The 70,160-nt window shown below is 43.5% G+C and overlaps 5 protein-coding genes across 5 annotated transcripts in view; 4 read left to right on the forward strand and 1 right to left on the reverse strand.

Annotated features, from left to right (window-relative positions):
- Positions 1 to 9,710: 9,710 nt before the first annotated feature.
- On the forward strand, positions 9,711 to 12,077 carry lbx1b (ladybird homeobox 1b). The gene is made up of 2 exons (XM_004066184.5): positions 9,711 to 10,510; positions 10,853 to 12,077. Exons 1-2 carry the CDS (start codon positions 10,186 to 10,188, stop codon positions 11,338 to 11,340), a joined length of 813 nt encoding a protein of 270 aa, XP_004066232.1. The 5' UTR covers positions 9,711 to 10,185; the 3' UTR covers positions 11,341 to 12,077.
- Positions 12,078 to 17,857: 5,780 nt separating this feature from the next.
- Positions 17,858 to 23,811, forward strand: cenpk (centromere protein K). The gene is made up of 10 exons (XM_004066183.4): positions 17,858 to 17,995; positions 18,188 to 18,289; positions 18,378 to 18,434; positions 19,570 to 19,633; positions 19,790 to 19,836; positions 19,929 to 20,011; positions 20,092 to 20,190; positions 20,294 to 20,429; positions 20,504 to 20,557; positions 23,188 to 23,811. The coding sequence occupies exons 1-10, from the start codon at positions 17,993 to 17,995 to the stop codon at positions 23,341 to 23,343; spliced, it is 801 nt and encodes a 266-aa protein (XP_004066231.1). The 5' UTR covers positions 17,858 to 17,992; the 3' UTR covers positions 23,344 to 23,811.
- A 4,079-nt stretch (positions 23,812 to 27,890) lies between these two features.
- Positions 27,891 to 39,629, forward strand: LOC101160389 (stromal membrane-associated protein 1). Its single transcript, XM_011479400.4, has 10 exons — positions 27,891 to 28,196; positions 28,500 to 28,633; positions 29,813 to 29,898; positions 29,973 to 30,048; positions 30,392 to 30,451; positions 30,527 to 30,602; positions 31,646 to 31,773; positions 33,824 to 34,037; positions 37,550 to 37,887; positions 38,998 to 39,629. The coding sequence occupies exons 1-10, from the start codon at positions 28,079 to 28,081 to the stop codon at positions 39,130 to 39,132; spliced, it is 1,365 nt and encodes a 454-aa protein (XP_011477702.1). The 5' UTR covers positions 27,891 to 28,078; the 3' UTR covers positions 39,133 to 39,629.
- A 12,094-nt stretch (positions 39,630 to 51,723) lies between these two features.
- LOC144984177 (keratin, type I cytoskeletal 19-like) lies at positions 51,724 to 54,595 on the reverse strand. The gene is made up of 8 exons (XM_078932194.1): positions 53,863 to 54,595; positions 53,498 to 53,580; positions 53,262 to 53,418; positions 53,026 to 53,187; positions 52,810 to 52,935; positions 52,111 to 52,341; positions 52,010 to 52,023; positions 51,724 to 51,926 (listed from the first exon to the last, which is right to left on the reverse strand). The coding sequence occupies exons 1-6, from the start codon at positions 54,271 to 54,273 to the stop codon at positions 52,117 to 52,119; spliced, it is 1,164 nt and encodes a 387-aa protein (XP_078788320.1). The 5' UTR covers positions 54,274 to 54,595; the 3' UTR covers positions 51,724 to 51,926; positions 52,010 to 52,023; positions 52,111 to 52,116.
- Positions 54,596 to 69,218: 14,623 nt separating this feature from the next.
- Positions 69,219 to 70,160, forward strand: part of krt98 (keratin 98) — a 2,894-nt gene continuing 1,952 nt past the window's right edge. The window contains exons 1-2 of the mRNA XM_004066181.4: positions 69,219 to 69,615; positions 70,072 to 70,154. Of these exons, the coding sequence (XP_004066229.1) occupies positions 69,283 to 69,615; positions 70,072 to 70,154 (416 nt within the window). The 5' untranslated portion in view covers positions 69,219 to 69,282. The remainder of the gene's footprint in view (positions 69,616 to 70,071; positions 70,155 to 70,160) is intronic.

The raw sequence follows: 70,160 nt of genomic DNA on the forward strand, positions 1-70,160 counted from the left end.
AAGACTTAGTTTTGAGAGATGAACTAAAGATTTTGAGCAAGTTACAGGCTTTTGCAAGAAATCCATAGTGTTTTGCTGTTTGTGCAAATTGTTTTGAGAAATGCACACACGTATTTGCAAACTTAAATTCTGATCTGAGAATTGTACTAAAGCGACTGAGAAAAACTGTAAAAATAACACACAAGAAATATTTACAACCAAGCTGATCTGTACTGTGAGCTGTTTTCTGGTTTCTCTGTATTTACTGTATGTGAGGTAAATGTAAGTGTAGTAAATGTAAAACTTACTTACTTTTTTTCATCAGTGGTTTAAAACAGTCTTAAAAAGCTAGTTATGGTTTATGTATCTGCTTTTTCTGCAATGAGATAAGGGTAATGATAGATAGATAGATGGATAGATGGATAGATAGATAGATAGATAGATAGATAGATAGATAGATAGATAGATAGATAGATAGATAGATAGATAGATAGATAGATAGATAGATAGATAGATAGATAGATAGATAGATAGATAGATAGATAGATAGATAGATAGATAGATAGATAGATAGATAGATCGATCGATCGATCGATCGATCGATCGATCGATCACCAGTGTAATACAGTTAATACAGTATCATTCATTTATTCATTCATTCTGGTTTACTAAAATCCAGAACTGTGTTTTGGATTGAGATCTTAGGGATCCTTTTTGGGATCCTGATCAAGTCCTGCTTTCAATCTGCATGGAGAACTCTAGAACATGGGGATGTTATTCAGGAGCTGCTGAGGTGGTTTGATGGTCACAGACTGACTGCATTTTTCCACCAGCAAGCAGGCAGAAAGCATCGCCAGAAAAAGAGCTAATTCTCCCTCGTATATCTACCTACAGACGTGCATGCGCACGTACACGCCCATTAAGATGATTGAGTTGTCTTCCCCTAATAAAACTCTGATTCAGCATAAATATAACCATTGATTGGTGACTTAATTCCCAATTCAAATTATCATCCCGGGTTCCTATCCAAGGTTGACATGAGCTTTGAGCTTCAGTGCGACTAAATTATTCTCTGCTGTAAGCGCACGCGGACACACACACACACGCATGCGCAGGCTCCCAGTTCCCCCATCTTTCTCCCATGTACACCTCACTCCTGGTGCAGCCCGGCTGCTGATACAAGCAGAATTCCTCCGCGCTCCAATGCTCCCAAAACACAAACCCACTTACAGGCGCACACATAGGAAGCAAACACGCACGCACGGCACACCCACCCACACACCGCCTCGGAAAAGCAGGGGGAGGCAGCAGCGCTTTCGTCTCTTTTCTGCTGGCTGTTGAGCGCGGTGGAGAAAGCGCGCTTTCCTGCTTAGGGATGAGCCGCTGCGGCACGGCGGCCTCCGCTGCCGGTGGGAGGCTGGAAATAAGAGATTATCACTGTGATGCATTGGCAGCTCCAGTCTTAAGTCAGCCAAGGTTGTGGCCCTTTTGCCTCAATGAGGATGTAGTGTCCAATAAGAGCACTCTGTCAGTGCGAAGACAGAGAGTGCTGAGGGAGACAGAGGAGCAAAGACAAGCAGAGGAAGAGTGAAAAGTAGTAAACAAGATAAAAGAGACCAAAGAGGAAGAGGAGGAAGGGATTGAGTCTGCTAGTGTCTCTGCTTCATCAATATCCTCTTATATAAATGTCAACTGTACCATTTCCCTCATCACTGTTTCGCCACCCCACTGGCTTTATCCTCTGGTACATGGGGAGGGACATCACTCTCTCTCATCCCTCTTTATCGTTTTTCTCCCTCCCCTCTTGCTAGATTGCCTTCCATCCTTTCTTCCTCTCCTTTCTTCCCCTTCTTCCTCTCTATTTCTCTTTATCATTCTTCATCTCTTGGTGCCCCCCCCCCCCCCCACCCTCCCTCTGCCCTGTCTCCTCGCCTCTCGTGGCAATGCGTCAGCAGCAGCCTGCCCCTATGAAACAAGTCAATTTTCTGCCAGCTCGGAGGATGAATAAATCTCCCGGCTCCGCTCGGAGCGGTGGGGATATTTATCTAAGTGGAGTGTGTCCTCCTCGGCTCAACGCCACCGACTTCTCCTCTAAGCCCCTCCTCAGAAGAACGCAGCGGAGAAAGCAATTGCTAAGGAGAAATGTGAAAGGTACAGGAGGAGAATGAGAGAGAGGGGAAAAAAAGCGCAGGAACAAAGAGATGAAGGTGACAAGAAAACTATGAGGAAGACGGATGGAGAGAGATGGGAGGGGGGGGGGGGGGTCCGGGAGGAGCGAGGCGGGGGCACTAGTGGAGCATGCTCGGGTTTAAACGGCAGGAACAGGCGCAGATCTGGATGGATGCCCCCCCATCCTTCAGGCCACACTCATCTGTTGGGAGGAAGGGGGGGGGTGGGGTGACGGTGAGACACAGACACCCCCCCCCCCTCCACACCTTCAACGAAATATTATATTTTTTGTGTGTAACAAGTCATTTAAAGGTGTCCTGTGTATGCATGTGGGGTGGGGTGGGGGGTGTAGTCACCGCAGCATTAAAGTAAAGTAAATAGCTGCTGTGTCTCATTATCATTCATTTTCAAAGGGGAGTATTAGTGTAATGAATGCGGGTGCCATCTTCTCCAGGACCTCCTCCTCCTTCAATATTAAGAAGAGTAATAATTCTCAGCAGACAAAACGCTGCAAATTTATAATTCTCCGCAATTAAAGTGGACAATTTTGCTTATGCACGACAGGCCCCATATAACACAGAGTTTTGTTCTTAATTACCCACAATAACAGTGTGATATATGAGGTGTGTTGTTCTTTGCAGGGAGAGCATGATATGAAACAAGACGCTTTTAATAAAGCCATAAAGAGGAGCGCGGGCCCCGTGGAGCAGAGCGTGTGTGAGTGTGTGTGGGAGGCTTTCATTTGCACAAAATATGAAGACACGCGTGGAGACAAAGAGGAGCCGGCGCCCTCACTCATGCACTCAGCAGTCAGGCGCAGACATTTACTGTCCCAGCCTGACACAAATGTTTGCAGCACCGACATGTTCCTCAATTACAGCGGGGTTAAAGGTGGAGTCCCCCACCACCACCACCACTACCACCTCAGGTTTCTCTCTTCTTTATGTTCTTATTACCTTCTACACATCTGAGGAAGGGCCTTCAGCTCCTCTCTGAGACGGCTGTAAAATTGCTGCTGATTCTGTTGCTTTGAGCTCAGAGGAATCTGACTGTTTGCTCATTATTATGTTTAAAAAAGATGAGCATTTTTTTAAACTCAAACATGGATTCAGATCTTTTCAAATTTTCATGCTTCCTTTTTTAAAACGTTCACCTTCCGGCTCAGAGCAGGTTTTGGAAACATGTTTTTAAAATAATTGACTGTGTGTTTTACTGCAGGGCAAAAAGAAATGTAATTTTTGTTACTGATTTTTTTAAGTGTGGTTGTTGAAGGGTTAAAACCAATAAATTATCAGAAAAAAAGGGAGATTTACAAAATACAACTCTGACTGATAAAAACCAACACTTATTTGTTTAAGTGGCAAAAAAGCTTTTAATTTGAAGAATATTGCATGCAAATGGCTTTTTTTTTTACAAGAAAGAGATGAAAATAATATAAAATGTGTAGCTTTAATTTCAAACCAATGAAGGTTAATAAGCAGCGTCAAAGAGATAAAGCTGCAGGAGTTGTGTTGCATGAAATCTGAGAAACTTTGACCTTTTGAGGTCCTCTTTTATTTTTTCTTGGTGTAAAATATTCTGCTAGAAGGTACCACAGTGTTTGGCTTTTTCAGTAGATGTGAAATTATGATGCCGGACATTTGTTCACTAATAATGAAAAATCTTTAAATCCCCATTTTTCCAAAGACTGCAGCAAACTTTTAGCTCTAAAAAATCCAACTTTTTTCTGTTGAGTTCTTTCATTCGAGTCATTTTGACAACGATTCAACTCATATAATAATTTGTGATTCCTGATCTGATCCATAGTCGATCTTGGTTCATTTTGAATGATCAGATTCTCTGACCTAACATGGATCCAGGACATCTTTAGCTAAAACTTCAACCAGTGTGACTCAGAGGTAAATACCTACTGATTGGAAAAAACAAGATTCCTTGTTTTTTTTAAGATAGTCAAGTGTAAATTAAGAAATAAACTAGAAAATGATGTCTAATCACATTTTAGTTTGATAAAGTTCAGCCCACTGTTTTTTCCACATTAAAATAATCCAAAGGGAACATTATTATAACCTTCTAGCACACTGGATGGTCACATGACTTTGCTAAATTCAAAGTGTTTCCACACATCGGACTGGAATGATGGACTGATCAGTTGTTTTTTGCAGTTGGTCATTTTTTACCTTATAAAATAAACCTACTATGTCTCAATCTAAAATGTATTTTCCAAGATCGATTATGGATTGATCTCATTTTGGAACTACTTTTTAATGGTTTAGATCGATTTAGTTGGATTTGATTAGTAATTTTTCTCAGACAGATCGACCTGGTTGGATCACAGGAATAGAAATCCATTCATTAATCGATTAATCCTCACACCCCTACTTATACTCATTTTAAATTTATCTGAAGATTTTTTTCAAATACATTTCTGTTTCACAAAGATTTTGGACCGTTTTGTGGGTTTGGGACTGATGACACTTTGTTCTGACTGAAACTCAGTATTCTGGACGGCCAGTGGATCATTTAAAAGGCTTTTTAAATCTCTCTGTTCCTTCAGCTAAACTTTATTGTGTTTCTTACTCTGAGTCTTTTGAGCTTAACTTGCAAGATGTCTCGTTTTCAAATGTTCTGACTCACAGATGCAGCTCCTCAACATCTCCACTGGATCCTCCTTACACCGCGTCATCATGTTGGTGCAGGGCTTGAACCAGCAACCCTCCATTCAGACGCTACCACCAGGAAACCTCTTTCACCTTTCATTCATTGCAGATAAACAGTGTTCTGTAGCCTTTTCCATGTGGTTTTAGGAGTTTTGCACATGTAACTTTTGGATTGATGTCCAACATTTAGGAATTTTTAACGTAAATTTGAATTAATTCTAAATAATCATTCACTTTATTTTAGACTCAGATGTTGTCCATGAAGAACTGTCAGTTTGGCTTCTTCTGTAGATTTATTGAGTAACTTGATCATTTTTTGCTTCATATTTATTTTTCACACTTTTTTTCCTCCTAGTCAACCTTCAGGATTTGTATTTTCGCAAGAGATTTCCTATTTTTCAATCTAACTCTCCAGGTTTTTTTATTCACACTTCCACTGATCAGACAGAAGGATCCTGGATGAGAGGCTCAGAAAAGGCAAAGCACGTGACAGCTGCATGTGATGCTGATGTACAGTTTTAAGGAGGGGGGGGGGGGGGGGCGTTCGTTTTTACACGTTTAAGTGAAAATAAATTATTTATCAGCGCGCGGTCACAAACTGGCAGCACATATGTTGTGTAATATTTATGCTGTCACCACATTAGCATGACAAATGCAGACACTTTTCATTAGAGACAAATGAAAGCCATCCTGACACAATTATGGTGAAAACAATAACAGCGCAGTGAGAGCCGCCGCGTGATTGATAATACTGGGCGGGGGGGCCTAACCAGTCCCTCCCTGAGGGGCTCTCCTTCGGCATTTGTCAGACAAATCCCTTTGTCAACCTCTCCCCTCCTCACTTTTATTCATAAGAATTTGGCCCCTAAGAAAGACATCAAGCCACGAATAAAGGGGAGGGGGTTAACATCATCCTTGCGCAATGTTAACCTCTGCATTGATGAAGCTAATTCACATTTCCTCAGTCCAACCCACGGGGGCTCCGGGGGGGTGCAGTGGGACTCCCTCTTGACCCGGGCCCCTCCACATGGGGCTGGCGTTGATGCAGTGTGCTGAAAGGACGCGGGGGTGAATGTTGTCCTGGCTGCCTGGAATGACAATGGGGGGGCATATGGTTGTGTGTGTTGGGGGGCTCCATCGTGGCAGCCTCCATATTTAGCTGCGCAGAGTTGCCAGGTGCTCCATGAACGGACCCACTGAGAGCTGACAAATCAAACGTTCGTGGCCCAGCAGAGGGTGGGGGGATGGGGGGTGCATGGGGGATCCTCGGATCTGATAAAACAATACACCCCCACCACTTTGATCACTGCTGATTTTGGTGCTGATCCCCCCCAATTAGAGCCCCGCAGAGAGCGAAGATAAGATGATGGAGCCATAATCCTTAGCTCCACCCTGATGACGGTCGGATCCAGCCGACGATCCGCGGCAGCATCTGCTGCAGGCCGGACCGCCAGACGCCACCCTTGTAAGAGGGCCATCGCGGGCTAATTGAAAGACAGAGGCCATCCTTCAGAGGCAGCGTTTGTGTGTGGGAGGGTGGGAGGGAGGAAATCAACTCAGTGGAAGGAGGAAGAGCAGCTGATCACATGAGCATCCAGCTCACACACCTGGCTCGTGTCAGGTGGATGCTGCTGTGCGCGTTACGTAACTGTGCGTCTTGCTCCGCAGATGTTGTAGTTTTAGGCCACAAATGTGAAAAACCTTTTAAAAAATCTTAAAGATCCACTTTTATCTATTTAGTCTTGGTGTAATCAACACCAGAGCTGCTGCTGTTTACTCTTCCCAAAGTGACAAATTCAATTTTCTGTTATTTTCCACCTCAAGGTCTCTTTGTCCTCCTTTGCATCAAGGAAGGATGGAAAAGAACCGCCGCCCCCACAAATGAAAACTAAAGGATTGCTGCCATAATTCTCCACAGTTCTCCTCTGGCAGTTTTTATTACCAAAGGCTCTGAATAATCTTTTCCACCCTGGCCTTTCCAAATAACACAATTCAGCAGCATCATGCGCGCCGTGTTTTATGGAGGAGCGTGGATGAGGAAGGCGGAGCGCGGCGGCTGCGCGCGCTCATGGAGGACTCATCAGCAGGAATCCATCACGAGAGGAGCGTGTTTTTTCCGCGGCACATATGTGCGGCTTCAAATGCGCCCTCTGTAAATTGGGAATGTTCCGGCTGCGCCAACAACAAGTGAACAGGCCCCAAAGCACATCAGTGTGATGAGGGCGGGCAGCCGGTCTGTTTCCGCTGGCAGCGCGGCGTGAGAGCAGCACCTGCTCCAGCAGGTGAGCCGCACTCAGCTGATCCCGAAGCTTCCTGCTAGAGTCACGGAAGCGGCTCCTCTCAGTCTATTTGCTGACTGACGGCGGTGAGTGGAGTTTGCATTAGTGCAGTCACACAGCCGTGAAAAGGTTTCCTTAAAGAGGGGAAACCGCCACTTTCTGCTCTCTGCGGGGGGGACGAGGCTCTCACACTTGTGGAGTTTTTACTTTTTTTGCCTTTAAAAAGAAAACTGACTTGATGATGCTTCTAATGTTTTTAGCTTATAATGGTTTGAAAAACTGCTGATGAAAGGTTGTCATAAAATTATATTTTATTTCCTATACAAAATAAAATGTGTAAACTAATTTAAAAAAAACAAAATACTGTTCAGTGAGATCACATTCAGTCACGTGATGTTCTTTATAACTAACAATAAATAAAAAACAAGTCTTTATAACTAACAATAAATTAGAAAAAAACAGGTTTTTGTTGTTGGTAAAGTGATAAACAAGTAATGACTTTTTTTATTAAATACCATTTTTCAAAGATGCAAATTTAGGACAACAAATTAAATATTTTTCATTCATTTACATTTTTCAACAAGTTTTTTTTAAAGAATTAAATAAATTCTTTCTTGGGTGCAGACAAAAGTACATTAACAGAAAAGCTTGAAGGTAATAATTTCCCACTATGAAAAGTTTTATTTAATGCCCAAGTCTTTTTGTTTTATTAAGAACATGTATTTAAATATGGCTTATTCGTAAAAATATTTATTGAACGTCAGTGAGGTTTTAAACATGTGACATTTTTTAAATGTTTTTTGAGGGGGGGGGGCGTATTTCTTTTTTTAATTTATTTTATTTTATTTATTTATTTTGTAATTATTATTTGAAGATTTTTGTGATTTTTCTCTGTGTTTCTGTGATTTTTCTGAACCGGACCCTTCCGGTCGTGAAGTTGGAGATGATGCTGCATCTGTGGTGAGATTTTTTTTTTTTTTTTTGCCTTGGCATCTGCTCGGTTCAGCTCGGTCTCCTTTGCGTGGCTCCGTCCAGTTAAATGGTGCTGTTGGTGTGGGGGCCCACGCGGGTCTGGAGGAGACACTTGGCTGAGCAGTCCACGTTCATCACAGGGATAATGGAGCTGCGCTCGCGCGCGGCCGCGGCCCGCCGTTAGGGATTTGTCCGCGGCCTGTTATTACATCTCTACTCACTTAAAACACGACCGTCTCTCCAGAGATTCACCTGCAGATAAATCCTCCGTCCTGCAGCTGGACGGGGCTCTCCGTGAAGATTTCCACGGGCGTAACGACGGCTGATTTATGCCGCTTCCGTCGGGCCTGAGCCGGCCTTCCTCTGGATCTGGTGTCATGGGAGAAAACGGGCCTTCAGGAGTGCCAGTCACGAAATGACGGTGCCACCCCTGCAGCTGACCACAGCGGAGCTGGTCCTGCTCCTACAGGAGGTCACTCACTGAGCCTCTGAGCTGCGGACCCGAACCGGCGACCCAGTTTGGTCCAAGATGACTGCAAACACACCTCACCTTTTGAACGAAAACAACCTGGTGTCCACGACAGAGCATCGGTCAGATCAAAGGTCACAAAAAAGAACACACCCTCTGCCATTCTGTCAGGCGAAATATTCCAAACACTTAACATTTTATTTTTGTTACAATTCTGGCATAAATAATGTTGAAAAAAAATCTGTAAAATATCTACAAGAAAAACAATAAAATGTTCAATAGCAATTTTTCCCCTCTGAAAAATAAAACAAAAACATTTTTTTATTTAATAAGAATATTATAGGCCTAAATTCAGAGAGAACGAAAATCATTTTTAATATAAACAGAAGAAATGAAAAAGCAAAAGGAACCGATGCCACAATTTAATCCTATTTGATGCTAAAAACCTAAAAAGCAGAAACAGAAAAATAAATCACGTTTCACCTTTGCTTATTATTTATGACACCCACTGGTTACGTCATGACCTCTATTGTAGATGAAATAAAGGCTGTTGCATTAAACTGTTAATGAGAATAAAACTAGTATCTTAAATGTACCCGTTCAACAATACGTTTGGGTTTCAAAAAAGAGCATTTTCATTCATTTTGAGACAAAAAAGTGAAATAAAAACTTTTTTTCGTTCATTTTAAATAGAGACCTGCTTTGGTGATGAAGAACCCCTTGTTCCCGCCGCGTCGCTGGATTCCGGCGCCATGAAAACCTGTCAAACCTGCAGGATGCTCGCAGGTCTGAGGAAGAGGAAAGGATATCTTCCTCGGGTGGAATAAAAGGAGCCCTTTCGCCTGAGTTATGGCGCGGCTTTGGCGTTGTTGAGAGGGGCACATGCTGCTCCCTCTCCCTCCCGCCCCAGAGGAGGCGTCGTCAGGGCTGATCTACGGCCCGGCTTTGCGTTAGCGTTACGGAACACAGGATCAGCCCGCTTCAGGCCCAGGACAGCTCCTCTGTGCGCAGAGCTGCGGCCTCCTAAGCGCTCGCAGAAGCACCGTGATGATCCACAGACTTTTCCCCCGCACATTGAACTGCAGCTGCGGGAAGTTTCACGCGTAAAGACGTTCGGATTGCCTGCAGATGAGATTCTCTCACTCCTCCCTGCCTCCCTCCCTTCCTCCCTCCCTGCTTCCCCTCATTTACCCCACATACCTATTCTGGTATCTCACCACACGACTAAATTAGACCAAAGATGATAAGAGCACAAAGCATTATAATTCCGCCGGGCTCCTCCTCCTTCCAGCCATGCGTCCTAATTAATGGGACACCCCCAGTCGCAAAAAGCCCCGCACTGGACTGCAACAGAGTCAAAGAGTGAAAGGGAAGAGGGCGACAGTGCCACTGGAGATAATTGATTACCTACCAATCAATGATAACTTGTTAGTATTCGTCAACTCTGTGGACTTCGCCATTTTCAGGGAGGCCTCTCACTCCTGTGGACCCGCGGATCCGGGACCGGCTCTCCGAACTCATCGGATTAAGATTCGCGCTTGCTCTCTGCGCTGCTCACCCTCCGGCTTCCTGCTTTGACTTCGATTCCAAACTGTTATGTGACTTTCTTCCCAACATCCACGCGTGTCTTTCCGCCTCTAAACTCTGCCTGAGACCGACGATGACATCCAAAGAAGTGGCCAAATGTGATGCGGGGGAGCACAGGAGGAGAAGTCCTCTGGACCACTTGCCGCCTCCTGCCAACTCCAACAAGCCGCTCACCCCCTTCAGCATCGACGACATCCTCAACAAACCATCGGTGAAGCGCAGTTACACCATCTGTGGCACCGCTCATCTCATCTCGTCTTCCGAGAAGCACCGCCCGTCCGGCATCCCCCTGTCCAGCCGCGCGCTCCTCACCCAGACCTCCCCGCTTTGCGCGTTGGAGGAGTTAGCCAGCAAGACCTTCAAGGGGCTGGAGGTCAGCGTTTTACAGGCGGCGGAAGGTAAACCCCCTTCTTATTATCATTATATTTAGTATTAATGTCTTCTTATGCTCCTTTTTTTAAACTTCAATTATATTTCTTATATTTTTTTGAGACAGTTGAAGACTGGAAACTCATTCAGAAATGATTATCATCGTTATTATTATAAATATTTGGGCGAGGTAGAATTGAACAAACTTCCTCACATTTTTTCTTTTATTATCATTATTTGTTTTTATTTATTTTTTTATTTGCCCTAATTTCTGCGTCACGGGGAGTTTTGTGTATTTTCCCTGTTTTTGCGCGCAGCGCTCAGCGCACAAGCTCTCACGATTCTGACGCAGATTCTGCTTCTTCCCGCAGGCCGGGACGGCATGACCCTGTTCGGACAGAGAACCACACCGAAGAAGCGCCGGAAGTCTCGGACCGCCTTCACCAACCACCAGATCTATGAGTTGGAGAAGCGCTTCCTGTACCAGAAATACCTGTCGCCCGCAGACCGGGACCAGATCGCACAGCAGCTTGGTCTCACGAACGCGCAGGTCATCACGTGGTTTCAGAACCGGAGGGCGAAGTTAAAACGGGATCTGGAAGAGATGAAGGCCGACGTGGAGTCGGCCAAGGCCATCGGCCAGGTCCCGTTGGACAAGCTCGCCAAGCTGGCGGACCTGGAGAAATGCGCCAATGGCACACTGGGCCACCCGCGAGCCGAGTCCCCCGCGCGGGGAGGCCAGCAGGAGCACGAGCTCGCACAAAAACTGCGGACGTCGCCGCTGTCCCCCTTCTCAGACCACACAACAAGTAAGGAGTGCTCAGAGGACGAGGACGTGGAGATTGATGTGGACGACTGATGGCAAAACGCGCAGCCGGGGGGGCGCAGACCTGCAGAGACGACCCGGGCGGAGCGCGCAGACCCTCCGGAGGACTTGTACACTCACTGCATAAAATGTAAACCATGAGTCCGAACATGTACCAAAATGTAATGACTTCGTATCGACACAGATCCACAGTGACGCATGAAAACGCGCAGATCCTTGACAGGACCGGTCTCCTCTGTCGGACAAAGCAATATGTAATAACACCGTCATGATTAATTTACAGTGTACTCTCAGCACGTGCACACACTCACCTGTCCTCCTGACCCACACACCTGGATGAGCGCGCTTGTTTGTTTTCCACACACATTTTGCATGAAAATGCATGTTTTGATTTGTGACCATTATCTATTTATTTCCCCCCTTTAAAACAAACAAAAAAAACATTTTATTTAATTGTTTTTCTGGGAGTGAAACCACTGCTCCCCTGATGATGACGGTGCTGATGATGAAGAGGCCACCTTGGACCCGAACAGTGAAGGCGTTTTCGGGGAGAAGCAGCAGCTACCACCGTGGTGTTTTTTCTTTTTTTTTTCTTCTTCTTCTTTTTTTTCTTTTTTGTCTTTTTTATTGTTTGGATACCACAGATTTGGAGTCAGAAATGTTTTGTACACCTGGAAGTGCCTTTCTAAAATCAGGACATTATTTGAAACCAATGCACAGACTGTAATGTACATAGGCTACTATGGGAATAAAATTTGCTTTTGGGAATATTTTTCCATGTTGTAGTCCTTTTTAAGCACAGATTTCCAGCGTGTCCGCCCTCGGCAGCGGTCCGCTCACAGTTCTTACCCCCCCTTTGTGTCCCTTTCCCCTCAAACGCTCCAAACATTTTGTGGCCCGGAATCTCTGCGCCTTTCACGTCCTAAATGCGTATCGTGGCTTCTTGACCCTCAGACACGTTTCTCCATTCGTGCTAAAAATTTATGTGAGAAACACAAATCTGGAGCCGAAGGGGAGGGAAAAAAGAGAGGAGGATGCCACAAAAAACGCGGAGTTTTTGGGCCAGTTTCCCCGGGCCTTTACAGAGCTTTTTTGTTCCGCGGGACTGGGCCGTAATTTTGAGCGTAAAGCATGAAAAGTGGGGACAAATGAGCAGCGTTCCCTGATGGGACGCGCCACAAAGGAGCAGGGCCGGTCCCCCGCCGGCAGCAATACTGAGACAAGTGTGTCCCACCGCACAGAAAGGACGCAAACGTTTGGAGGCCATATGGTTTTTGAAATTTCCTCACAATTTCAGACAATTTGATGGATTGAGTTAACCCTCCCTTTAAGCAGTTTAACTGGGCGCGAACAAAGGCCATAAAGCCTACATAGACTCTCCCTTCATGAGGGCATCTGCGCCTGTTAATGTCTAGCCCCCTTTTCTTTGCCTGGCGTTTTGAACAAGTCAATGAATTACAATGAAAGTGGCCCTTTATTTGCGAGCCGCTTGTCTTTATCCGCCTTTTAGCTTCCGAATAATATGTTTGACTTCGGTCCAAGAACATTTCCCAAACAAAAAATGGATTTTGTTGTGCGCAATGTGGAGCAGCCATGAAGTGTTGGAGCTCTGACGCTTCTGCCAAAGTCTGCTTAGGGAGCCTTTTGTTTGTCTCCTTCTCATCTTGGCCCTTTTTGGGTTTTTTCTTTTGTCTTTAAGGAGTTTAATGGAGCTGAAAACATGTTGATGGGAGAAAGAGAGTGTCCAAAAGAAGACCTGAAAAGACGACCTCCCGTTTAACCCTCTTTGTTTAAGGAAGGGGTCCGTTAAGCTGTTTCTTTCTTCTTTTTTTTTACAGTGTTTGCTTTTTGAAGCTATTTAAACACATCTAGTTGAAATATTTTGTTTTTCATTTTTTTTAACTAATTGGTTCTTATGAGGAAAACATTTCTGTAAATTTCTCATTTTTACTTTATTTCTAGCAGAGTATACAGTGACAATGTTTTCATCAAAACTGTAAATAAATGACATCACGACACAAAGGTGAATAATTTTCTAGATCAAAATGTTTCCATAAAAATAGAATGTCAGGTGTTTAAAACTTATAGAGAATAAAAAGGTTCACGTCAGATCGGGATGTTTGTGAGCGCGAGCCTGCTCTAAATCTGACATCTTTCTGAAGGCAGTCCACCATGATGGATCCACTTGCTTATTTTATGAGGCCTTGTCAGGCGCCTGCTGATAAGTAATACTATAGTCTGAGGGAAGGCTTCGTGGTAATTAATATGGAGGCTTTAGGTGTATTTCAGTATTTCACTCCAAGATGGAAAAAATCACTACTTCAATCGTCCGGAAAATTGAAGTTTGATGCATGAGTCCCCGCTGAAACAATAGTGCGACCGCTCTCTCTTCATCCCGCCGCTCTCTGTCCCCCCTTCATCATTAGCAGAGAGTCAAAGTAGCGTCAGGAGTAAGAGTAAACTGCACTTTGATGGATTACTTCAATGTTTTCCACCTTGTCTGCAGAGAAAGCAAGCAAAGAAGAAAAATCGCTGCAAAGGCGCATGTCTGCAGCCCTGTTATTACAGTCCCTTATAACAATAATTAGAACAGTTATTAGCGCGGGATAAGTACGGAGATCTTTTCCCCTTTTGCCTGCAGTTAAAGCAGTCTATATTTCTAAATAGAGACAAAATGTGGAGTTGTAATCATCAGGCTTCCTGTGGAGCCAGTTAATACTTCAAACTTCAATTTTACGGGCGATTGAACTAAGCATGTTCCTGACAGAATTGATGTATGTATTAATTTCCTTTAACTGTTGATTAATTAGGCTGCGCTGAAGGCCCAAATGGAACGGTTTATTTAGAAATTTGCATATTAATCAAATTCTAGTTGATCACTCAAATAATCAAGCTGGAGGAGAAGGGGAGGGGGCCGAAATGTGTCCAGTTAGGCCCCGCCGCCCGCTGCAGCTGCTGCGCGCCTGGCGCGCCGGAATCAAACATCCACCAAGAGCCAGACAGAATATTCGGACGACGCTGCTCCTTTTGCAGCAAATGCTAATCATTTTCATAATCCGGTTGCATGAAAGCAGCCGGCGGCGCCATGAACAGGTGAGTGTCCAAGCGCGCATGCGCGTAAACCTGAATGTTTGGAAGCAGGGATGAAAATTCTGCAGGTTTTGGTCTGTTTAGAGGGAGGCCTAAACATTCAGACTGTTCTGCTTGAAACTGCAACACACGTTCAACCAAATGTGAGGAACGTCTCGTGATCATGTGAATTCAAAAACAACAACAAACCTGTGAAAGCCGAAGGTTCTGTGAGGGATTTGTGTTTCAGAAGAGTCATCCTCTCCTGCAGAACCTGACAGAGGAAAAGTTTGGCAACAATAATAGAGACTCATCTGCTTCTGGGGACACAAACAGCGGCACCTGCTGGTAAGTTTGATACCTGCAATTGATTTTTCTTCCTATTAAACATTAAAAATGATAATTTTCGTTTCATTTTTGAGACACACTAATTCATTTGAATAACCAGACTCCTCTTTTTTATGACTCTTGCAGTTGACTGAGGTTTTGTTGTTCCATTTAGTTCAGTTTCCAAGCTTATTTTTTGTTTTATATTTTCATTTGTTTTATTGCGCTTTTACAAAATTTCATGATATCAATATTTGAGGATCTTTAAACGACAAAATGTAAGTGTTCTGTTTTCTTCTTAGTTTTTCATTGGGCGTTGGTTGTCATTGGCAATTCTGTAGTTTGTCAGAAAGCTGAGCAGGATTTATGCAAGAAGAAAAAAAACTTTAATGAAGCAACAACAGAAAACAACAAACAATGGAATTCATGGGTTAGTTATTAATATTGTAATAATGCGTGTTTTAAGACACTCTGGGTGATACAAAGACGTTTCATTTACTCAATTAAAAAAAGAAACAGCACTAATCCTTTTAAATTCACTAATTTGAACCTCCGTCACCCATTCTCTGTTGTCCACACATCTAAATGGACTTACTGTTACAGGAATGACAGAAAACAAAGAGCTGCTCACTTTTTATTGAATTAAATGGAAACGTTACATTTTTTACTTTTTCAGTTTGATTCAAGAATTTGAGATTGGGGCTGAAGGGGGATCAACATTACTTTTTTTTTCCTCAGGAGAATATTGTCTGTGGTGGGCCATCAAGCCTTGTAAGGCCTCCTCTAAACCTTTAAGTGAAGGTCCATTTATGTGTTGTTGTTTTTTTCAGAAATCTATAATAAGGAATAATTCCTTTAATTTTCTTTAAAGCAAAGAAAAATGATTCATCCCACCGTTTTCTCTTGATGTCAGTTTGCTAAGCTGCTGTTACACCATGGCAACATTTTGATCCAATCCTATTTCAGCTAACTTGTGTTCTGTGAAATCAGCCGGAGGTCTTCAGAATCCGCAGAGCAGGCTGCCGTCCTCTGCATACCAGTGGAGACAACGGATTTTGTTTTTAAAACAGAAGTTAATGTGAAGTAGATCCACGTCGGTGAAACACTTCAAAAACTGTGAAATAAAACCATTTACTGCACTAAGCAGTGGGTGAGGTGCATTATGGGAGTTGCTTTAAGGAGTTATTTGCTGCTGTTCTATTTTATTTTCAAAAACACTGGTATTTGATTGTGTTTAAATGTTCTTCTGGAAGCCATTCCTCTTTTTAGGTGTATTAGGAAAGATGAGAGGAAGGCCTCAGCGTGAAACACACAGCCTGCTACTGTCAGAGTTACACTCTTGATAATTAATTGGATCAGTCCTTCTAACAATAATACTATTTTTAACCCTTGTGCTATCTTAGATGACCCCACCCTCACAATGACGTGTTCTCCCTGCCGTGACAAAGGTGGATAAAGGTGGAAAGATTTCATGTAATCCATGGACACCAGTGAGGTTCACAAATCATTGAAGAAAAAAGGTTCAGAGCACTGTCTAGTGGGTCTAGATGACCCAACTCCCAATGTTAAAGTGCCTAGGATTACACAAGGGTTAACAATACTCTGGAACTTTTGGTTGATAGCAGGCACACAAAAAAAGTTATTGAAAATACATTATAATTTCTTTTTAATGCTCAAGTTTGAAACAAGAAAAAGTGTAGAGTGAACAATACAAAAAAATAATAAAAAACAAAAATAGGTGGATTCAGAGGTAACATTTTCACATCAGGACTAGAAGAACCACCCGTGCTTTGTCGTCTTCTGGCCTGAACTGATGCTGCAGAACCCCAGGAGGACCACAGTTCTCCCTGCAAATCTTAATTTTGAACTCAAGCTTCACGTTTGCTTCAGTTTCTGAGAAAAGCTGAACCTGTCGGGCTCCCCCAATAAAGAGTTTCTCCAACCCACAGTTCTGCTGCTCAATCACAGAAACAGGTTTAACTCAAATGTTGGTCCAAACTACAGAACAAAGAGAGCAGGTGAGAGAAGAGAAGATACAGGAAAATGATGCTGCTGCTGCCTGTGAGGCCTGCTTTAAAACACATCTGATTAATGAAACAAGTCTAACTCTGAGCTGGTCGGTGTGTTTGGTGGGTTATTATGTCAAACAGAGAAATATGTTCATCTTAACAATTACTGAAAACATTAGAAAGAACAGCTTGGTTATTAAAGTTGAGTATTTACTTGTGGGATCCTAGATTTATACATAAATCTTTGGGGAGACCATCATATCACATTTTCCAGCAGCATCAATCTCTTCTTGAAACTCTGGCATCTGTTTTGTTACAAAAAAGATGAGTGAGAGCAGCAGAGACAAACAGCTGACTTGTTTGGCGTCTGTTGCAAATATAAAGCAGAAAAAATAAAATGGGAAATCACAAATAATATGTGCAGCACAATTACACAGAACATTTTGTATGATGTTAAATATTAACTCTGTGTTTGAGCTTTTATATTTTATTTTATTAGATCAAAATCAGCCTTTTTGTTGCCCAAATTGATTCAGTCATCCAAAAAAAGGAACAGAAGAAAAACTAAATACAAAAAAAGTCTGATTTAAACATAAAATTATTTCTAAACACAAATGAGATGTCAGTATAACAACACAATTGAGAAATAAAGCTAAAACAAGGTAAAAAAGAAAATACTAAAAATGTGAAGAAGCTTTTTAAAATGTTATTTTGTAAATTTAAATTTTACATAAAATTCAAGAATGTCTGAACCTAACTGTAGTAAAATAGAATGGAGAAACGGTGGATTCAAGCTCAGTTCTTACACACACAGAGGAGGCCACATCATGGACTGGCAGCATTTTTTCTTTTTTGTGTCATTGCACCTCTACTCCACTCATATGTAAAACACAGAAGTTCTAAGTTATGCAAATGACTGTTAAGTAGTATTTTGTAAACAAATAATTTCGTGCGATGTTTAGATGTGAAAAAATGCTACATTTAGTTCATAGTTTGGAACTGTGACATAAACAACTTTTTTCTCTTTCAATAAAACAGGAAAAAAAAACAACGATTTAGGGATTTAAAACGATTTTTTCCCATTTTCTAATAACACGATGCGTCTTAGTAAACATTTTCTTCTTCTTTCTTTTTCTTAAAACGGCGGCCATTTTTGTAGTTTAAATCCAAAAGTAGATGTGTTTCCGTCGCGTGGATGACGTCACCGATGTTGGCGGTATTTTGAAACGTTAGGACGTCTGTCCTCTTTTGCACTGTGAAACTGTGGATTTGATCAAAGGATGGTAAGTTTGTTTTGTGTTTTAGCCCTGTCACTATTCGGATGTTATTTCACACGCGCGCGCGCATCTTTGTGTCTTCTCACACCGAGACAATTCCCGCGCGGATAATGACGTACGTTAGTTGCTGTGTAAATGAGCTAACTCTGCTCCTCTGTGCTCACCGGTCCCTCCTGGCCGCTCCGCCCGCGCGGTCAGGCTGGTGAAGCGGCTAGCCTGGAGGTGGAGGGTCCGCTGTCGGAGGCCGCTCAGGCGGAGCTGCTGGAGCTCTGTGAGGAGCAGTTTGCTCACCTGGAGAAGGTAAGGAAACTCCGGAGTAACTTGCTACTGTTTCTAGAAGTTAGTCTGTGCTGTGAGACGTAACTGCGCGCGTGTCTGTGTGTCGCAGCTTCAGAATGAGCTCCTGCTGTGTGAACCACACTTCAGTGACAGCCCGCAGGAACAGGTGAGATCCCAGCAGCTTTTTTTTTTATATGGCAGGAGGGTCTTCTGATCTAATCATGGAACTAAAGAAAAGTCACTAAAAGAATAAAGAAATAGTGATGGACCAAATGAGGACAGAAGGACAGTTTGGAGACCAAATTATAGTCATATTTGCTTTGCTTTTTTCTTTCTAAATAACAACAGATTCTCCTACTCTGCCAATAATCTCAATCACATACTGAGCCAACGCTCTAATCTGTTTTAAGTAATTTAGAGGATGAAGAGAGTTGGGCTGTGTGGCCGAATTCCCACCCTAACCCCTACATAGTGCACTATATAGTGCGTTTGCCATTTTGTAGTGTTGTCCAAATTTATAATTCCAAAATCGAGTGCCCTAGAAATTTCCCAGAAGTCTCTGTGAAAAACTAGTGTGCGAATATAAACCACAATGCATTGCGTCGGAATGATTTTTGCCAAAAAAATGTATTTAAATGTATTTTTTAATAAATGTTTTTATCTTCAGAAGACAGTGGACCCAATAATCGTCGCAAAACGCTCACGATAGATTTTGACTGACAAATTAATGACGTCTTATTCGCCGTTTGAAGAAAAAAAAAGTAGCGAGCATGGTGTAGTTAGGGGTTGGGGGGGGGATTCGGGCATAGCTTTGGTGTGACAAAGAGGCAGAGAATCATGGGAACCGATGTCCCATTGTCACGCCCCCCGGAGAAAGAAGAAAGACATGACATACTTACTAAATACATTCAGACTTACTAAATAGATTGACATGGATACTCAGAAGTAGCTGATGATTGGCGTCTGGCGTGGAGCATTCTGGGAGTCGCATCATTTAAAGGAGGTGTAACGCAGCACAACTAACCTGGTTCTGTTTTAGATGTAGAAGAGCTTCAGGTGTTTTCCTCACATGTTGGGGTTTGCTTCATAACAACATCCATGACCTCCATAGTCCAGAGGCTAAATATGTGGTTAAAGCAGGATCGGCTTAAATTGGAGGGGAAATAAAAGTGGAAATTTGTGAACAGTTTTAAATTCAGAAGAACACACCATAACTTGAAGGAAATATTGCAAATTTAAAGAAAATAAACAGCGTTTTCTTACCAGGAGGTTCCTTCTTTAAATTGTGGTTTCACTGGCAGATGCAGAATAGACTGATGGCAACGGAAGCTGAGCTGAAGAAACGGCAGACAGAGGAGCCTCAGTGTAAGTCCTCCATCCTGACTGAGAAAGCTGCCACCTCTTTCCAAACAGAATCCCTGCTTCAGGACATGGAGCCTAAAACAGTCTGAATCCAGGACTCAGTTAAATTCAGAGGAAATGGCAGTTGAACCTGATCAGCTTTTTCCTTTCTTCCATCAGTGCTGGCAGGAAATCCAGACATTTTGCTTCACGCTGGAAAAGAGGAGGTGCGCTGACCCATCACAGAAGAAAAAGAGCTCCCAGTGTCTCCTTTTTTTTTAAATTTTTATTCCACTTTTTGTCCACTCTGCATCGGCAGGTGCTGAAGCTGTGCTCTCAGCTGGAGACGGTTCTTTCTTGTTGTCAGGCAAAGAGGGACAAACTGCGAGAGACGAAAGAGCTGTGAGTCCACCATCCAGCGCCTCCCAAACACGCGTTGCTCAGATACGCCTGACTCCTGCTTCTGAACTGTCGTTTCTTAGAGAACAGAAATGGCTGGAGGAGAAGACGCAGGTGCTCAAGGCGGCCAAAAACCACGTTGAACAACTTCAAAAGGAAAAGGAGGACATTTCAGTGCACAGGTGAGATGGTGGATCGATCGGATTCAAAGCAGATGTTTTCACTGTCGAAGCTGGGAAAAGAAGCGCTCCAACAGAAGGAGAGATGACGTTGTTGTGCGTCCAGCATGCTGCAGGACATCAAGGAGAAAATCCAGAAGATGAAAGCGTACCAGGAGACGCTGATGGAGTGTCTGGGAGACATCCTGGAGAAGCACGTTCCTCTTCCTCAGATGGAGGCTGGCCCCAGCAGGAGGAAGAAGGTGCAGTGATGCAGAGATGTGAGGAGTCTCATGGTGTCTCCAGTAGAGCTAACAGTCCTTCGTTGTCGCTGCAGAGCGCGGACTCCCAGATCAGCCAGGAGCTCGTTTCCCTCAGTGAAATTCTAGAGGTGAGTTTGGAGCCGTGGAACGCTTTTTTGAGTTTAGATATTACGTTGTTATGAAATCAAAAGCTAAAAAACAAAATTAGCATTCAAACAAGTGAAAGAGGATTATTCCTCTGTAAGATTTCACAAAAGGGCTCAGGGTTCAGCTGCACACAGGGTTTGCTTCGTTATGGGGTATTATTCTGGTTTATTATAGGGTTGTAACAATTAATTGATGAATCGATTTCTATTCCTACAATCCAACTAGATCACATGTCAAAGTCAACTCCCCGGGGGCCACATCCGGCCCGCCAGATCATTTTATATTATAATTAATGGCCCGGCGAAATGTAGCGCTGATAACATATTCACTACAGATCCCATAATGCAGTGCTTCAGCTGCCCTGGAGAACACTGACACTAGAAAAAGTTCATTTTGAAAACACTGAGTTTGCGAGGCGCTTTGGTAACTTTGAGGAACGGAAAAGGAATTTTGAGTCGCTTCGTTGCCTGTTTGCTGTCGCCGTGGAAACGGCTGCTGTGCAGATTGAGCTGCAGTGTTTGACACACTGAAGGCAAAAAACGACACCGCGGAACCGCACCGTTTATTCTACCTGCAGAAATGCTCCAGCTTGATCCGTGTGCGTGTTTGGTAGCACGTCTGTATGAGGAGCTGGTCTCCGTGATGAAGACTAACAGCACAGCAGACAGGAGTCGTCTGACTGATGAGCCTCTGCAGTCCATCCTGAGAATCTCCACAACACAGAAGCTCACACCACACACAACCCAACAAAAACTGATGACACAACAGCAAACACAACAGAATCTGACTTACTGCTGAAAAGCACTCATTTGATTCATATTTTCAGGTTTTGCTTGTTTTGTTATGCAGCATATTTGTGTTATTTTGACAGGATATGTTTTTATGGAGAGCAAAATGTAAGTTTATTTTTTTTATCTCAAATGACATAAAAGTGAGAAAAGGTCGATGTGTTTTTCTTTTAGCCTTTACTTAATTTCTAACTTCTATAATTTTGACAGGAAATATTTTTATAAAGAGAAAAATATGTTATTTAAGGTTTAAGTTGATTTATTCCAGAATATGTTTTCTGTCTATTTTTATTTATATTTAAGTTTTAAAAGTTTAGTTTTATTGTGTTCAATAAGTTTATCCTTTTCGACCCGCGACCTTCAGCGTATTTTGGATTTTGGCCCCTAAAGCAATCGAGTTTGAGGGCCCTTGGATCTGTATGAGGCGAGTTTTATATCCAGTTGATGTACATCATTAATATAGTTTCAAAATGAAATGAATCAATTTTAATCGATACTGGAAAATACCATTTAGATTGAAGTACATCTAAAATGTGAATGTGTTTGGTAGTAATTCCTGTTTATTTGTTGGTTTGTACACATATTTATTTTACACTTGAAAGAAACAGAAGGAAATTGGGAAGCTTCACTTGCACTGTTGTGCTGTCTTATCATGCTCCTCCCTCCTCCGTGCTCCACAGTATGTCCAGTTGGACTCGATTCCTCCTCTTACAGATTTTCTCAGTCGCTTTAGTACAATTCGCAGATCAGAATTTAAGTTTGCAAATACGTGTGTGCATTTCTCAAAACAATTTGCACAAACAGCAAAACACTATGGATTTCTTGCAAAAGCCTGTAACTTGCTCAAAATCTTTAGTTCATCTCTCAAAACTAAGTCTTTATGTCATTGAACATGTCAGTGCCATCAGAATGTCAAGTCCTTGTGTCATTGTCTACGAACAAGACAGTCAAAATACTTTGTCATGTTGTCAATATAACTGTGTACTTTAGAGGGAGGTTCTGATGTAAACTATGGCTAAAGTTTGGATGACATTTATTGTAAAATGTAAGTTACACCTTTTTTGTTTGATTGCAAGAGACTGGACGAGATTCACATTTACACTTTTATTGTTCATATTGTAATTTGTTGACAGACCATGTCATACCAACATAGAAAAACCCACTGCAAACAGTAACACAAAGGGGGAAAAAAGATAGGACAATATCCTGTCCAACAGTACAGGCAGTGCAGTAGGAATTGGTGTGGTCTTCCTACACCTCTTGTCATTCCTGTATGTTAGGCCACAAATTCTCATCCACATCACAGCTAATATCCTCTCTTGCAATGCAGTGAAATATGTTTGTCACTTTATGACAACTTGGTCAACCATTTTGCAGTTAATGACTTATACAATGAACTAATGACTAGGTGTTTTGAGGAGTAAGACTATTGCACAGTGAACTATATAATACATTTTGATCAACATGACATAAATAATTGATAATGTGGCAAAGAGCAGAGAATTGTACATAATCATTTGCATGGATGTACCAAAGCCTTTTGCCGTCTTGCATCTTGTTCAAAGAAGTGAGAAACTGCTTATATGATGTGCACAAGTGACATCATGATGTGAAGATTGAACCAATAGTTTTGGGAATTTCATTCTGATCTGAGAATTGTACTAAAGCGACTGAGAAAAACTGTAAGACTTCCTAGTTTGTCCGTCAGTGTTGATCTGATTCTCTGCAGCTGCTGGTTCGTGGCAGACCTGATGATGCCTTGTGCTGAGGGGGCGGGGCTTTGGGTCCGCTCTGACGACTGCTGTCCATCATGTCCCCCCCAGGTGCTCATGAACAAGGCTCTGCAGTCCCCACACGACCCCTACGTCATCGTGGATGAAACGTTCTGGCCGCCGTACGTGGAGATGCTGCTCCGTTACGGAATGGCAGTGAGGCACCAGGAGAACAGCTTCAAGATCCGTCTGGGGGCGTTTTTCTGAGACGGGGGCTCTGTCAGCCTGTGCTGCGGCTGGAACACACCTGTGTGCTGTGGGGACGCCTGAAGACCAGCCGGTCTGTGCACCGGCAGAGCCGCTGAACCTGTGAGGGTAGCACCGTTTGAGGTTTTTAAGGTTCTTCGAGTCATCTAGAGATGATTGAGTCCCTGCTTTTTTTTTTTAACTTCAAACTCGAGTGCTCAGAAAGTTGTCTTTTTCTGGTTTGTTTGTCATCAGAGGCGCTCCTCGCCTCTTCTGGTTTAACTCTTCATGAGCTCTAAAAGTCTGCCCGCCGTTTCTTCAGCTCAGATTCTGAGGTCAACAGTTTCTTCTCAAATGTCCTGATGCTCCTCTGCTGTGTACATATGTAGACTCTGTTCATATTTCCTGTGTTTGTATGACTGCTGTAGTTTAATATACATGTATGTTGGTTTTGGTGCTGTTGAGACACAAATAAAGGAAAGAAATGTCTGACAGCAGTGATGTGCCTGCAGTTAAAGACAAAAGAGGTGCTGCAGAACCTTCTCACCACTTCTGTTCCGACTCATCTTCCTCATCTTCATCAGCCTTCTGCTTCTGTAGTTTAGGTTAAGCTAACTTCTCCTTCCTACCATTTAAACAGGTTCCTACATTTCCTAAACACTGGCTGGAGCCCACGAGGAGATTCGGAACCTCAAAATGACTTTTTTGTGCTCCTTTAGTTAGAAATTAATTTCTCAATTAATGATTCCATTTAAAATTTAAAACATGCATTCTGCAGATTCATCTAAAAATTCATATTTTAATTCTGTTGTTTCAGTATTTTTTTGATTAAGTCAAAATCCTGTGCTGAAACCGAATCTCTACTTCTGTTTCTTGGAGGCTTTGGGTTTTCTTATTACCTGTAATCATATCTGTTAAATCAGGTCAGTGTGAAACTTTCAAATCTGCTCCTTTCTCAGTAAATGAGACGCATTCAGGTTTGAACAGAAATCACAACTGACAGCAGCCTCCTTATGACAGCTGCATCTCATGTTTGATTTATTCTCCAGTACTTCGTGAAAAAAAAGTACAAAGTCTTGGTTTTTAATTTCTCTTAACTAATGAACAAGCTGTTTTCATTTTATCTGCACCGCTGTGTGAAATAAATGCTAAACAGTAAAAGTTGTTTTTAATAACCAGGCCCTCCAGATGTTTTCCCAGTTGCTCGTCTAATAATTGAATCATTTGACAGACTGATTTCTTCAAACTTTTTCTTTTGCTCTATAGTCTATTCAAACAATGTCAGCTACTTCCAGCATACAATCTTTTTACAAACTCCCCGTCACTGAAGGGCTTGCTTTGCTGGGCCATTTCCAAAGCCTCAACGTAGCTAGTTTCTGTCACAGCTTCACTGGATTTAGCCATTTTTGTAGACATCTGCAGTGCAGCATGGCCTTGTTGTAGTTGTTGGAGCTTATTGTTGCGCTTCATGAAGGTAAATTTGTCACAGTTTTTATGATTTGGAAACATTGTGACGATTTATATTGAATTCTTTGAGCATTTCATTTACATGCTTACAAATAAGGCACATGACTTTATCCAGCCCATGAGGTACGACAAAGTAACCATTTGTCCACTTGGCTTGAAAACGCCTTTTCTTCTCGCCAACACGTTTTTCCTCATAGGAACCTGCTCTGGCTCTCTTTTATTGAGGGCCACAAAAATTCTTCCCACGGGTCGCGATTGGCCCCGGGCTGCACTTTGTGCAATAAAGTAATCCTACTGGTCTAAAAGCAATCGAACACATGGAAGCTGTTACTTCTCTGCTTTGTTTCAAAGGTGGAAGAGGACTGGGATTTTCAAAATAAAATAATACACTTTTTTATAAGGATATTTCAAAAAATGGTGAAGATAAGAAAAAAAATGCAACAATAACAGTAATAATAAGATTAGTATCTACAGGGTTGGTTTTATCCATTATCTTCTTTGCTAATTTGGCTTTTCCTTTCAGAGGGTGCCAAAGTGAATCTTCTTCCTCCATCCAATCTTCTCTGGATCCTCCAAACTCACACCAACCACCCTCATGTCTTCCTTCACTGTACATCCATGAATTTCCACTTCAGTCTTCCTCTCTGGACTGTTGAGTCTTGATACTTAAAGTCCTCCACCTTCTTCACCTCTGCTCCCCTGATCAGCTGTATGCTGTCCAGTCATTTGGAAAAACCTCCTGATCTCCCAAAGTCTGTTCCATCTCCTCCCTAAATGCCCCACAGCACTCTTCCTTTTTCCATCTTCCACCATTTGGTTCTCTTCCTCTTCCTCACCACCAGTGTCCTTCTCACACTACCATCCAATACGGTCTGGTTACACTCTCTCCAGCCACCACTTATCTTCATTGACCTCTTTCAGATTCCGTCTGATCCAGATGTTTTCAATTTCTTTGGTTATCCCTCCCTATGCTCCTCTCTTGTTTTGGAAAAATGTCTTCACTGACATTTCCATTAAGCAAAGTCCACCACCTGCTGCCTGTCTGCATTCATGTTCTGAACATCAAAATTCTCCACCTTGTCTCCTCTGTTTCCTTCACCCTCATGTCCATCAGAGTCTCTTTACCCTCCAGAATTTAAGTGAGAACATTTAACATGACATCTTCTACTTCCAGCTTCTGACTCATCGCCCTATTGGACCGTGTCTTCACCAAAACCCCTCCTTCAGGATCTCCCCTCCTCTGTTCCTCATTCCATCCACACCATGATTAAACAGAGTGAAGAAGCTTTGCTCTCTTTCCTTCTGGTCTCTTGAACACACAGAAGATCCACCTTTCTTTCCATCATCAAAGTTCCTTCTCGTTTTCCGCTCCTGTCTTGGTGTTGGTTGTTGTTATCTCGGGCAGAGACTGATCCAGCTTAAAGTTCTGGTTATGATTCATCTTTGATCTTGTGTTCCTAACAACCCTGAGCTTTTCCCAAACCAAGGACCAGCTTATGAAAGCAGAAGATTGTGCCCCCTTGTGGTTGGGTTTATTTTTTCAGTCTTCGTTTAGTCAACTGTTGAGTTTCCTTTTAACATTTCTAAACTCACACAATATTTTATTTTAGTAGTATTAACTAAAATTTTGCATTCAAATTGTGTGAAACATATTGTACTATTAGAATAATCAATTTGTTATAAAATTGTTAAAATTATTTTTTCCCCCCAGCTTTATTGAACATAACATTAAAGTACAAAACACATCAAGAAATCAAATAGATCATCAGCCGCAACAATTAATGCCATCATTCCAAACGTATTCAACCACATCAAGTAATAAACATAGCAGAATTATATCAAAAATAGAACTTGTTGATAAGAAAATAAAGTATCTTCAAATATATAAAAGAGAATACAAAAAACTGTTTACAATACAAAGTTTTCTTAGAGGAGGGGATTACATATCAAACAAAAAAATTGTTCCAGTGTTACTTGCTTTTGGGTATGTTGATTTTTTTTAATTTATTCATAAAACTGAAGCATCTCCATCTTAAATACAGTAAAATTAGGAGTTGTTTTTTTATTCTGCACTTAAAATTTGGATAGGAGAAGTAACAAAGTAATACTATGTTCTACTTTTTTATCATCAGAATTGAAGTATGTGAGGATTAGTTTGAAATGTATAATAATGTTACAATTAAATTTGATGTGTACAAAATGGTTCAAAAATTCACGGGAAATATTACAAAAGTAGAAAAGGTGAAGAACTGATTCAGGAAAATCAATACAAAAGCTACAATTATTTTCTATATTTGAGAATTTGTATATAAACATATTTGTGGGGTAAATGTAATGTAGAATTTCTTTTATGTATTTCTTTAATTTTGTTTTTTATACAAAATGTTTCTGGCAGTAACCATGCTTTTATCCAATTTATGTAATTTAAAAGATTGTTCCAAAAGATTACTCCTTTTGGTGTAATGTTTCTTTTTTCACTTAAAGTATTACGAATATATTTGTTGTTGCACTTTTTATTGAGAATATCAATACCCTGCAACAGACTGGCGACCTGTCCAGCGTGTCCCCTGCCTTCGCCCACAAGTGGCCGGGATAGGCTCCGGCAGCCCCGTGACCCCGAAAGGGAAAAGCGGTATAGAAAATGAATAAATGAATATCCATACCATTAATTATTAAAGGAGAGTCAATTTTAGAGGTTTTTCTGATATTTAAGGTGTGAGGTCATCAACTGAATTAATCCTGAGGGGAGAGCTTTTATTACACTGTTAATTTATTTGCTTGTTTCTGGAAAACACGTTTTATTTAGAAACCTGCCATAATCCAAAAGCGTACCATTCTCATCAAAAAGATCCGAAACATAAATTGTTTTTTTATTTACCCAGTTTTGTTTGAATAAAGATTTATTCTGTATTGTTTTTGATTGTTTCATTTTTAATACAAATTGAAGGCCACCGTTTTTATTAAAAATGTTGAAAGGGATAAAGTACCCAATTGAACTTGAGTGTTGAACGCGCTTTTTAATCCAGTTATTTTTAAAAATAAAAATAAATATTTTTCCTGTAGCCTGGCGCGTTGTGTGACGTCACCGCTCTCGTCCAATCAGGTGCCGTCAGCTCGGCGGCTCTCGACGCGCTGTGGGCGGAGACCAGATTCCGGTTCCGGGTGTTTCCATATCCCAGTCGGAGGCTTTCGGATCTCCGATTATGAACATTTCTCCGAACCTTCTCTCCACCTCCACCTAATCAGAGCTGCCTTGGACCATTAGGAAGGTCCCGCCGAAGCCGTGAACATGACGACCCGCTCGGAGAGGGAGAAGGCCCAGAAGCTGAACGAGCAGCACCAGGCCATCCTGTCCAAAATGCTCCGAGAGGAAGACAACAAGTATTGCGCCGACTGCGAGGCGAAAGGTGCGCCGTCGAACGCAGGAAGTTCCCCGTTTAGTGGAAATGTGTCGGTGTGTGTGTGTGTGGCGGTTAATCTATCCGGCGGAGGCGCGCGTGGCTCAGCGCGGTCAGCTGACGCGCAACTCTCGAGCTAAACCTGTCGGCTAACCTGCAAGCTAACCCCCGTAAATCCACCTCAGCCCGCCGCTGCCCGGGCAGGGGTTCACCGATGGGCGGCGGGTTTTCCCGCAGGTTCCGGGTCCGTTTGGTCGGTTGGGAATCGTTAAGCCTGACGTCAGGCCTGTGTGTGCTCCTGTCCGTCCGCAGGTCCGCGGTGGGCGTCCTGGAACCTGGGAGTCTTCATCTGCATCCGCTGCGCCGGCATCCACAGGAACCTGGGAGTTCACATATCCAGAGTCAAGTCTGTCAACCTGGACCAATGGACCTCGGAACAAATCCAGGTACGTTTCCGCTTCCCGTCCCACCAGAATAAAGGCTTTAATCCCAAATCGATCAAATATGTTTATTGAATCAGAAAGAAGACTGCACCCACCTGTTTACCTGCAGCTGAACTACAGTGAAGAACATTTACAACACCAGATCTATTAGTTCTGTCTGTTATGCTGTTAAAGTGAAGAGGAGCAGCCTGCACTGCTGCCACTTCTCTTATTCTATAAAAGTAAAAGGAGCAACCCGTAGTTATTTCTATTATTCTCTAAAAGTGAAGAGGAGTGACCTGCAGCCACTCTGCTTTATGTAAAGGTGAAGCGGAGTAACCTGAAGCACTTTTGCCTGTTTGGGATTATCAGTAAAGTAGCAAACCGTGACAAACAGAGCTGTTCTAAACCAAGCCAAAGTGTCCCAACATAACGGCTCCGGTTTGGATGCTGGGCTGATGTACGTGAGTGACGTCCACGTCTGTTATCTTCCATAAACCCTTCATGCATTGTGATGCGGTGACGATTACAGGAGATCTGTAGAGCAAACAGGAATAGAAAACACTAATGTAGTTCCTGAAATGTCCACAGATGCTTTTTACTGACATAACACTTTGGAATTCATGTGAATTTCTGGAACAAATAAACAGCAGTGGTGCTGTTGGCAGTGAAAGCGATTTGGATTTCGAGTTTCCTCTCTGATTGGATGTAAATTCTGTGAATTACTTCAATCGCTCGTGACCTTTAATTGGACCTGAGCTAGTTTTGCATCTATTGAACGGGTCAAAGCACCAAACAGCTCTGTCCTTCAGCTGAAAACATTTACAGTGAGATCTTTGTCAGCAGCCAAAGTTAAAATTAGTTCAAAAATGTCAAAGTGATGCCAAATCAAAGCTTGTTTGGACGGCCATCAGCCAAACCACTAAATCCAGTTCATTTTGTTCAGTTTGATTAAATATCATTTTAATTTAGTTTTAAAAAATAAAAGCATTTTTCCTATAAAGTGGAGCTTCCGTTAAAATGATGAGTTCTTCTTAATTAAACTGGGTGCTGTCAGACTGACTTCAAAATGGTCTTTTTGGATGTTTTTTTTCAATCCCGTTGTTGGAAAACTTGACTGAAGAAATCAGGACAGCTTGTCATGAGAGCCTCTCACTGATTCACGCCAGGTTTCTGCTGATGGGGTTTTTCTTCTGTTTTCAGAGCATACAGGACATGGGCAACACCAAAGCCCGGCGGCTCTACGAGGCCAACCTTCCAGACAGCTTCAGGAGACCTCAGACGGACCAGTATCCTCCTCAGAGTCTGAGCCCGTGTCGGCCTCGTCTTTCTTTGCGGCTTTGTTCCTTAACTTGGCTCTCAGAGCCGTCGAATTCTTCATCAGGGACAAATACGAGAAAAAGAAATACTACAGCAAGAATGGCCTGGATCGCAGCAGCGTATGTACCCCGCCCAGCTGCTGGTCCCCATGCTTCCACACGACACCACAACCCGGACCCGGGCTTTGGTTCTAACCGTTTCTCCTGCTCTATCCCAAATTTGAATTCTGTGTCAGATTTCTTGCGCAATGAGACATGTTGGAATTGTAACAGGCACTGTGATGCCTTCAGGGTCACATAGTTAAAACCAAAACTTCATTGAATAAAAAGTTTCTGGTCTGCTTTAGCCAATAATCCCCTTTCAGCACAGTTATCAGCAGACCGTTGTGGTGACATCAAAACACAACCTTCCAGTCCAAGTGAAAGTGGGCGGAGCCGCTCACCTTTCTGCTCTGCTTTTCAGCCCAAAGACAAGAAAGAGAAGGAGCCTGACAGGGGGGGCAAGGTGTCGTCTCACTCCAAGGTGAGTGTCACATGAGCGAAGGGGTGGGGGCCACATGTTCACCGGCTTTCTGAACGGGGGATTCTTTCCCTTCAGAGTGAAGAGTCCAGGCCCGTTCCCAAAGTCAGCCCCGCAAAGCCTGCAGAGCCGCCGGTGAACCTGCTCGGCCTCGGTGAGTACAGCGCCACCCTCTGATGAAACACTCGCTCATGTCCCGGCACGTTCGAGTCGAGCGGACTATCTGAGCTTCACAGCAGAGACGCAGTGGTTTCCTGCTCTCCATAGGAAGCGCTTCAGCTGCCGACTCAGCGGTTCCTCTCACTACTAACTTCTCCTTTAGTTTAAAATGCTGTAGTACATTTAGGTTCTGACGCGTTTACTGGTTCGTCGTTATAACAGCTGTCAAATGCTCTTTGGAATGGAGACATGAGCGGGTTTGACAGGAAGTGACTGAACGGCGGGTGTTACGGCAGGCTAAAATCAGGGCGCTTTTCCTAAATAAATGTGCTTTTTTCATCCGGTTATTCATTCTGATTTGTCTGGTGTTGACCCCCTTCTCCTCGACACAGCTGAGGAGGTTTCATGGTCCCATCAGGATTACTACCCAGAAGAATCAGCTTTGCAACAATGTTATGCATCCCATATTGCAACAGGCTGCACATTTGCCTTTAGCATCCGAAACGGGAACCTAATTTTAATGTTCAACGTTCCATGCAGAGTGACTCTCGTGTGTTTTTTTTTTTTTTTTTAGCTGGGGCAATGTTTAGGTAAACGTTAAGGCTTTGTGAATATTCAACCTGGGACTTGAACCTCTGACTGTGACCCAGAGGTCACGGTCTACTAACCTTTGAAGGACTTGTTAGAGTTTTTGCTCCACAACATATGAAGTTACAGTTTTTAAACAGAGTTTTCTCCAAACATTAAATAAAATCGGTTCAACTTTTGCCAAAAACCTACCCTACCCAGCTGTCGACTCTTCTCATCTTCTGTCTGTGTGATGCAGCGTTTGAGTAGCACAGCCTGAGTGTTCTACAGAAAACCTGAAGCCAGAGGAGAATGCTGGCTGATGAAGGTCGGCCTGTTTTCATACGGCCCGATGGGCTCTGTAGAACCCGGCAGGCTTCCTTCAGCTGACGTCAGGCCCCGTGGGAGCAGCTCCTTCCTCACCTCCCACACTCCACCTGTAAAACCAGTTTGTGCTCCTTCCTGTTGCAGACGCGCCGGCTGCCGTGTCGCCCAACAATGGAAACACAAGCACAAGCCAGAACAGTGACCTGGATATCTTTGGGCCCATGGTGTCCAATCCTCTGCCCTCGTCCTCGTCTGCAGCTCAGTTTTCTCAGGTAAACCCAATTTGCTGCTGCTCAGGGGGGCGGCGTCAGAGCCGGACAGAGGAAGTGAAGAACACACTGAAGGCCGAGACCCTTAAAACCGTCGGAGTAGCTGCTTTTAGACCCTTGAACTGTCTGAAAAGGAGCAGGAACCTGGTTCTGGTGCTGCAGAATGCTTCTTCCTGATTCCCACCTTCTGTTTTACTGTAACTGTGAGAGAGATCCTGGTTAGCAATGAGGGAAAGTCTGAGCGTTTGCATGAATTTGGTTTTCAAAAGTGGCGCTCAGGCATGAATGCAGGCTGTTTTCTGAAGCAGGAGAGTTTGTGCCTCTGGTGAAACCCTGCAGATCTCAGCTGTGAATGAAGTTTAGATGAAGGCTTTGGAGCAGCGACGCTGTGACTGAGAGCTTCCAGCTGTGACACGTGGTGTGATGACTAGATTTATGGAAGTGTTCTCTGCCATGGAGGGGGCGGCACATGAGGGCAGTGTTTCTACCGACGCCCGTCTCTGCACTTACAATTCAAGACTTATTCTGAGTAATCCAGATTATTGAAGCAGAAGGATTTTCAATAGGAGGAAGTGTTTGTTACACAGATGTTTCCCTTAACAGGAAGTGATCCTTTTTACTAGCTGTTTGCTGGTTTTACTCCATCAGATTAGGAAGCGCGTGGAGATTTGGGGTAAAATGATTGTGTTGCTGTGGCCGTCTTCAGATTCACAGACGTTCAGAATGAGACAGCAGAATGTGGCTCCTCGCCGAAGAGGATAGATAATCGCCGCCAGCTTTAGAGATTCTGAGCGACCTTCACTTCCTCTTCCTGTGGCTGTCAGAGTTATTGCATCATTTGCAGCTCTGTTCAGCATTGGTTTGTTTCATACCATGGTCCGGGTGAATACTCGACACTGATTGGCTGCTGGGTGTGCATTAAAAAGGGATAACGCACAGGATAACCGCACGCCTAAAAAAGAAGTTCCGGTCACATCGCTTAAATCTTCTGTATCACTGTGCCTGCTTCTTTATAACTAACTTTAGCTTCATTATCTGGACAAAAACAAGCAGTAAGAGGAGAACTTTCTCTCTGAACTGATGCTTTATTTAACTCATCGTGACGATCAGCATAGATATATCACTTTATTTTGCCTAATCTTGACTGCAGTGGTGGTGTGGCGTGTTGTCACATTACTGTGACAACACGCCACACTGTGTAACAAATAGTCCACTTTTTGTGAAAAAGTGATCCAAATCGTAAATAACAAGAATTAAGGACTGAAACCGTTTAATATTTCTTTCTTGTGTAAGTGACCATGGTATAAGCGGGTTAATGGTTGACAAAGTGGGCATTCTAACAAGCGGTAAGTTCACCTCTTACCGCTTGTTTATGTCCAAATGATGAAGCAAAAAGTTGTTTTAAAGAAGCCAGCGCAGTGATACAAAACACTTAAGCTAGGTGACTGGAACTTTTTTTTTCACCGTGTGGTTGTACGGTGGTATATCACTTTTTAATGCAAACCCAGCAGCCAATCAGAATCGAGTATTCACCCTGACCATGGTATAATTTCTGATGATGCATACTTTCTCGGCCATTAACCCGTACATATTGAAGTTGGTTGCTTTGGTTTCCACTTCAGTTATTCCTCTTTTGGATAAACCAAAGCTCTTCTTTAGAGAGCAGCTGTCAGTGTCGTCACATTCTGGTTGACGGGAACTAAAACTCCTCTGCATTCAGGCTGTGGACCAGCGGCAACTCCAATTAAAGAGGTTTGAAACTCGGTTCAGATGCTGCCCTGAGGTCTGGTGGAAAATGCAGCGTGACTTCCCATGGTACCCCTGTGATCGGGGGGGGGGGGGGGCTGTTCCGCGATCCTTTGTAGGGAAAAACATTTTGTGTAGAAGAATCACGAGGAAGGGTTTCAGAGGAGAGCGTTTGGTCGTCGGGTGTTTGTCGGCTCTCGTGGGTGCCGCAGCAACGTCATCAACTGACATAAAACAGGAGTTCTCTCTCCTCTGGTGGGTTTCTTGCAAACTTCTTGTAAACCTCAGGTTTTCCTCCTCCTTCAAGGTGAGCTCCAGTAACTCGGCCAGCACCCCCACACAAGCTGCAGCGGGAGGGGGGGCCGGCTCAGGGTCCACACAGGGAGACCTGGACCTGTTCAGCGAAAGCAGCAGCGGCAGCACGAAGGCTGAGCAAGCAGACGCCAGCAAGAAGACTTTATCCAAGGACTCCATTCTGTCGCTGTATGGAACCAGCAGCATGTCTCCTCAGGCCCCCCCAGGTGAGCAGACTCCACACACAGCCATGTGCTGTTCTGGCACAAGATGAATATTAGTATGTGGGGGGAGAACAGGTGAAAATCTGCAGGAGCCGTTTGACAGAACATTAAGAGCTTTAGTTCTTCAGGTTCATTGAAAGACTTTCAGTCTGATTCACACTAAGAACTAGAAAAGAAACAGGCGTAAAAGATCTACAGAGAACCAAAAGTCAATGAAACCAGAAATATTCAACAAAAACAGTTTGTGAAAAGTGGAAATAGTCTTTTATTATTTTGTTTGTGCGACTGAAATTCATATTCTCGTCTGAACTACAAATAGAAAACTATTTACTGAAATCAGATGTTTAATTTTAGACCGAGGAGAACAATTCAGTTTCAGTAGTTTTTTTCATTAGTTTAGTTTTTCATTCAAACCTTTGGCTGTAAAAGAGAACTGGGCTGGGCAAGTGTGACATCATTCATAGAAAATACCTCCGATCTTTTTCTGCGATACGGATGTCGCCATGTTGGAGCCAGATGACAGTGATTGGTCCAAGTTGGTCTGAGGCGACGTTTCTATGGCAACTACTGTTGCCATTCAGGATTGAGCTTGTTTAAAGTCCACACCTCTTCGACTGAAAGCCTGAAGTGGTCTTCTTATTTGGGGTGTAATTTGTTTCCTCAACAATTCAATACGAATCATAATTTGTGGTTGATGATCTGATTCATAGTTGATATTGAATGATCCAGTTTAATCCAATTCGCTGACCTGAAAGTGGATCCAGATCCTCTTCAGCCAAAACTTCAAGCTTTGTGACTCAGAGATAAATATCTGGTACTGAACAGCAGGTGAAGTTCTCCAGATTCATTGCATTTCTAGCAAGATGATCAAGTGTAAAGGAAAAATGTGTCCAAACAAACAAGTAAACAAGAATTAATGGCAAATTCATTCAAATTTAGTTTCCTAAAGTTCAGCCCGATGTTGTTTTTCCACATCAGAATAGTCCAAAGGGACCATTCTTAGAACGTTCTAGCACACTGGATGGTCACATGACTTTGCTAAACTCAAAGTGTTTCCACACGTTTGATTTGATTTGAAATGGTTTATTTCAAGCAATCAAAGCAAGAAGAATGCACAAAATAATACAATCAGCGTTCATGCATTCATACAAAGACGTATCAAACTTAAGGTAATTAGACATTGAAGACTGTTTGAAAGGGAGTGGAAGGAAGCGAACTTGTGGAATCCCACACCTGGACTGGAATGATTGGTTGATCAGTTTTTGTTGTCATCACGTTTGTTGTCTGCTGTAATCCACTTGGTTGTGTTTACATTAGAGTAAAATAAACTTCTCAGTCCAAAGGTTTTTTTCCATATTGATATAATTGATTTCCTAATGGTCAACTCACAACTTACCTCAGAGAGCTCGATCTGGTTGGATCAGAAGATTGTAAATCTGAATCAACCAACTCAATGAATTGTTACACCCCTACGTTTTACCTTCTCCTTAAAGAAGTGCGAGTCTGAAGCCACTCCAGCGTCTGCAGCGCCACAATGTTGTCAGACTGAGGAGTGAGGTCACTGCGCTCTCTCAGCCACCGTACTTTTCACAGCTGTGTCTCGTCTGCACTGCAGATCAGACGTAAACTATTCTGTTTTTCTTTTTCTTTTTCTTTTTTATGGACCAATAGGAGCAGCAGATCATAGGACTCACTGTCGCTTTTTGAGAAAATGAAAGGATTTTAGGTTCACCTCTTTTTCCAGAAATACGGTTGTCTAACCCAAAAAAGACATGACAGGAGGGAGCTGCTGAGGCACTGGGGCTGGGCCACGCCCATCCTGCCTCACTGATAAGTCACCTCCTCATCTGAGGAGCACATGCTCAGTGGCACTTGTGCGTTATCTCAGTGTCAGGCTGGACTGGAGTTCTCGATAACTCCAGACGTTCTGATCTGGAGCTCCTCGGTTGTTCTTGTTTTCAAAGCTTTAGAAGCGTCCCGAGTTTGTTGTTGTGGAGCCCCGGGGGGGTATTCCAGGAAGCATGTTTAAACTAGCCTGACTTTAACCCTGAACTCTGGCTGAAATCCACCTGAACTTGCTTACTCTGGGTATGTCGGTTCCAAAAGACCAGACATGAGTTAGCGTAATTACGCTCGACTTGGTAACCCTGGGTTAATGCACGTACACGTCAAGTACATAAAGACATTCTCAATGGATCGCCGATTTACGGAGTCACCATGGAAACGCGTGGTGAGAAAAAAGAGAGCGCTATACTTCAGTGAGATGAAGTCTGAGATTTTAATGACGGCGGATAAAGATTATACGTCCATCGAAAAAGTAACACAGCAAAAAAAAAAGAGTTTCTGCTTGTAGTAGAAGAACAGACAAAGCAAACGCACAAGTTTCTAAACTTATTTCCATTTTCATGTGACGCATATATATATATATATATATATATATATATATATATATATATATAACTTATCTAATTTTGCCAACTTAAATGAATTACTTCTATTGGTAACAAGTAATTGAGTTAAATTTATTCAACCTAATTTCTTACGTCTATAAAACTCAATAGTTGTTAATACAACTCAAATTTACATATTTATTTAACTAAATGTCATATTACTCCAATTCAAGTATTTTTTTTTCCATCGTAATGAATTAAAATTCTTGAACTTTCATATGTCTAAGTTTGAGCCGGCAGATCCTCATTTTTATAACAATAAGAAGAACAAAAGACTATGTGATCATTGCCATTATCCATTTAGGAATTTTCCGACATTGTCAATATACACTTTGACTGTATGGGTGCTATATAAACTCATCATCCTCTCCTTCACTCTCACTCATGGTGCAGAGGCTTGAGCAAAGTAGGACAAAATAACTCAGCAAAATACGGTAAAACACAGTAAGACAGCTAAACAACTAAACACATTTGGACAAAAACCTACACTTAAACCCAAATCCGTCCAGACAGGCAAAGGGAATGATATCCCACAATCCCTTGCGGTACCGATCTAACGGCAGCACCAAAGTTACACCTACTTAATTGAATTAATTTGAATGAAAGTAAAATAGCTGTCTCAAAACTACATGTTATTTTTAAACTGACTTAACAAAAAAAAGATTTTTAATTATCCTAACTGAAGCAAATAATTAAGTTAGATCAAAGTAAAAAAGTTTATTTTTCCAACATCCATATGTGGTCTTGTCACCCTCTCACGGTGGAAAAAGTATTATCTGAGCTTCTTCATCCACTAAATAATCTTCAAATGGACACGCCATGCTGCTTCACCTCTCTGTAAACAAAGTAACCTTCAACTAAACCTGCTCCAGACCAGGTTATGTTCAGAGCATGAGTTGCCATGGCAACTTGACCTAACCTGAAACATACCTCCATTTCTGGAACCGAAAGCTGAGGTTATCAACTTCCTTAGCCTCAAACTTACTGTGGGAGCTAGCATAACCTGCTTTCTGGAACACCCCCCTGGTGTTCATCTCATCTCTGCGTCTGTGTCTCCCCCATCAGCCGGCATGTTCATGGCCCCCTCTCAGATGCAGTTTCCAGTCCAGGCCACCGCCGGCTACCAAGCCTTTCCTGGGATGGGCGCAGGCGTACCCCCCACCACTGTGATGGGCGCCATGATGGCTCAGAGTGGAGCCGCCATGATGGGGCCCAATCCAGGCATGATGGTTGGGATGACCATGCCCAACGGCTTCATGGGAAACGCTCCTGCGGCGGGAATGATGGGCATGGCTCCCAGGATGGTGGGGCCGCAGGGCGGCGCGATGCCCGCCGGCATGGTGCCCGCTCAGGGCATGTACGCCATCCAGCCGGGGCAGCAGGCGCAGTGGAGCATGGGACAGGTAGGAGGAGCTTTACTCACTGGGGAATGAAGCGCGGAGGCTTTTGGTTCCTCCTGCAGCCGCTCTCTGCTACGCTGTCAACATTAACTTGTCAACATTTCCACTAGATGGCGCTACAAACAGGAAACCCTACAAAAAATCATTAGAGTTTTTGTTTTTTATATTCAGGTTTCCTGCAGAATGTTTGCAGGAAAATGAATGAAGAAACTTTAGCCACGTTAGAACATTAAAAAAAAACCACAAACAGATCAAATCCAACTGTACAAGTGTTCTGAAATGCTCATGTTATGACAGAGCTTTTCTGGGTTTTTTCTTTGGCGATGACCAAGGATTCCAAAATCATCCGCAGTGGCTAGAACTGTTAAAAAAAAAGTTCCAGATTTGACCTTGACCTGCTCTAAAAGGACCAGAAGTTTTTCTCATTCAGCCTGATTGAAGCTCCATGAATCATAATTCACTTTTCATGGTGTCGTCTGCTTCATGCCTGAACGTTTTCCGCAAATGAAATTCCAGCAGGTGGGATGGTTGGACTCTGGACTCGAACTTGGGAAGTTATTGAGTTAACAGGGACGTACGTCATTTTCATTAATTGAGTTTTTCATTCAAACCATTGACTGTAAAAGAGGACTGGACTGAGCGAGTGTGACATCATTCAGAGAAAATACCTTACCTCCGATCTTTTTCTGCGATACGGATGTCGCCATGTTGGAGCCAGATGACAGTGATTGGTCCAAGTTGGTCTGAGTCAACGTTTCTATGGCAACTACTGTCGCCATTGTTCCTTGCAGATCCAATAATCAGTAACTGTTTCGTCTGGTTCTAACGGTCCTGATAGTTGGTTTCTTCAGACGATTGAACGTTTTTTACTGGGAAACTTGAGTCTTGACTTGGACTCATCTGGGATTCAGACTTGGATGAAGAGACACACGGGCGTGTCAGCTGATCTCAACCTTCACCACAGTCAGGAACTGATGATGATGATGATGATGCTCAGAGCTTCATTTCTATCAAAGTGAAGACATATTTGCGTTGGAATCAGTGACTTCTAGGTTCTTGTGTTTTGAAACGCCGCTCTTTGCGTGATCTGATGGGAATACCTGTCGTCCTCAGGTGAGCCAGCAGATGTCGGGCCTGAATGTGAACGGAGCAGGGGGGCAGATGGCCTTCGCTCAGCCCCCCTCAGCCATGGGCGGGTGGGCCGCCTCCGGATCGGGCCAAACCCTGAGCACACAGCTGTGGAAGTGAGCCTGGGAGGGGCTCGGCGTCGGGTCCCAGCGAAGGCTGCAGAAACTGCAAACTCAAAGTGTGCAGCCCCCTCCCCCCCACTCCGGGCCCTTCCTCCTCACAGATCAGCCTTCAGAACATGTCTGTCTTCTCCTCTCTGTCTCTCTTTCTCTCTATTGTGCGAGTGAATTGGGAGTTCTACAGGATCTCAGCTTGGCAGTTTCTGCCTGTCGTTTTGGGTTTTGGATTTATGACTTTATTTTCCTTTTTTGGAAAAATTGCAAGAAAAAATAAACAGTCCCAACATCGACATATCAGTAAAGCTGCAGGACCAGTTACACAAGCTTTTATTTTATCACTGTATCATTCTAAGAGTATAGGATGTTTAAATGAATAGTATTTAACGGGAGAGGTTGTGAGGATGGGGAGTCGGCGCGGCTCCCACATGTACAGCTCTGTATAACCTTCTTTTAAAGTACCTGTGGTTCTCCTACCAAATTAAAGCCACCAAAAAGAAATGGTGTGATCTGCTCCGTTTTTGACTCAGAATCCAGAAACACTCAAACGAGCTGAAGGTTACACCCAAAAAGCATTTGATACGCCGAAATCATTCCACCTTAAAGCTAATTATTGGGACAAAAACTGAAGATGATGTGAAAACACTAACTGCAAATCAATCAAAATGAGTCAAATTGATGAAAACACAAATGGGCTAAATGTGGTTTTAACATTTTTGTGAAAAGGCAGCTGACATTAGTGTTATTGGAGGTTAAAAAACAGGAATTCTGGGAAAGTACATGAAGGCTCTAAATTGTTGTTGTCGGGCAGATTACAGAGATGATTGAGGTTTTCAAATTTTCACATGCAGAAACCAATTTAAACAAAAAAATTATAAACGACTTTAAGTTTCCTGTGAGAGAAAAAAGAGAAACAAGCAAATAAGCTCCTAAAGATTTCAACTCATTTTATGAACATGAAGCAGTTTATGATGCGAAAACAGAAGTTTGGGAGTTTACTCTTAGGTTATGTTCAGGAGCATTATCTAGTGTGGGAAATATGCACTTTCAGCTTTTTCGTCTAGCAGTTTTTTAATACAACAGAAGCACAGGACTTGATCTACACCAAAAGCGGCTTCATTTATAACCAACGAGGGTTTCATGTTGACAGCGTTGGCTGCATTTCACTAAACAATGCAGCAGCACAGAGCAGGTGAGGCTGCAGAAAGGAATGATGGGAAGGTTTTAGCTTCGTAATGTCAGAAAGTCCAACATTATTTTAGCCTTTAAAGCAACAGTGCCTGTTCTGGATCAGAGGTGGAGAGTTAGATGCCCCCCCAGCGCCGAGAGCAGCAGGCTGAGCTCTTCCTCCAGTGGATCTGGTTCTGGTGACATCTTCATTTGGGTCATCCAGCTGAACTGTCAGTGTTTGATTTCAATTTTTAGGTGGCACAGTGAAATGTTTCCATCTTAAGGTCTCTGACATCATTGGAAGAGTCCCCCCCCCCCCCCCCCCCCCCCCAACACACACTTCACTGCAGAGTCTTTTCACCTGGGAGACATTTGATGTCGGTTCAGGCCCTCTCTGGTTGAGTCATCTCAATAGATTTGACTCGGTCAGTCCAGGACTTTTTAGCGCCTCTGGATGATTTACGTTTGGGTTTTGGGTCGTTGTCAAGTTTTGACTCCAGCTCCCCTCCAGCTTCAATTTTCTGATCTGTTCAGCTGTTTTTAGAGCCCCCTCCCCTGAAACACAGAGGATTTAATGGTGAATTCTGCAATGGCAAGCTAATCAAGTCTTACTAAAGCAAAGCAGGTTCAATCCATGACACTTCCACCTCTGTGCTTCACAGCTGTTGCAAGGTTCCTGTTTTCAGGGCTAGGGTGGTGATGTCATTTTTGATACATCCCCGTGAAGAACATCTTTGCAGGGTTTGCCAGCATTCTCTCTGAGGGACTTAAGTTTGGCCTTGATATTTCTCTTAAAGTCTCGTCTCTTCCTGATCACAGAGGTAGCTGGGTAGCTCGGTTGGTAAGGTGGGAAGCTACCATGCAGGAAACCAGGGTTCGATTCCCGGAGGGGAATGAGCAATGGTACTGGGGGCAATTACCATATCAATGGCGAGCAGTTAACATCACCCAGTGAGGGTCCTTAGGCAAGACCCTTAACACTACTGCCTCCCGAGCGCGGTTTCAGCTGCAGCTCACCGCTCCCCCAGGGGATGGGTCAAATGCAGAGAAAGAATTTCCCTTCGTGGGATAAAATACAGTGTAATAAAAAAAAAAAAATGCTCTTTCACACAGAAAGGTGGAGTCTTTTCCTCTGATGTCAGGATTTACGAGCATTTTTGCCTCATGGATAGTGTGGATAGTGTGGAGAGTGTGATGCAGTCAAGGATTTCACACACACAGGAATGAAAGGGCAGGCCTAAATAAGAACAATGCACCTGCATAATGCACCTGTGTGTTGATGCTGCTCTGGCTGAGTTAATGTTAGTCAACCTTTTCCTCAGAATATGCTTTTTTTTCTGGAACTAGATCAGTTTAGATAATTCAACCTCTCAGTATTGTTGATATAAAGATGAAAACTCCATAAATCCATAATCGGTGTAGATCATAGAGGCTTTTCAAAAGGGGAACAACATTTTTCACATCACTCTGCTTCTCATAACCTGCAGCTGAAAGTGAGACATCCAAAGTATTTTACACTGGCGTGTAACAATCACAAAGGTTAGTTGGGGGCTTTTTTCCTGCTGGTAGGCAGAATCTTCCCTCCATTGTTGTTCTTACTCCAGCTTTACGTCTTTAAAATGTTTTTATAGTAATCAATGAGTGGATGCCAATGTTTTCAGGGTTCTTGTCGAGAGATTTAAACCCAGAGTCTGAAATATAGATCAGTTTCTCTAAGGAAAGGAGCAGGGGGGTGAGTGTAAAATATGTCTGTAAAGCTGTGCAGCCAAAATAACAGATAATGTAACCCTGACCATGAGGCTGACTTAAAAAGATTTATCTGAAGGAAATGTTCAGAAACAGATTAAGACAAAAACCTTAACTGCAGAAAGAAAAAATGCTGTTTTTATGAATAGTTAACATAAAAGAAGATTTTACTGATGGATGGACAATATACAGTCTGGTTGTTTAAAGGAATTATTTGCGTACATTCATACCAGATTTTGTCAAATCAAAAACCCCGTTTGATGTGAAAGAAGCACAATGTGCTTTAAAAACAAAATATGAGTTTTGAATCCGACAAACAGACATTCACACAGAAAGACGACAGAAACACTCAAACCCACACTGAGTAGAAGTCTCATCACCTCATCCATTCAGACTGAACCTCTGACCTCATTTTGCAGCTTTTTAGAACTCAAACTCTTTCAGCAGCAGCCCTGAAGTTCAGACTGACGCAGTGCTGGAAGTTCTCCGTCAGAAATGTTCAGAAATCATTTTCCTGAGGGTTTTTACCCTGAACATATTCAGTTCAGGGAAAATGTTTCCTCTAAAAACAAAAATCTTGAGCTTCTTGTTGGAAACAACTAAATAAAAAAGAGAAGATGATGAAATGTGGAAACAAAGAGTGGATTGCATCTATAAACTCTGTATTCCGGACAAGAGGACTGTCGGTAGAACAGCTCACAAAGATTCAACAGAAGGTGAGAAGGATCTGATTTAACCGCAGAATTTTCTCCTTTCAATTCATGGTTTGTTTTTATCACTCACTTAATTCCTTGAAGCTGTGTAATTGTATTTTCTGTATGTGAAAAGACTGTTTTTTAAACCAATGTTGAGATTTCTGTTCTTCATAAAACAGAAACATTGTTATTCTTTTGTCCACCAGAGGGCAGTGTTGTCTTATACTGTTTTAATCCTAACGAGGTTTGTCAGCAGTCTGATGTGATGTGCACTTCACTGTGGAGAATGATGGGACACAAGTAGTTCATTATCCTTCATATATGTGAAACGTATATTTAGGATCTGTTGAGTCATGGTTTCTCAGTTATTGTGACCAGAAAGAAGCAGATTAAACTTGATAATACTGAGAGGGGAAAGCAGGACGAAATGGGCAGACAATGAGGCAGTAAAAACCTCCCCGAGCAGTTCCAGGGAGCAGCAGCAGGTGGCAGTGCACGTCCACATCCAAAGTCATGCCAGTTTTTCTGTAACCTGAGATGCTGCAGATTTTACTCAACTCATTATTTGTGTTTTGCACTTTTCAGACCCAAACAGCCCACTCAGTTAAATTGCTGCAGAGCTGCCCCCTCCCCCTGAACATGCTTCTGTATTGCCTCATAAGGAGGGTGAGTTTTCCTGCAGCACTTATGCAATGAATGCCCTCTTGTTGAATTTTATTGTGGACAGAATTTGGAAATTCCTCGTCATCCCATGTGTTTACAGTTTTGGGGTAAAGTGCGTCTCACTCTTCCTCCCAGAAGGTTTTCAGCAGCCTGTTGCACAGTTCTTCTCCGAGTTGAGAGCATGAGGGCGTTGAACTGAGCGCCAGACATTTAAACCCATCTGCCCTGAAGCTTCACATGGGCCTTAGATGTATAACGGCAGAGAAAGGCTGTGGGATCAGTGCGGTTCTTTGCTTAAGCTTTGGTTCTTTTGTGTTCATGGGAAGTTCTGCAGTGAAGTCTGCACTGGTCCTTGTGCTCGCAAACGGGTCCAGGGCGTGTCTTTTGGAACCAGTTCTACCTGTTCTATACACTCAGATTCAGGCAGCCTGCATCAAAAATGTGTTTTTAATGATGGGATGAAACGTCTCCTCTGCCTGGCAGCCCCTGAAAGCATCAACTTGTTGCAGGTCAAGCTCACTTTGAAACTTTCACAAGGAGGTCTGATGCCCGTCAGAGCCTGAGACCATTAGCGAAGACGTTAGGCATTCCTCTCAGCCCGTGAGCTGAGCAGAGCCACACCAGAATAGAGTCCCCCGTCTGAGTGAAGAATGTTTCTTCTTGCTGCAGCTGCTTCATGGCCTGTTTGACCCGCTGACATCAGCATTCCTGCTGATACTGTCAGCCTGCAGCTAAAGTGCAGAAAACACCACCCTGTGCTTAAGTAAACTTTTCACCATAGATACCAAAGACTGATGGGATTAGGATTTCCACGCCTCAACAGAGAACTTGTGGCTTTGGCCGCTCCTCAAACACAGCAGAAAAAAGTGGTTAGCAACAGGTTTAGCAACGGTTGTGTTTAGTGTGTTCTCATAAATACTGCACATTTGTCCAATTAAACAGATTTTATGTTTGCTCTTCTATCTGCTCCCACACCTCCTCCCTTTATCAGAGCTCTGGTTTCTCTGTTCCCACCTTCTTTCTCCTGATTAGTTTAAACCCTTACAGGAGTTTCATTAAACTTCATGAAGCATTGGAATAAAAAAAAACACATTATTTTAATGTTTCTGCACAAAGTTATTAGATCAATGAGCCTCACCGTCCTGTAGCAGCTGCAGATACACAGATGAGTTTGTTAAAGATGCTTCAATCAGAATGAGAGGAACCAAATAAACAGAGCGGAACCTATAAAAACTGCTGGTAAAACCTTGAAATGTCATTATTGTGGAACATCTGTGGACTGAAATGATCAGAGATGAAGCTTCTTTGAAATGTTTTCCATCTACTGACAGAGATGTTCAATAGTAAGGGGAGCTTTTTGTCTCCGGGCTCTCTGCGATAAGAGCTCAAGTCAAACCTTTGTGTGCTCTGAGAAACTTACATGAGAGGTAATGAATATGAATATGAGACATGACAGAGTTATGCCACAGACAAAAACAGGATGTTCTCATACGTCCAGACTTGTTCCAGTGTGATTAGAGCATCATTATGAGAGCTAAAGCTCCACACATCCCTGCCATGCTCTGCAGTCTGGTCACTTTCTGTTGTGTTTTCTCGAATCCACCAAGAAATGTCTCAGTTAAGGTGGAGGGTTTGTTTCTTTTCTGTTCCTGTCATCTTCTCCAAGATTCTAACCACCAGAACATTTGTAAACGATCACCTTGGGCTCAAAAGATTCCTCAAACTTGCACCTTACATCTTAACCATAATCTGCAATGACTGAGACAGCCCATCCTGGGGTGGCAGTATCATGGTGTGGGGTTGCTTTATGTGGCGTAATGGTTTCCCTTAACTTGCTGCTGAGCAGAGCCACCAGAAAACTAAATACAAACCGGAAGCTAAGAAAGCAGTTTAATGAATACAGAAGTCTTCAAAACAAAAAGATTAACATACCTTTGCTAAAATACTCATGAAGCGCGAGCATCTTAAAACACCAGAGTTACACAAAGAATAATGTATGGGTCTAGTCAGAGCATACACACAATGCACGTTCCACATCCACAGTGCACACCAGCGGCGGACGACACCCGTCCGTCCGCCATGGGAAAACTTCAGGCCTCTGTGGCGTCTGGTGAGTCAGGGAGACGCATGGCCGGGTGGCTCCTAAAGTCCATATGGGCCATGTCAGTCAGCAGTGACGGCCATGTTTTGTATTAAATACTAAATAATAAACATAAACTACAAGCACAAACACACATACATGTGCATGCAGCTTAGGAGGATGACCGTTAGGAGTCACTCAAGCGGCATAAACCTTTTTTTTTTCTCTTTTTAACTTGTTCTGTCCAACAGCTGAAGGCCTTTTGTGTTGGACAGGTTTCACTGTTACAAAAAAAGGGTTATGTATCTTTGGATAACCAGGGTGTACATTTGAATAAACCACTTTTTGTTTTATTTTATTTTTTTATTGTTTTTATTTTTTGTTCCATTTATGTATTAAGTGTGTGAATGTATATGTGTATATAGATAGATGGATAGATATGTATATATCGATAAATATACACAGATTTAAACATTTAACTGCAATTTTGTGGTTCTCTTGCCTCCAGAATTCGTTTTTTTTGTATGTAATTTTTTTAATGGGAGGGAGAGGGGAAAGGTGTGAGTGTGTGTGGGGGGGGGGGGGGGGGGGAGTAGAATAGACAGAGAAGGGGGGAGAAAGTGTGGGGATACAAGTGGCTATTTTGAATGGGTGATTATTTTAAGATGTGCAACATTTATTCTAGATCTGCTGGAAAGACAAATGTTACATCCAAGAGTGAAATTCTTACACCAAGATAAGCAGAAGACAACTGTCCATCAATACACTTTGGGTTCGGAGGAGGGATAAAGCAGACATGAAGCAGTGTGACAGTGTGCATGTGCACGTGGGGGTGGAGATGCATGCACGCTGCCGAAGTATACCATGTGATTGTGAGGGGAACCAGTTCCTCCCCAGCCCGACCAGGAGAGAAGGGGACACCCCCGGTCTAGAGCTTTCCCGGTGACGGGACCCACGCAACCCCGAGTGGGGGGGACCGCCCACTCACCCTGGCCAAGAACGAAGCCAGGACCCAACAGAACCTAAGGACCACCCACCACCCAGCCGGAGCCTTGTCACCGAAGGCCAATGACACAACCACAGCTCCACCCCTACCCCCCACAGTACCCTCTACAGCCCCCCTCACCCAACAAGTTCATCAACCCCTCCTTCCCGTATCCGCCCCTGATGCCCTTCCCTTCTGCAAGAGGGAGGGTGTGCCCCAGTGCATCCCGGCGAGGTAGCCCCCAGGCCTGTCCCCACCCATACACTCTAACACACACACACATTCTTCTCACTGCCCCGGCCCCACACAGTAACACCCTCCAACCGACCAACCCCCCACCACCGCATGCCCGGCCACAGCTCCGGTCAATAGGGTCCCACACGCCAGGCCGCCCTGAGAGGACCCAGGTGGGGGAAGACCGGCCGCCCCTCCCCGATCCCATCTATGTATTGTGGTATGGGGGTGCGGTGTGTGTGCTGCAGGTAAAACGGGACGTCTCCAGTGGGGTGGTGGGCCCCACTGCTGCCAAGCAGCAGAGCCCCCCGACCCCAGGGTCCCTCTGTATGTAGTGTGTTTGCTGTGTGTGTGGTGCCAACATTCAGTGGGTGTGTCTAAAGTGAAAGTTAAAATTGGGGGGCGGGCTGGAGAGAGATTAGCCTTGTTTCACCATGCCCCCCTCCACCAGACCATCCCCACAAGGCCCTTGATGTGGCCATCGGTGAAATTTTGTTTGTCACCCCTGCCCTAGATGAACCAAGGTGTCTAATATGCAAGTAAAAGTGGAAACGAGGGCGGGCGCCAACACAGCCCCAAAGATAGTCCCCCACCCCCCCCACCCCCCGGTGCAGAGCATGCTGAGCTGAGCTGAGCTGACCCACTCTGGGGTCTCTTTTTCACAGCACTGGAATGGAATTAGATTCCATTTCTTTGACATAAATAAAAAAAAACATCTGATGGCACAAACTGGATCTGGAAGCGTTTCTTTGTCATCGCCTAAGATGCGATTGCCTCTTTACTTCCTGTCTTATGATCTTCGTGTGAGGTGTCCTCAGGCTTCATGTTGCACAGGAAATCACAGAGAAAAGACGCAGGCGCGGTTTTTGGCAGCTTGGCAATGTTTGTCATGCTCATTATTGTGACAGTAATTACTAATCATCCATTTTTTACATGACAGGTTGTTATTATAAATCCACTATAAAGTAGATCTCCAAGAAAGCAGAGCTCTCAGAGCCATTCCGCTCTTCTTTTAAGAAGACTCGTCTGTGGAAGGTTCTCAGCATGAATGTGGACTCCCGTCTTCTGTGGTAGAAGTGCTGGGACAGATGTGGAAACACAGAAAGAAGCAAGGCTTTGTTTTGCTGTATTATTGAGAGAAAACACATGAAAAGGCCCCACTAAGTCAACAAGACCCGACCCACACTGTAACCTGACCCCAAGAGCGTGGATGGAAACATTGGGGGACACACCCTCTATGATTGCTGTACGCAGGTCTTCAAGGTAGATGGGTGTGCTTCAGAGTAATTTCAGATGTTAGAACGTTTGTGCTCCTGAATGTCACAGCCGCCCAGAATTTATGGATCAGACCTCACCCACATTTAAATAAACACCTGGCACCTTAAGGCACCTTTGTGCTCACTCCTGGCATGTTGGGCGTTTCCCTTTCACAGTTTCTTATGACTCATCCAGACTTGGTCACTGTACCACTGAACAAAAAAAGGTCCAGAAACCTCTGGTGTCTCTGCAGCTTAGACCTTTTTTAAAGTGGTTTACTTCTCCTCAATGTTTTTAGAGTAAAGCTGCACCTTGGTTCCACAGAGGAACATTTCTACATGTCATCACTGACCACTCTGCTCAGGTTTTTACTTTTAAACGTGTTGGAGGATGGTGGTGCAGCGGTTAGCACTCCTGCTTCACAGCGAAAAGGCCCTGGTTTGAATCCTGGCTGGGACTTTTCTGTGTGGAGTTTTGCATGTTCTTCCGTGCATGCATGGGTTTTCTCCCACAGTCCAAAAATATGCTTTAGAGTAGGGCTGCACGATATGAGGAAAACTTGCGATATTAGAGATTAATATTGCGATAAGGTTATAATTTGCGGTATATAAACAAATAGAAAAATAACCAAAAACATCATTCCCAATTCATTGCAACAGTTTAAAAATTATACTCCAAATGACCCTCATCGACATAGGTGACAAACATCTAACATAATAGGCCTCCTTCTTATTGGTCAACAATGGGAAGGCGTCCATCTGATTGGTCAAAGCATAAAGGGATTTATTTGATCTATCAAATGCTTCAAGCTGCCATGAGATTGTTTTAACACATTTTGGGTTTACGATTTATTGCGATATTCGTCGTCTTTTGCAATATGTATATTGCAGAGCTGGATATTGCGATAATGATAAATTACCGGTATATTGTGCAGGCCTACTTTATAGGTTATTTGGTTACTCTAAAGTGTCCCTAAGTGAGTGTGTGGGACTGATTTACCTGTCCAGGGTGTACTCCACCTTCACCTAAAAGTAGCTGGGACAGGCTCCAGCAACCCCCGACCCCAGAAGGGATATAGCAAACTAAGAAAACGGATGGAAGACTTCTCCCCATGTGGTGGTGTAGATTTGAAACTGAACAGATGGAACTTTAAGATTACATTTACTTTATGATCTCTACAACCAACTCCCAAAAGAGTTTGTGCACACTGTTGTCTAACAGTTGAACAACAGTTATATTTCTGTTCAAAAATGGGGTACTGTACACCAAGAAGGAGGAAAAACTGCATGGTTGGAAGTTGTTGAGCATCTCAGGTCACAGAATTCTATTAGGCTACACATAACTTCACTATCAACACATGATTTTGTTCGGTCTATGTTCTCTTAACCCTTGTGCTATCCTAGGCACTTTAACATTGGGAGTTGGGTCATCTAGACCCACTAGACAGTGCGCTGAACCTTATTTCTTCAATGATTTGTGATCTTCACTGGTGTCCATGGGTTACATGAAATCCTCTCCACCTTTATCCACCTTTGTCATGGTAGGGAGAACACCCCAATGTAAGGGTGGGGTCATAGGACAGCACAAGGGTTATTCAGACATTCCCGTCAGAGAAATGATAATAACCAGGCCACAGAAATCTCTAAAGAGGTAGCGGCGATAAGTGAAGGCATGGATGATGCAGCCATGTCCCAGAGGAATCCACCAATCCATTCAACACAGACACACAAGATCCAACCAACACACCAGCAGCTATCAAACATCTGACTCACACACACATGCCCAAACACCCAGTTTTTTTCATGTAAACTCTGTTTTTTGGATTGTATTGTTTCTATTTTATCATCCCTCAGGCCTGTGACAGCATTCATCCGCCCTGCAGAAAGATGTGAGTTTGTGAATTAAATCCCTAGTGATGAAATAATTGTTCTATGTTTTTGCTTCTGGCTCAAAGTTTAAAGGTAAAGAATTTGGAAATATTAAAAATCCAAATAAGAAAATAAGTAAAATACAATGGACTGATATAAATGTGTACAGTTGTTTGAATGCAGACAAGTCTCATCAAAAGCTCAACACCTAATGTCAACGGTCCAAACATGACTCAGGGCTCAGGAGGGTGGATGGATAAAGGGATGGGTGTGTCTCCTTTGCTTGTTAAGTCTGTTTGTCATAACTAAATTAAATGTTTAAATATTTTATCACCTCAGTTTTAACCCTTGTTCTATCCTAGGCACTTTAACGTTGGGAGTTGGGTCATCTAGATCCACTAGACAGTGAACTGAACCTTTTTTCTTCAATGATTTGTGATCTTCACTGGTGTCCATGGATTACATGAAATCTTTCCACCTTTATGCACCTTTGTCATGGTAGGGAGAACATGTCAATGCAATGGTGGGGTCATCTAAGATAGCACAAGGGTTAAAGTTTTCTGCTTCTTTCAAGATGGAAAATCTTAAGAAATACAAATGGTGTAGATGCAGAGCTGTGAATGACAGAGAAAGGTGATGACAGTTTTTCTTCTCTATTCTTCAACACTTTTTTTCAATTAAGTCTATGTAAACTTGCCGTAGGTTGTTTGTTGTTTTTGGTTTTTTAAACTGCATTCCACATTCTCATCTTTATACATCCTATGATTCCAGTTATTGCTCAGTCCCGTCAAGGTTCAGTTCTTTGTTTTTTAATGTTTTGTTTTGGTGAAGTTCCTTTGGTTGTGGAGGTTTCCCTCCACAAGTCCACATCTTCTGCATTTTGGGTCCGCCATCCCTGATGCCACCAGTCCAAAACAAACACTGAAAAGCTCTTTCTTACATTACATAAACGTATTTTAGTGTAAACTTTGAGTATTCTCGTGTAGCACAAAAGTCCAAAGTGTTTCGTCACAGCTGAAACTTTGGATAACAGGGACTTGGTGTTCAGTGGACAGAAAGCATGTCACTTTCTAATAGCAGGAAGCTGTTAAAAAAGACAGAACTTGATCTCTGAGAGATCTAGTTAAAATTTAAAACTCCAGGTCCAATATTTAAACATCTTTATGGCTTCTGCTTTGAATTGTCCTGTCCAACTGTCTGCCGACAGACCAGGGGCTGCTTTGCATGTTGTTATCAGTTCAGGATTGTAGAAGAGCAGCTTTAAAATGGTCCCAAACACTTGTGAGGATGGAAATCAACGTTTGCCCTTCAAACCATCGTCACACCATTGTGATCCACTGGCAGAGCATTGCTGGGAGTTGTCTGCAAATAAGCAGCCCCACCCCGAGTGACACTTCGATCATTTGGCACTGAGTTCATAGATGAAGCAAGACACCGGCGCACCAATTTCCATAATGACCCTCTTTGTTCGTGGCTGTGTTTGGCCTCACTTTGTCCTTCAGTGTTTGGTTACCAGGCGACCGCAGTTACTCAAATGTGGACTTTTGGAACCCATCCAGAGCAAAGATTTGGGTGTGTCTTGTTTGAAAAGGCTCTATGGACAAACACTGAGGTCGTTTTCTGTTTTTGGTCACCTGGGTTAAGTTCTCTTTCTCCCTGACTTTGGAGCGCTTGTCTCAGAGCAGCCTTTCCTCTGGACCCTCATGCTTTCCACACTCGCAGCCATTGTTCGCGCTTTTCCTGACAAGCAGCCTTGTTTCATAAGATTTATTTCCTCGGCCCCATGTCCCGCCTCCCGATCTGAGGACGTTACCATGGAGACCACACAAACAAAGTGAGGTCATGGAAAAAGAATTGGAAGTCGTGGGAGAACAGTGAAGTTAGAACAACACAGGTCTTATCTTCACCAGCAGGTTTATTTTCTTTGGCAGATCACACAAACATGAACACACACACAGCGCCGCACATCAGCTCTTCTTCTCATGACAGCAGATGTTGGGAAAACGAGCCTTTTGGTCTCCTCTGGTTTCTGGCCTGCATGTTGGACTTCTTGGCTGGACGTGGGCACAGTGGTGGTTGTGAATGTGTCATTGAAGCCTCCTGTTAAGAGGCAGGGAGGAAACTGGTTGAGCACAATTCTTCAAGTTCCTCCTGTGAACTTTTCCTCAAATAAACCAACTTACCTGCAGTCATTTATCTAAAAGGAGAGAAGAAGAGATGACAAAGATGAGTCAAAGAGGATCAAATCATGTATTTCTACTTGAACGTTTGTGATTGTGTGCACCTTTGTCTATCTGGCCTCCTCAGTCTCCAGCAGTCTCCTGTAGGTTGCGATCTCCTGCTCCAGCCTGGTCTTGATGTCCAGCAGCATCTTGTACTCCTGGCCCTGGTGCTCAATGCTGCCGCGCACTTGGCCTAGTTCGCATTCAAGCATGTTGATTGTGTTCTGGTAGCCGCTAAGCATGGCGCTGAACCGGCCCTCTGTCTCTGCCAACGTGTTTTCAAGAGCACCTTTCTGTTGGGGTAAAGAAAAGCTGTGGATCACTGATCCTGCAGCTGCGCTCAGCGCGCCCCACCCTGGATGCAGTATGTCACTCGGTTTGTTTGCTTTGCATTTTCTCCTGTTTTGTAAGAGAACAAAGAGAGCTGGCTCTGAAGGTAAGTGTCCCTTTGCCTCTCCTCCTCAGTGACACAATGGCAGTGGGAGGCTCCTGCTGAATGACTGACTGCAGCTGGGCACCCAAACCCCAACCAGAAACAGCCTCTCATTCCTCCAGCTTTTTTATGACTTCCAGAGTTCAGGCAGATGTCTGTGAAATGTTTCCCAGAACAAAGTGTCTCCCTCCCACCTTCCATCCTCCCTTCATTCCTTAAGGATTGCCTCTCTTTCCCATCCTCCCCTTCGCTCCTCGCCCTCTGTTCTGGGCGATCTGGGGATTTTGGTCATATAAGGAAAGATTTTAAAACAAACGTTTGTCTTTACCATGCTGAGCTGGGACTGCAGCTCGATCTCCAGGCCCTGGAGTGTGCGCCTCAGGTCATTGATCTCTGTCTTGGATGTCTGGATTACTTCTGTGCTAACGGCCACCTCTTTGCTGAGAGCTGATGACTAGAATTTAGAAAAGAAGACAGAGTGAGAGGTCTGTATGATTATACGTGTGATGACAGGTTGGCCTGCTGACAGAGGAACTCCTGTTACCTTCTCAGTGAACCAGGCTTCTTGGTCGCGGCGGTGTTTGTCTGTGATGGCCTCATACTGTGCACGGATCTCCTCCATGACTTTGTTCAGGTCCTGCTGAGGTGCAGCGTCCACCTCCACGTTGACTGTGCCCGTGAGCTGAGAGCGCATGGCTGCCAGTTCCTGCAAACATCAGGGGACGTCAGCATTGGTGTCTGTTTGCAGAGACTATAAAAACCAGGTGTCACATCACTGACCTCCTCGTGGTTCTTCTTCAGGTAGGCCAGCTCATCCTGCAGACCTTCGATCTGCATTTCCAGGTCAGCCTTTGTCAAGGTGGTCTGGTCCAGCAGGCGGCGGAGGTTAGCGATGTCAGCCTCAACTGACTGTCGCATCATGAGCTCGTGCTCAAACCTGGTAAGTTAGGAAGAGGCCTGATGTTAGACAACTGCCCGCTAGAGCCTGCATGAAGGCCCTCTGAATCAGTGCTTACTTGGTTTTGAAGTCATCAGCAGCCAGTTTGGAGTTGTCGATCTGCAGCAGGATGTTGGCATTTTGGACGGTGGCACCGTTGATCTGCAGCGGGGATGGGGTTAGTTAGTGTCAGGCATGTGCAGAGCGGCACGCTTTGATGACTGTTTACACAACTTCAGATGTTTCTGTTACATCAACTGAATTGTGTCCTTAGGGCACGTTTGACTTCCTCCTGTTAAGCTGTCATGCTGAATATTTGTGGTTCATTTGTGGAATCTTTCAGCCGCAAAGAAAACACAGATATGTTCACTTTAAAAAAGTGTTGTCTGGAAATCATTGACAGGAACGGCAAACATTTGCAGGTGGCAGAGGCACAGACCATACCTTGTCTTTCAGGTCATTGATGATGGCCCAGTAGTTGCTGTAGTCCCTCTGTGCTGCCGGGCCCTTCTGCTCATAGTACTCTTTGATCTGCTTCTCCAGCTTGGCATTGGCCGCCTCCAGACTGCGAACCTTGTCCAGGTAGGAAGCCAGACGGTCGTTCAGGTTCTGCATGGTGGCCTTTTCGTTCAGGTGCACGGAGCTCTGGTCCATGGCGTTGGACAGGTCAAACCCTCCACCCATTCCAAAGGAAGAGGAGACGGTACGCCCGGTGGCAGATGAGATGCGGGAGCCTCCCATGAAGCTGAGACCGGACACGCTGTGAGCTTTGTGGGGAGCAGCGCTTGAAGTGTAGCTGCGGCTCTGCCTGGTGATGGTGAGCCCAGGACCGCTGGCGATGCTCCTGTTGTACATGGCGGCTGACTTTCTGCTTGTCAGAGGAGAAGACGAGGAGACGAGTGTTTCACAGCTGTGGACTGTTGCAGGACTGTGGAGTTTGATGGAGGGAGGACGGCCGTTAAAATAGCTTTGAATGTGGGGCGGGCTCTGAACGTGGGGAGGAGGAGGAAGTTTCTGCAGTCAAGGCTCAGGCTGTGCAAAACCGTCATTTGTTTTCTTTTAAGCTCTGGGATTTGGTTATTTTCCACCCCTGTGAGGAAAGTGGTGAGGAATGTGAGCAGATCAGAGGAGAATCTTCATGGGCACCCTGATGATTCCTTGTAGAATGTGAGCACAAGCAACTGTAACGTGTGCTCAGAAATACCTGCAGGTATTGTCCTGATCATGCCAGTCACTTGGCAGCTCAGTGCGAGAAAAGGAAGGGTAGATTTATTGTTTTGTTGCCCCTCCGTTAGTCAATAGTCAGTGTGAGCGGCATGTTTCATCCTGATAATATCCACAGTTACGGTTTAAACCTCCCAGGTGTATTATTTCACTTTGTTTGTCCAGCTGAGTTTAAATGCGTTCTGATAGTCTGAGCAGTCAGAGGCCCTCTCAGGAATTCTTTAGGAGCCAGGATGGATTCTTGTTATCAGCTCTGTTTAAATTCAATCATTTTGTCTGTATGTGGTCAGAGCTCACATAGCCGACTGGATACTTGCAGGCTTTGCAGCCTCGAACCACAAACATGTGATGTTATCCACACATTATCATTCACCCCCCTTCATTGTTCAGGAAATCACACAACATCCCGTCTCACATGTGTTGGTCTTGACCTGATGTGTGTTAGTGTGTGGAGCTTATCTCAGCCTGGTTCTTTGCACAGAAACATCTGGCATCGGCTGCGGGGGGAGGGCTGCCTCGTCAGGAAGAAGTGAAGTCATTCTCCTTTGGAGCTGCCAGCAAAGTTTGCTGCTCAACTCCCCCCAAAGCTGCACACACTTGCATGGAGACAAACCGTTGTTTGTGCGATGGCCTCACTTTGAGAAGAAAAACAATCTGGTTTGTGCTCCGAGGATCAGAGATCTGTTCCATCCATGCTGCTGTACTTTTAACGCTGGAGGAGGTGGGTCCAATCCCGCCCAAGTCCTCTACTCCAAAGGAAGAAAAGTCATTCCATGATCGATTTAGATTTCTCTTTGGTTCATTCACTGCATTTTATTGATTGATAAAGCAGATGATGACATTTCCATTGTTGATAGGATTCTGTGTCTTCTTCTGAACACAGCGACTCCTGCATTTTTCTTATGGATTCTCAAGTGATTGTTTGTATGTTATAGATAGAGGATCGACGTTCAATTACGTTTTTAGGTTTTTCATTTAAGGAAGCAACATATTAAATCCAGGATCTGCAACAATAGGAGCCTCCACATTTGACCACTTTGTCTATAAACCAAAGAGGACCAGATTTGGTGAGACGAAAATGTTTGAGGGCCAACCATTCGGCCTGACATTCTTTGAACTATTACAATGACATTCAATGCAAGTGAACTATTCAATGAACGTTTTATTGCAATGGCTTACTTTTCTTTTCCTAACGTAGAAGAGCGGTCAACCTCTAAACGGCAGATCGCAGGCTCAGCTACCACCCTGCTTACCCACGTGCTGAAGCGTCCTTGGGCAACTAAACCCCACATCACTCCTGGTGGTGATAGGCGGAGCCAGTGTTTGGCAGTGGAGACAGCATCAGTGTTTGAATGTGTGAAGACCTTCAAGTAAGGTAGTAAAGTGCAAAAGTACACAATTTACCATAGATCTAAATACGCTTTTACCTAAATTACTGCCAATGGCGTAGAACGTAATTTATTCAACTACAGTCAAGAAATTTTTGATTGTTCTTTGGAAATGCTGGGGCCATAAATCATTGATTTTATGAAAGGAGACTATGGGCCATTGGATGTTTAAATGTGGGCCCAATGCGGCCCACAAGGTGTACAATTTCCCAATTGTGGTTGGTAATTACGTTTTAAGACGTCGTAAACCTGTGGCACCACTATCTTTCCGGACTTTGGACACACCTGTTCTAAACCTTTGAACTTGTTTAATATCAATCAAGTACTTTATGCATCTAAGATGTGCATAATGTATTATAGGAAAGTAGTATGTAGAAACCCTCCAAAGTTTCTGACTGTGGCCAAAGGTTGACTCTGAAACTGGGATTTCCACATTTTTTAAGACATTTGGTTGCCCTTGAAGGACTTGTTTACTGATAATAACCATACAACTGTGCGCGTCTATTGTTGTAAACAGAGACTGCATATAGTGGGGATGTTTTTTCCGTGACTGTTCTCAGAGGTGATGCAGAGCGGGGTTTTCATGGCAGGCTGTTCTGGATGTTTGTCATAGTTTCACCTGCAGCTAGAGTGGAGAGAATGCTCTGTTTTTGCCAAAGCGATGATCATCTTTGTTTCAGCTGACATGCTGATGTGCCCCGAAGGAGAGGTGAGCTGCAGGAAGCAGGAAATGCCAAGTTGTTTCAAATTACTGAGGCATTCCCTGCAAAGATCTATGAAACTGATCCCAATGTCTTCAGATCTTTATCTTTATCTTTGGGGCGGTCGTGGTGCAGCGGTAGGGCGGTCGACCCACGATCGTAATATTGCAGGTTCAATTCCCGCCTTGCATGCCCATGAGTCAATGCGTCCTTCGGCAAGACATTGAACCCCACCTTGCCTCTGGTGGTAAGCGGGCACCTGTGTTCGGCAGCAGAGCCACCACCAGTGTGTGAATGTGTGTGTGACTGGGTGAATGTGTCTGTGAATGTTAAGTGATTTGGGCCATGTAGGTAGAAAAGCGCTATATAAGTATACGCCATTTACCATTTATGTACCATCCATTCATCTCACAGCTTTTACTTCAACAGGATGCTAAAGGAGGAAACCCCAAGATCTGTCTCAGGCACCTCCTCCAGGAGCTGAGAGGTTTCTCTCCAGGGCGTCCGGGCTCTACTGGGGGTCTCCTCCTGGTGCCCAATACATCCCCTTGAAGGTCGTCGTTCCAGATATTCAAACATCTCCAGGGCTTTGGTAGCTCTTCACCATGTGGCTCCATTTCAAAATGTAAAACAATGGAGCTGAGACGATTCAGAAGCTAATCCTGTGACACACATAGGCGTTCATGGTCCGGATGGGTCTGCACACGCTCCACAGTCTGAAAATCAAGGGTGTGACTGCTGTTTGAGGTGTCTTCTTTATAACAGCATCCTTTGTTTGGATGTGAGAAACGGCGGAGTCCCCTGAGGTTTGTTCAGGAAAGTTCTGGGTGCTCCAGACTGTCGGAGTGAAGCGCAGGTCACAGTTGTTAGTGTAACCCTTCATCATGCTTAATGTGTATAATCTCTGCTGGACTCCTCCAGGACAGCGGCAAGACACTCCCTGTAAACCGTCTCATGAGAGCTTTAAGACTTTTCTGACCCATCATCCATGAAGCACCTTCACTCCCAAAAGGGCTTTCTCTATCACATCGTGCTGTGAGTTGAGTGGTCCAGAGAAGGAGTGGCAGCTGCAGCCCAATGTCTCAAGGAGATGCCATGAAGTTGGACTAGAGCAAAGTGATTGCGTGGGTTGGCTCTTTGTTTCCCCAACTCTGTCTATGACTCACCAGCCAAGCCTCCTTCTTCTGATTTCACACATTAATGCCTGTTTTCAGTGCAGCATTAATTACTGCTGTGAGCGAGGAAGCAGGTTCAGGCGCAGCTCAGCAGGGTTTACAGCAAAGTCCATAATATTGAACATTTACTCCAAAGCAAACAGAGATTGTGAAACGTTCAGATGCCAAACCTTTAAATAAACACAAATCACACAATACCTGCAGCTCAAGAAATCCTATTAGCCTGCGAAAGCAGTTTTTGCTTCACAAAGATCTTCAGGTGTCCCCATTCACCCTTTATCCATTTTTCTATAAACCCTTAGGAGGAATTAACTGGATGACTCAGCAGAGAAAACATTCAGCCACATCCACTGAAGCCAGAATGAAGATAAAACCCTGAAGAGACTTTTATCATGAGGTGCAGGAGGAGTTGAAGTGCTTTGGATCACATTTAGTTTTTGCTTTGACTCCAGATCTGAGGAATCTGCTGCGCTCACAAGCGTGGGGAAGATGACGCCCGATCCCCTGTATGTGCAGCAGTAGCAGGAGACTCAACAGGTTCCTGCAGTTCAGTTTGCCGGTCGGTCCTGATCCCACCCCCCACCCCCGTGGTGAAGGATGGGAGGACAAACTGAAGACCCAGGAAAGAGCTGATGAAATTTCCACTCCTTCAGCATCTTTTCGTAAATCCATTCAGTCACACTTTGGGGCCAAAATCAACACCTCTGAGTTCGTCTGTTTGTAAAACTTTTTTTTTTTTTCCAAAACAACAAATCAAACAGTTTGAGCAAGATATTCAGAGACGTACAGCAGAACCCTTCTGTGAACAAACATAAAATCATTTAAAAATCCGCTGAAGTTGATCAAAAAGTGGTTTCAGCTGTGTTTGCAGCACTTGGTTACCATGGAGACTAAATAATCCAGCATCTGTTTGCAGCATGGCAACTTGCAGTGTATGTGTCATAGCTAACCCTCAGTCTTATTGTCTGAGGCCTAGAGGTCCTGAAGAGCTACCACAGCCCTAATTCTCCTCAGTGGGAGGGGCGCGTCGGGCAGCTGTCATCACTCGGACACCTCCTTTCTTCAAAAGGTGACTCATGGTGCTGCTTCATAGCATCAGATCAGTGCACCTTTGATAGTAGGTTTCACTCTGGCAGCTCTGTGTATGCCTGGATGCTGTCATGGATGACGCATTCAAACCTTCTCTCCATGACTGATGAGGACTTCAGCTCTGCAGCTTTGTCAGGATTCACAGACAAACATCAATCACAGCAGAGACAGAGGACGCTTCCTCAGAAAAGATGAGCAAGTGTCAGACAAATGTGACAGAAATGAGGAGAAAAACTGAAATTCCTGCAAAAGTGTCTGTGAATGTTGCTCCCTGAAATGCTGAAGTCTTGAGGAATATGAAGAGGAGTGAAATTAAATTGAATTACTTAATGCATAATTAGATGAAGAGCCTAAACAAAGGCAAGCGGTTCATTCATGCAAAAACTTAATAATCACTGAAAATGAGAGATAAACAGGGCAGGCTAAAGAAAGAGAAGAATTTGGTCAGATGTGCAACAGATGTTACTGTTAGAAAAAATTCTGGATTAGCCGAAAAAATCTTTAAGAAAGCCCTGGATCAAAAAGAAAGAGAACTGAGATGTAGTTTTTATAAAGATAAGGAGAAGTAAAACAGGCTGATGTCTACTAATCTATCAAAAGTTTAAACTTCAGTCAAAAGTTCTTTGCAATAAAATGGGTTTGAAGGATTGAAGCTTCTGAGAAAAGCAGATAGAAGAACAAGAAATCCTCAGACAGAAAAAGCTTCTCAGGGTTCAAACCTCGAGGTGCCAAAAAGTATATGAGATGACTCATTCTTATTTCTGAGCTTTAACCGAAACCAACAGATTGCATTGAAATAATACTGCACGCCTGCGTCCTGTGCCGGTAACCACCAGCAAACCCAGAACCAGGAAAGAACCTGGGCAGATCAGAGCCAAGGACTCTTAACAAACGTCCTGTTGCCCTGGGTCCTTTGGGAAAAACAGCACGTCTGCAGCCTGACTGCACACAAGCCGCTTGGATTGATGGAAACAATAAAAGCTGTCAACGCAGAAGGACCTAGGCTGCTCAGGTCTTTGTTTGAGGGCTGAAAGGTTCTGCCCAGCAGCAGGAATGGGAGTAGCCTTGCGTTCAGGAGGATCATCTTAAGCTTTGCTGCAGAACTGCTGCTGGTGTCCTGAAGTCCTGAGTGAAGTACATCAAGGTCGTGACCTCCTGCATGATCTGGAGGACAAGAACTGCATTGTAACTGCAAGAAACTGGCTTTTGTAAAACAGTGCACAGCAGTTGTGCTCATTACTGTCTGTATTTCTGCCAGTTTTACTTCCACGATCCTTTTGTTCAAATGTGCAGATCCAAGTTTGCACAAACAGCAGAGTGTGCACGTCTGTGCACAGAAACTCTGACTCACACATGTGGAGCAGAGCCTCCTGCAAAAGTGCCACACCCCTCCGCAGACATGTTCCCGTCCTGCTTGGCTGCGGACTGAGAAACTCTGGCAAACGCCTTGGACCCACACACATTCTGACATGTTCTTGGGAGGGGGCTTTCTGTGGCTGATTTTGAGCTCAATCCATGTGGGGCTCTGCTTCCAGAACAATATCCATCCTGAATGAGTCACACATGAGGCATTTTGAACCAAGTGAAGACGCCATCAGGTGGACAGAGGAGAACTTGGTTCAGTTTTTAAAGCTCCATCACTGCAGGATTTATATTTTCATTGTATAGAAGCAGTTCATGAATGGTAGGTCGGCCACGGCTCACCTTTGACACAGTGCTTCTGCGTGGGGTCCCCATTTCTGTAGGGAGAGATCTCAGGAAGTGCCCTGGCTCCATCTAGTGATCACCTCACTGACTACAGCCATTGACTGTACATGGAGAACACAGTGATTACAGCCAGGGAGGGGGGTTCTCCACCAGTGAGTCATCAGCTGGAACAACTGCAGCTCAAACAATGTTTTCCTTTCAGCTAAGGTTAACTCTTTTACAGTCTTTAAAACCAGACTTTTTTGGTTGTTGCAGCTTAAGTTGTGACTTTTTACATATAATCTCTCTGACTCCCACTTTTTTAACCCTTGAATTGTGTTCAGGGCAGAGGGACCTGTTTTCAGTTTTCATCAAAAGAAATATGAAACAACAACAAAAGTTTTCAACTTGAATTTCTTAAGATATGGCTCATTTGCTGTGAAGAACGTGATTACGCGTGTTACTGCACGCTCACCCATGCATTGATATTACATTTATCGTGTTTTTTGAGCTGAAAAAAGGGTGAAAAGTGAATGTCCTGTGTTTGCACACTGTTTTCCCCCTTTCTGGGGCAATTGATGGTCTTTTCTGCCCCTCCTGCTCCCACACAAAGTAGCAATATTATTGAAAATTCAACTCCCAACATCATCTGCTCTTCCATTCCAGCACATTTTACCCTCTCTCATGTCGGAACCAAACTTTATTTCCTCATACACTATCCCACCTGCAATTTAAGGAAGTAAGACTGCTTACATGAATTTTTCATTTGGTTTCCTTATCACAACGGATCAAGATGATCAAAAAAATATCTGCTGATAGGGTCTTGCTATTGATTTTGGACAAGCGTGATGATGAAGTTGGGGAGGATGTTCTAGAATGTAAAGATCTCATTTCTGAAAATGACCATGACTTGATGAGATTAAACACCAATGATTACCAAAACAAAGATGAGCAACCTGTCTGCAGCCAGCATTAGGAGCAGTCCATCCACACCCAGCTCCAGGACCAAAACAAGCTCATCAGAAATCATGTGAAGAAATACGGATGTCAAAAAATGGTCTTCTTGCTCAAAAAATGAGCCACCAGAGCTGTTCTTATAACCAGGACTAGAACGCCAGCTCCTGCTGCCCCCATGTGGAGAATTTAGGAGAATGCTGGTCCCCCATCTCCAAACCTACAGAACCAACATCTACCAAACCTGAAGTTAGTGTGTGATGCTGTTCATTGGTAAAAATAGTAAATGGTGTACACTTGTACAGCACTTTTATACCTTCCTCAAAGACCCAAAGCTTTTTACGGTCACAGTCCCATTCACCCATAGATTCACACTCCTCTGCCAAACACTGGCACCAACCTATAATCACTAGAGGTATTGTAGAGTTCAGTGTCTTGCCCAAGGAAAATTCAGCAAGCTGGGAATCAAGCCTGAATTTGATGATCAAAGATTGATTGCCCTACTGCTGATCCACAGCTGCCCCAGTAAATGTCTGACATCAACGTCTTGCAAGGAATAGGTGTGAGAAACATTTCTGATCTTTTCATTATTCTAGATTCTGCTCAATAATAAGAAGTGTTGCAAAGTCTGTGGACCCCAGATGAAAAGAATATCTCAATATATAGGACATGGGGAAAGTGTAGGATGTGCAACACAAAGAGTAAAACTCTGCCCCTAGTGTTTGTGTAGACTGGTGAAAACAGAAAACAATTGAATGGGACTGGTAAGTTTAGACTGAAATTGTAACTGTTTGTGTTCAACTTGTGTTATGTAAACTCACCTGAATGAGTTAGGCTATATGTCTAAAGAAGATCAAATGAATAAAAAAAACAAAAGTTGTGAAACTTTTTTACATTTCATTAAAACATGAGTTGCACATTAAATCATAAACGTGATCTAACAAAGGTAAAGGAAATATTTAACCCATGTTTGCTGCTCATATGACTTGTAATTGAATTTAAGTACTGGTAAACTTCTGTTGAGTATTTTAACATAAAATTGTTCAATGGTGTTGTTTTGAAAAAGCCCAAACTTTAGCAGGTTCCCAGACCCATGAGGCTGAGAAACTAAAATAACACCATAACGGTTAATATTTAAGTGATGGATTTTTCATAATGATCTCACTTTTGTGGGTTTTTATTTTGCTGCAAAAACGTATTTTACCATAAGAAAAATATGAATGTAACTTCCAAAATCTGCTGTATTATTTTTCTTTGGCTGATTCAATCCTTAAAATCCAGAGGAGCAAATTCACTTTTTTGGTTTTCCCTGATTATTTGCCAGATCTCAGAAAACACAAGCTTGCATTAAAATGTTAAAAAAATTGATTCGATTATCAGAACTCAAATTAAAAATGATGGTCAGTTTTGAATGTGTGTCCTTTTTTTTTAAAAGTGTTTCATACAATTGAAACCAGAAGTTTACGTGCACAGCATAAAAACACAAATATGCTTATTTTCTCACCGTCAAACATGACATAAAAGTAAACTTTTTCTGTTTTAGGTCAATTACAATTAACAAAATTATTTCTATTTGCTAAATGTCAGAAAAATGAGACTAGGGTCTTTTTAGGCAAGTTTTGATTACTTTTATTAAAGTAAAAAGTTTACATACGCTAAGATCACTATACCTTTAAACAATTTGGGAAGCCCAAGATGATGATGTCATTTCTTTGGAAGCTTCTTATACGCTTATTGACAGCATTTGAGTTAATTGGATACATATTAGGGCACATTTGAAACATACTTACTTGTTTGTAAAACATCATGGGAAAGTGAAAAGATATAAGGAAGACGATTGTTAATTTGCACAACTCTGGTTCATCCTTGGGTGCAATTCCCAGATGCTAGAAGGTGCCACGTTCATCTTTTCAGACAATTGTATGCAAGTATAAACGCGAGAACGTCCAGTCATTGTATCACTCAGAAAGAAGACGGGTTCTGTTTTCCAGAGATGAACGTACTTTCATCATGTATGTTCAGAACAACCCAAGGACGAAGGCAAAAGATGTGAATATGCTGGCTGAAGATGTTAAGAATGTATCTTTATCAAGAGTTAAAAGGGGAACTGTACAGACATGGGCTTAAAGGCTACTCTGCCAGGAAGAAGCCATGACTCCAAAAGAAACATAGAAAAGCCACATTAAAGTTTGTGAATGCACACAAGGATAAAGACTTTAATTTTTGGAGACTTGTCTGTTTGGCCACAATGACCATGGTTATGTTTGGAGGAAAAAGGGGGAAGCCTGCAGGCCTCGGAACACCATCCCAACATGGGGGTGGTAGCATCATGTTGTGGGCTTGTTTTGCTGAAGACATCTGAAGACAACAGCCAGAAAGCTGAAGTTTGGGCCAAAGGGATCTTCCAAATGGACAATGACCCGAAGCACACTGACAAAGTGATTACAAAGTGGCTTAAGGATAACAAAGGCAGTGTTTTTGGAGTGGTTATCAAGAGCCCAGATGTAAATCCCATGGAACATTTATGATCAGAGCTGAAAAGGTGTGTACATGCAAGGCGACCTACAAACTGGGCTCAGTCCCACCAGTTCTGTCAGGAGAAATGAGCCAAAATTCCTACCAAATCTCGTGAGAAGCTTGTGGAAGGATATCTAAGACGTATGACCCAAGTACTGCCGTTTAACCCTTGTGCTTTCTTAGATGACCCCACCCTTACATTGATGTGTTCTCCCTACCACGACAAAGGTGGATAAAGGTGGAAAGATTTCATGTAATCCATGAACACCAGTGAAGATCACAAATCATTGAAGAAAAAAGGTTCAGGGCACTGTCTAGTGGGTCCAGATGACCCAACTCCCAATGTTAAAGTGCCTAGGATAACACGTCAATGCAAGGGTGGGGTCATCTAAGATAGCACAAGGGTGAAGGGCTTACTTTGCTGGGCCAGTTCCAAAGCCTCAACATAGCTAGTTTCTGTCACAGCTTCACTGGATTGAGCCATTTTTGTAAACATCTGCTGTGCAGCATGGCCTTGTTGTAGTTGTTGGAGCTTATTGTTGCGCTCCTCGACGGTAAATTTGTCATAGCTTTAATGATTTGTAACATAGATGATTTATATTGAATTCTTTAAGCATTGCATTTACATGCTCACAAATCAGGCACATGACTTTATCCAGCCCACGAAGTACATCAAAGTAAGCATTTGTCCACTTAGGTTGAAAGCGCCTTTTCTTCTCGCCAACACGTTTTTCCTCAAAGGAACCTGCTCTGGCTCTCTTTTATTGAGGAGCACAAAAAATCTTCCCGCGGACCGCCATTGGCCCCGGGCTGCACTTCGAGAACCTCTGGTCTGAAATAACCCTAGTCTCATTATCTGTGTGACCCTGACAGCACACTAACCTTTGACAAACATCAGTCAGAAATGTAGTAGCATGGTGGTGAAAATGCTGCTTTTTGACACAAAGGAAAAAATGAAGATGTGTGCTGCTGTCTTTCATCATATCTCCCCAGATTTTTAATAAATTTAATTTTTTTATTATTATTTGTTATTTTTTTAATAAATAATGACAAGGCAGCAGTAAAAACCTGGGTTTTTATTTATATTTTTTTATCTCTGAAGCTTGCACCCTTGGATTGATCTGTACTTGGATGGCAGAGTGATTGGGAAAACCAGCTGGGTCCACTGAAGTTACATGGAAAGGTTTTGTTGTCATCTCTGTTCTGTACATGGAATTGGCCAAACTACCTCTGACATATAAACCTCCAGCAGAATCATCCTCAGATGGGAAACTCATCTGACGAGGCGGGCATGGAGTCAGGTAAACACCAAAATAACGTGCCTGCCACAGGGACTTCTGCATTCGTGGATCAGGAACAGACAGGATGATCTGACCTCTAAGCTTCATCAGACAGGAAGATTTATAGCCTTAAAGAGATGGTGTCTGACCCTGAACTGAAGCACAGAGGGGGTTCCTTCTTCCAGTTTAGGACATTCTGACATTGAGGTTTTAGGACAGAACAGAAAAAGTCTCAAACGTGCAGAAAGGTTTTCATATTCAGAACTTGCAGCTCTTTGGAACATCTGGGGTGTTTTTCCTTTTTGTAAAATTGAGTGAAAGGGTGAAGGTTGATGGTGAACCACAGACTTTTGGTACAGCGCTAAGCCACTTTCAGACCATCAACCCATTTGATCAGGCTTGATCTCATGGAGCTAGAATTCTCCAGAGCAGAATTAACTCTTAAAAGAGCTGAAGTGTTTTCTAGGGGCCACACAGTCTATGAACTGCAAGTGTTTCAAAAATTAAAGGTGAATTTGATTTCTTAGGACTGCATGAGGCCCCCCTCTGCTCTGAAAGACCCGAAACTGAGTTCAAGGAGCCATAGAAAATGTCTTCATGATTAGGACAGAAAGAATTCAAAGGGTTATATTCTGCTGAATTTATCTTTAAATTTGTTTTTTGTAAAACGTCAAATTTATTAATGATAGAAAAAAATTCTGTTTATATCAACAAAAGGAAAAAAGATGAAATGTTTCTTTTTTTACATTTTTACCTGAGCAGCTTGAAAGCATGTTTACTGAGGAGCATCTAGCATGTCTGAAGCTCTCTAATGAAGCTGCTGATAGATGCTGCAACACGCAGGTGAAGAATGTGTCAGAAACATGCTGTGACTGCAAAGCCCTTGGGGCCTTTGTCCTACAAAAGTCCTACATAATTTGCTACGAATTAAGGCTGGTATTACTGATTTTGAAGAGTAAATGTTGGATTTATCCGTGAACAGGCTTGTGGTTGTAACCTAAATCTTGAGATCCATTGACAGACAGCAAGAATGGAGCATCGTGAAAAGCTTTCAGTAAAAACAGTGGTGTGAGTTTTCTGCCGGAGCACATTTCTGCTTCAGTAAACTAGTAGCTCTCCTCGATCCACTGCTTTGAGGAGCAAACGTGAAGAGGAAAAGTCCACGTCCCAGCAGAGAGATCTGGCAGGAGCCTATACTTGCGTGGCTCTGAAGAGTCTGGATGGGCGGCATTTCTGTTCTATCAAAGTGTCAAAAGCAAAAGATGTTATCAGCTGATGAAGCTGAAAGGGAGAAAGTTGTGCTACTAGCCAGTCGTGGTGATCAGGTTGGGACTCGCTGGTGAGACCTGAAACTCACTCAGGATCTTATCACCCGAAAGACCCCCTCCTGTTAATGATGTCTTGTCTCAATGTCTGCAGGGAAGGCATAATTGCTTCACTTTTGTGTTCAACCTGGTTTCATTGAAAACAGTCGCATCTGAAAAACCTGGATCGTCTTGAACTCTTTGAGTCGTCTCTGGTTCTGTCTGCTCCAGTCCGGTTGGGTACTTTGGTTCCAATATGACCTGAGTTTTATCATCGTAGTGGCTCAAGCGTTGCATTTCAGGACAAACTGTCTTCAGATGATGTAAGATCCGGACACAGGCTGCTTACCTTCACCAAGCAAACACAGACCAGTTCAGGTGATTGCAGGGCGGGGCAGGAACATTCTGGTCACATGATCACGGTCATGGAGAGCAGAGGTTTGAATCATGGGGCCCAGAAGAACCAGGGCTGGCCATCGCTGGCATGGCCCCTGTCTGAACAGACTGATGGTCTTGACAAGTCTCCTGAACATGTTCTTCACCGAAGGTTTGACTGATGGCCGCTGGCCATCCTCCCCCTGCAGCCCACCATCTCCACAGGCCAGAGACTGCTGCCCAGGACAGAGAAAACCCTTAATATCGGGGAGAATCTGTGATAAGGGGGCATTTTAGAGCTCAAGACCGGCCTTTCTCCCCAGTTCGGTCGGTTTCTTTCTCTCAGCTGCTTCTCCTACTGACCAGGTCAAAAGGTCATCCATCTGTCTGAAGATAGATCTGTTTTGCCTCAAAGCTCTTTATCTTTTCTTGCTGATTTGTTTTCTTCTTTATTACCGTCTCTGGGCTGAAAGTCCTTCTGGGTTTTGGAGGCAGAAAAGGGCTCAAATGTCACGGAAACAGTTCCTGGGCTCGTAAAACCTAGTCTAACTGTGGAAACAGTTGTAATTTATGTTCTAAAACTTGTTGTTTGACACCTTTCTATGAAAAAGTCACCTGAGGTGTCTGGATTTTTCCTTAAGCACAGACATCCTGCAGGTGTAAATGAAGCTGTCAATCATCTGTTTTCTGGCCTCCCGGCTCAGCGGTTTGACGTCAGAGTGAAGAAACTGTGAAATAAGAACTGAGACAGACGTCCAAACGACTGAACTATTTAAAAGCAAAGAGGATTGATGATTTAACTGACAGGCAAACAGTTTTTGCCTGCTGGCGCCCTCAGAATAAGGTCAAAGGGTTAAAAACATAAATGAACATAAAAAGAGGTTGTTTTTTTTTCATCCAATACTCCTTCTGATCAGTAAAAACAACATTTTAAAGTTTGTGCCACAAACAATTCCGATAATGGGAAACTTTTAGTAAATGAAAGAGCTGTGTCATGTCAGAGGAACCTTACCTGAAAATAAAATTTTTCATGATGAGACACATTCATCAAACATCTTTATGCTATGAGAAAACATGCGCCTCCTTTTTTTATTCTGGTCTATTTTGAGGAGCCGTGTGTCAAACCCCAACAGATAACAGAGGGACATCATCTTCATCTTCATCATCACCTCCCCCCCCCATCCCCGGCTGAGTCCACAGAACTGTCCCAAAGAGGAAGACACCTGAAACGTGAAGACTTCACTGGAGACAGCAGCTGTTTGCTTTTGTCCACAATTTGACAGAGACAGGATGTCAGCTTAGAGGCGAGAACCTTTTCCTCTTTTGTCTCAGCTTCTACATTCGACTTGAAAGAAAACAAATTAGAAAAAAATCCAACAGTTAATACGGGGAAATGTCTTTGGGTGAAAGCTTTAAAAAACCAAACATTTTATTAGCATTCTTGCCTTCCAGTGAGAGAGGCCTGGTTCAAATCCTGGCTGGGTCACTTCTATTGACTTGCATGTTTTCCTTGTGCATGCGGGGTTTCCTCCAGGCACTCTGGCCTCCTCCCACTGACCAAAAACATAATTCACAGATTAGTTTTTCATTTTAGATTGTATAGGAGTGATCGTGTGCCCTGAAACAGACAACATGCCTGTTCACGGTATACCCTACATTTGCCCAACAGTCACTGGGACAGGCTCCAGCAACCTGGTGACCCCAAAAGGGATTCAATGAGTTAAGAAGACTCCAGTCTCCATCAACTGTAAAGTGAATGTGAGTAGAAGCTGCACAGAAGAACCTGCCGTGGTTTCTGCTGCAGCCTTTCACATTCGTATTTGAGGCGTGAAGCTGCCTCAGGCGTGTCTCTTCTGTTGGACAGACAGCCCCCCCGCCCCTTCAGAAAACCTACTATTAAGCATCAAAACAAAAAGGAATGCAATTGCTGCCCTTTATTTAGTAAAAACAAAATGTAGACTCACAAGTTTAACCTGTAAGGGGATCTCATAGCCCCCGCTCACTGTCTCCCACACCCAGACCAACAATGAGGTGGAGGGGGGTAAACCACATTCCTCCCTTCAGGCCCTTCCCACTATGCTGCGTCCAGCAGGTATATAAACCAGGACCCCTAGTGATGCTTCCAACTGCAAATCCACTCAGATCTTCCTGCCAGATCCAGCCTGTCCAGCATGTCCATCAGCAGAAACTCCTACAGCCGTAAGGCCATGAGTGTGTACGGCGGAGCAGGAGGCTCTAACACTCACATCACGAGGCCCAACTGGGCTCCCGTCCACGGAGACCTGGACCTCACCTACGGGACTGACCTCCATATTAGCGACAACAAAAAGGCCACCATGCAGAACCTGAACGACCGTCTGGCTTCCTACCTGGAGAAGGTGCGGAGGTTGGAGAAGGAGAACGAGCAGCTGGAAATGCAGATCAGGGAGTGGTACAAGAGCAGAACTGTGGTGTCCAACGACTTCTCCAAATACTTCATCATCATCAAGGACCTGCAGGACAAGGTGAGTGGGAGGGGGCAGGCTCGGTCTCAACATAAAGGAAAAATTCTGAGAGTAAATTTCCTCAGTGGGAGCAGAACTCTGGAGGGTGCTCGTGAGAGTGGCACACCAATGTGACTTTTCTGTGTGTCCCCTACCGGGGGAGAACACTGTGGATGACAACACCGTCTTGGCAATGGTGTTGTTATCTGATAGACACAGTGCTTCCCTGATCTCACATGACACACATTAGTAAAGGCTAGAAGGTTGTGGAACATCAGGGTGTTTGGGGTGTTGTTAGTGTTGGGGGAGCTCAGCTGCACGGTAAATGGTAAATGGTAAATGGCATATACTTATGTAGCGCTTTTCTACCTTCCTTGAAGGCCAAAAGCGCTTTACAGTCACAGTCCCATTAACCCATGCACACACACAGTCACACACAGCATCCTTCATGTTGAGTTTTTCTTGTTTCTCTCAAAGATCTTCATGGCCTCCAAGCTCAACGCCAAAAGTGCCCTGGAAATTGATAACTCCCAGCTGGCAGCCGATGACTTCAGGATGAAGTGAGT

This window comes from Oryzias latipes, chromosome 1 (genome assembly GCF_053564925.1).
Source record: "Oryzias latipes strain Hd-rR chromosome 1, Olatipes_Hd-rR_3.1".
NCBI lineage: Eukaryota > Metazoa > Chordata > Actinopteri > Beloniformes > Adrianichthyidae > Oryzias > Oryzias latipes.

Coding starts and splice junctions, on each gene's coding strand:
- cenpk (XM_004066183.4), top strand. Junction 18,435..19,569: donor GTGACAGCCCGCAGGAACAG/GTGAGATCCCAG, acceptor TTTCACTGGCAG/ATGCAGAATAGACTGATGGC. Junction 20,558..23,187: donor CCCTCAGTGAAATTCTAGAG/GTGAGTTTGGAG, acceptor TGTCCCCCCCAG/GTGCTCATGAACAAGGCTCT.
- LOC144984177 (XM_078932194.1), bottom strand. CDS start 54,273: ATGTACAACAGGAGCATCGCCAGCGGTCCTGGGCTCACCATCACCAGG. Junction 53,419..53,497: donor GCTGATGACTTCAAAACCAA/GTAAGCACTGAT, acceptor CTAACTTACCAG/GTTTGAGCACGAGCTCATGA. Junction 52,342..52,809: donor TGCAGTCCCAGCTCAGCATG/GTAAAGACAAAC, acceptor TTACCCCAACAG/AAAGGTGCTCTTGAAAACAC.
- lbx1b (XM_004066184.5), top strand. CDS start 10,186: ATGACATCCAAAGAAGTGGCCAAATGTGATGCGGGGGAGCACAGGAGG. Junction 10,511..10,852: donor CGTTTTACAGGCGGCGGAAG/GTAAACCCCCTT, acceptor TTCTTCCCGCAG/GCCGGGACGGCATGACCCTG.
- LOC101160389 (XM_011479400.4), top strand. CDS start 28,079: ATGACGACCCGCTCGGAGAGGGAGAAGGCCCAGAAGCTGAACGAGCAG. Junction 28,197..28,499: donor CGCCGACTGCGAGGCGAAAG/GTGCGCCGTCGA, acceptor GTCCGTCCGCAG/GTCCGCGGTGGGCGTCCTGG. Junction 30,603..31,645: donor GGTGAACCTGCTCGGCCTCG/GTGAGTACAGCG, acceptor TTCCTGTTGCAG/ACGCGCCGGCTGCCGTGTCG.